Source organism: Dermacentor andersoni, chromosome 11 (genome assembly GCF_023375885.2).
Source record: "Dermacentor andersoni chromosome 11, qqDerAnde1_hic_scaffold, whole genome shotgun sequence".
NCBI classification, from domain to species: domain Eukaryota; kingdom Metazoa; phylum Arthropoda; class Arachnida; order Ixodida; family Ixodidae; genus Dermacentor; species Dermacentor andersoni.
This window is the reverse complement of record NC_092824.1, coordinates 47,660,739-47,732,827: the sequence shown is the minus strand read 5'-3', so window position 1 is coordinate 47,732,827 and position 72,089 is coordinate 47,660,739. Positions and strand designations below refer to the sequence as shown.

The 72,089-nt window shown below is 46.5% G+C and overlaps 1 long non-coding RNA gene across 1 annotated transcript; it reads left to right on the top strand.

The window, feature by feature from the left end:
* Nucleotides 1-49,471: 49,471 nt before the first annotated feature.
* LOC129381415 (uncharacterized) lies at nt 49,472-52,556 on the top strand. The gene is made up of 2 exons (XR_008609607.2): nt 49,472-50,008; nt 52,203-52,556. It is a non-coding gene; the product is annotated as an uncharacterized lncRNA (long non-coding RNA).
* Nucleotides 52,557-72,089: the final 19,533 nt, after the last annotated feature.

Sequence of the window (72,089 nt, the reverse complement as noted above, 5' to 3'; positions counted from 1 at the left end):
GCAAGCTTTCTGGTATTTGGGAACTCCACGTGCCTTTTCAAGGTGCCGTGGATCCCTCCCCTTGGGTTCGGTATAGGCACCTTGTCCAGTGGTACCTGCTCGTGTAAATGCTGGCTCTCGCATAGTTTTTTCTGCAAAATTTGAGCATCAGAAATATTGGAGGTAGCAACTTGGCGGCCCCTTTGCAGTTGACGGTTTTTATACGCCCAGATTTATTATTATAGTTTAGCGATAAGATCATGACGACGTCGCACCTTGTTGCGCGATCAAGCTACGTAGTGGACAGCGAAGAATACTTTCCTAATAAAAAATACGAGGACACGAGCATTTTTCAATGGCCAAAAGAAATTGCCTATATAGATATGTGCGCTGCGGATATTTTACATACAAATTTTTGATGAAAGTTTGCGCATGTACATTATTTTCTGAGATATAAAGATAAACTTACGAAAAGATTCCAGGCTACGAAAGGAGTTTGTGTAACGTTGCACGAGTGCGAATATCCTGAAGGCTGGCTCCGTCGACGGGGTCAGAACCTCTTGACGTTCGCCACCGGCATTTCCACAGGGTCTCTGTAGTCCACTTGGTTGTAAAACAAGGTTTGTCTCATGCGACAGCATGTATCAAAGCTAACTGAACAGGAAGTGTACTCTCGGATGTGTCACAATCCACCCGGGTTTGATGAACAAGAAACAGCTCGAGGCACCTTCCGTTAGACGGACGCTCCGCAGCGTGGTGGTGCTGAACGATGACTGACCGCCGAGCAGCCATGCTCGTCGGTGTTTATTGAGTGGCAGTGCCCAATGTTGCCTGCCAAGCTTGGGAGGCAACCGAGCCTGGCGGCGAACGAACATTATGCCTGAGGGGGTGCGACATGCTTGCTACACCCCCTTACCCCCAGTTTGTTGTTAAATAAAAGAAACAAACGTCCATGTTCAGAGCAGAAGGCTCTGCCACCGTCCCAGCCAAGTCGACGGTGCCTGCTACCCAGGCGAGTAACGGCCCGGTGGCCACCGCCGTTGAATGCTCCGCCTGGGCACCGGTGTTGATGGGTTGGGTGTGGCAACGCCGGGTGCTGCCTGAGCCAGCCTCGCTCCATCCATAGAGTCCGTAGGGGTCAGCCTTGTGAGTGGCGCCGGGCTCGACACCGGTCCAACGGGTGCCGCACCACTGGCAACGGCTGCTGTCTCCGAGGTGTGTGGTGCTCCGCAGGAAGCGACATGTGCTGCCGCTAGTCCTCCTGCCGGCTGGAACTTAGAAGTGGCAGTCGAGGGTGCTGGCCAGGTGCCGATGCGAGGCCTGACATGGTCGGCGTGTCTGTGCCACATGGACACTTCTGGCATGCGGACGAGCAGCAATGAAGCGCTGGCAGACACCACCTTTTCGGCAGACCAGGGTGGGCCTGGACGGAAGTTCCTGGCGAAAACTGGAGCTCCCGACTCTGGCAAAGGCCCGGGACGGCACCCTTCGTCAGGAGCCAGCTTCTGTTTCAGCTGCTTCAAGAGCACTGTAGATCGGAGGTCCGGATGCAAGACGTCCAACGGTGTTTTGACCATCCGACCCAGGAGGAGCTCACAAGGGGTACAGTCAGTGACATCGTGGGGCGTGGTCTGGTACTGAAACAGTATCCGGGCAATCTGCGTCCGTAAATCCCCAGTCTGGCTCTTCTTGCGCTCGTCTTTGATATTTTCCACCACCCGCGCAGCTGCACCATTTGAAGCAGGGTGGTACGGCGGAACCATCATCCGGCGGATTCAGTTCTTCGTCAGTCAGGCCAGGTACGCTGTGCTTGCGAAAGCAGGACCATTGTCGGACACGATGTCATCCGGCAACCTCTGACGGCGAAGACAGGTCGTAGCGCTGCAGTGGTCGCGCCTGCTGATGGAGTGGTGACAGGCAGAACCTCCACCCACTTCAAAATGGCGTCCACAACCACCAGGAAGTAATGGCCCTTGAAGGATCCCCCGAAATTCACATGTAGGCGGGACCAGGGTCTCGGTGGGAACGGTAAGAGGGTGATTGTAAGAGGGTACCATGAGAGCAATGTCCTGGTCCAGGCCGGGCCACCATCTTGGGTTTTCTACGCCAGGATGAACAGCGTGCAGCAACTGCAGGACCCTGGACCGGAGACATTGTGGGATCACCACCCTAGAACCCCATAGTAGGCAGCAGTCCTGCTGCAAGCTCAGCTCAGTGGTCTTGTGGCTATAGGCCTGCTGCACCAATTCCTCTCCACGGGACACCGCCTCGACCACCTGAGACAGGACTGGGTCCCGGCTGGTCGCTTGAGTTACCGCAGATCTGAAGAGCACCTCCAGGTAAGCGTGTTCCTGCGGGAACACTCAGCAGGTTCGGGAACAGCATCAGGCACCTCTGGAAGGGGCAGGCTGCTCAGGGCATCAGCAGGTCCCAAGTCCTTTCCCGGACGGTAAACCAGCTGGTAACTGTAAGCTGCCAGCCTCATGGCCCAGCGTACCACTCGAGGTGATGCCTGCACAGGAACTGCCTTGTCAGGCCCCAGCAGCCCCAACAGTGGCTTGTGGTATGTAACTGCCTCGTACTTCCGGCCCCACAGATACTGGTGGAAGCGTTCTACACCGAACATGAGGCCAAACCTTCCTTGTCCAGCTGGCTATAACGTTGCTCTGCAGCATGAAGCCATCGAGAAGCAAACGGCACAGGGCGTTCGTGGCCATCTTTGTCCCTGTGTGCCAGGACGGCTCCAACTCCGTACGGCGATGCATCTAAAGTAAGGACGACAGGCTTGGTAGGATCGAAGTGCACCAGCACTGGAGCCTTGGTGATTAGCTCCTTGCTTCGCTGGTAGGCCCGGTCCTGCTCCTCCTTCCAGACCCGTTGTTGACCATCTCGAAGCAGAAGATGCTCCAACAGCTTCGGGAGGAAACTCCTCTAGAAGTTGAGGCCGAGGTAGCTCTGAAGCTTCTTGTGCTGGGGCTTAGGTGCCTTTTAGCACAGCATCAACTTGGTGGGGAGCCGGGGCTAGGCCTGCCTGGGAAATGACATGTCCCAAGAACTCAATGCTGGAGGCTAGGTAAACGTACTTTTCCAGCTTGAGCTTGAGGCCGGCGTCCTACAGTCGTGCCAGGATGTTGTGCAGGTTATGCAGGTGGTCCCCGTCGTCGCTGCCAGTAACCAGAATGTCGTCCAAGTATAGCGCCACGTGCATCATGCCCCTGAAGAGGTTGTCCATCTATCTCTGGAATATGGCTGGGGCCGAGGCCCCAGCCTCTTCCAATGGTGCCCGGTTAATAAGCTCTCGGGCTACCGCATTAGCGCGTTCATTACCATGGTGAGAGGCGTGTCCAAGCGTCCAGAAGATACGCACCCTGTGTAATGCTGTGGGGTGTATTGATGTAAGGATGCAGTGTGTAGGGCGTCACCCTCCCTTGTGCCAAAGTCCAGCAGGCGGTCTGATAATCAGTGACCACTGTGATAGGTCCATCTGGCGCCGGCATGGTTGAAGCCTGTACGATGGCTAGGGCGATAGCAACCTCTTCTGCCATGCCACTGTCCACAGCGTTGAGCGTGGCCGAAGCCCTCAGAATGTCTCCACTATCTAGTACGACTTGACATAGGGCACGTTTCTGTGTGTAGCTGGCCACGACGGTGTACACGATTGGTGTGTTTGATGCGTCATCGCCAAAGAGTCGAGCCAGGGCTTGTGCTCTTGCCTTTCTTCGACCTTTATGACGGACAGGGTGCACATTCCGGGGAATCGGGGCCACCTGAATTTTGTTGCGAATGCTAAGCGGAAGAAGTGTGCGGTTTTCCTGTTGTGGTTTTCTTGGTGTTTGGTATCCTAGCCGGGATAGAATGTGGCACACTTGCATTTTTCGTTGCAGACGTTGCAATTGGCTGTTAAGATGACCTTCAGCTACTTCGCGGATGGTGTTGTGCACCCCCAGTCGTAGTAAGAGCTGCAGAGACGCATGTTGGGGTAGTCCCAGCGCCGCCTTTAGTGCCGTACGGAGGAGGGTGTCAATCTCGTGCGTCTCAGTCTGAGTCAGATTATGATAGGGGAGGTGGTAGGTTAATCGGCTAATTATGAGGGCTGATCAGAACAATGTAAAGTTATCGACAATGTCACGCTACCGAGACATACTTTAGAAACACACACACACACACACACACACACACACACACATACATACATATATATATATATATATATATATATATATATATATATATATATACATATATATATATGTATGTATATACGTGTATACACGTTAAAAATAAGGACAATTCCTGGAGATATCGTATCAATGACCGCCACCTCAATGAGATTACCGAAAAGGATGTGCTTCCGCTTCCGCGTATTCATTACGCGCTGGAGTGCTTACACGGTGCGAGTTATTTTTCGTCGATAGATTTGCACTCTGGTTTCTGTCAAATCGCAGTGGATGAACGAGATCGCGAAGAGACCGCCTTCGTCACCCCAGGTGGTCTCTACCAATTTCAAGTGATGCCTTTCGGACTGTGCAATGCCCCTGCTACCTTCGAGCGCATGATTGACTCTCCTCTATTCGGATTCAAATGGACCACATGCCTCTCCTACCTTGATGATGTCACTGTTCTTTCACCGTCGTTTGAGAGCCACCTCCACTGACTGTCAGCCATCCTTGCTGTTTTGAATGAGCTAGCCTACAACTCAATTCTGCAAAATGCCATTTCGGCCACCGCGAAACTCAAGTATTTGGTCACTTGGTTGACGCTGCTGGTGTCCAGCCTGATCCTCATAAAGTTCGTGCCGCTGATTAGTTTCCACTTCCGCGTTCTTCTACCGATGTCCGAAGTTTCCTAGCAATGTGCTCCTATTTTCGGCGAATTATCCAGAACTTCGCCGAATTCGCTCGTCCTCTAACAGACCTCCTAAAAAAACACTACTTTTCATTGGGGACCCTACCAGGCTGCAGCGTTTTCAACGCTTATCAGTCGCCTTATTAATCCATCCATGCTGGGTCATGTTGAGCGGCATGCCCATACAGAAGTTCGCACTGATCTGTCTGCACAATCTTGTCCCAACGACAGCAAGACACCAATCGCGTGATCACGTATGCTAGCCGTCTTCTTTCAGCACAAGAGCGCAGCTACTCCATAACAGAACGTGAATACTTGCTTCTTAATTGGTCCATTGCTAAGTTCCGGCCTTACCTGTTCGGTCGGCAATTCACCGTCGTGAAATGTGGGCTATCCTCACTTTTGTTGGCTATTCTTATGTTGGCTATCCTGACTCGAAGACCCGACGGGCCGTCTTCGCCGCTGGGCTTCGCTGCTGCAAGAGTACACCTTTTCCATGTCCTACACATCTGGGCGGCTACATAAGGACGCCGACTGCCTCTCCCGCTATCCTATCAACCTTCCCGATGACACCGAAACCGATACAGATACCTGCGTTTTGTCGACCTCCGACTTTTCACGCATCGCCGACGAGCAGCATCGTGACCGATATTCGCGATCCACCATCGAACGCCTTACCTCGGGGCAACAGGACGTTCCCCTCCGCATGTTTCTTCTCCAGGACGGGACCTTATACCGACCCAATATGAACCCACATGGTGCTGACCTGCTTCTCTTCGTTCCCCAGCATCTTCGCGCGGCAATTCTCTCGTAGTTAAATGATATGGCCACCGCTGGTCAATTTCGTGATTTTTCTTGCCTGGGCTATATCCTTCTGTTCGAAGTTATGTCGCTGCCTGCGAACTTTGCCAACGCCGCGAGAAGCCTCCATTGCCTCCCGCAGGGCTATGTATATATATATATATTGTCGCAGTACAACGTGGACAGTAGACAGGGAGACGTTCAAGAGCCGCGGGACAACTTGTTCAAATACAAAACAGGCCAGAGACACGTCTTCTTCGTCCACGCCGAATCCCTCTGACCCACTAGACGAAATCCGTTAATGTCCCTATCTTCGTTGTCGTCTGCATAGAAGAATAGACGCACGCATCATTTGTCCCTCCCTAGGAGAGCATCGTCCTGATGCTAGACCAAAAGTGTCACTTGCGGAATTAAGGGTCTCTCGCATAGTTATTCGCTCACGTACGGCTTCATGCGGACAACGTGCACAAGTTCAGAACGGTGCGTGCGGCGCCGCGTACAATTGGGACTATCGGGGACGACCTCGTACGTGACGTCACTGAGTCGGTGAAATACTCGATATGGACCGAAGTATCGCCTTAACAGCTTCTCGGAGAGGCCTCGTTTTCGTATAGGTGTCCAAACCCAACTCTGTCGCCGACGTCGTATATTACTATTCGACGGTGAAGGTCATAGCGCCCGGCGTCGTAGTCTTGCTGCTGGCAGATCCGCAAGCGCGCGAGTTGCCGAGCCTCTTCTGCGCGTTGCGTAAATACAGCGGCGTCCGTATCAGTGTCGTCAAAGTCATGTGGAAGCATTGCATCCAACATCGTTTGTACTTTCCGCCCATGAACAAGGGTGAACGGAGTCATGCGCGTCGTCTCTTGTTTCGCCGTGTTATATGCAAAGGTGATATATGGTAGGATGTCGTCCCAATTTTTATGTTCAACATCCATGTACATGGAGAGCATGTCTTCAGTTGTTTTGTTTAGCCGTTCTGTTAATCTGTTGGTTTGTGGATGGTAGGCGGTTGATTTCCGATGCGCCGTTCCACTTAGCAGCAATAAGTGATCTAAAAGCGCAGCCGTGAATGCGGTTCCTCGGTCTGTTATTACGACGGTTGGTGCGCCGTGTCACAACACAATGTGCTCAATGAAAAAGCGCGCCACCTCTTCCCCTGTGCTTCTCTGGATTGCCTTTGTTTCAGCGTAACATGTGAGATGGTCGGTTGCTAGGATAACAAAGCGATTCCCGGCAGTAGAAGTAGGAAGCGGACCAATATATCCATTCCGATTTGGTCAAATGGTCTTCGAGCAACCTGGACGGGTTGCAGAAGGCCGGCTGGTTTCGATGGAGGCGACTTGCGCCTCTGGCAGTCGAGGCAAGTGCGGACGTGATGTTTCACGGTGGTGTTAAGTCTCGGCCAGTAGAACCTTTGCTTCACTCTGGCGAACGTTCTCGTGTAGCCCAAGTGACCAGAAGTCACCTCGTTGTGACAGGCTTGAAGTACTTCCGTACGAAGAGCTGCAGGAATGACGATCAGATAGGGGGACCCGGTCGAAGAAAAGTTTCTTTTGTAGAGGACTTTGGCTCGCAAACAAAATGACAACAGGCCCCTTGCGAAAACTCTAGGCTGTTTCGCATATCTGCCATCTAAGTAACTGATGAGCTCAAGCAACTCAGGGTCGTCCCGTTGTTGTTGGGGGATGGTGGATGTGTCCAGAACACAAAGAAATGCCGAGTCTTCTTCGGGTGGAGCAGACAACTCTATCGGCGATCGAGGCAGGCAGTCAGCATCCGTATGTCATTTCCCCGACTTGTACTTGACAGTCATGTCAAACTCTTGCAACCGTAGGCTCCAACGCGCCAGTCGTCCCGAAGGGTCTTTAAGGTTTGTCAACCAACATAGTGAATAGTGGTCGCTGATAACTGTGAAGTGGCGGCCATACAAATATGAGCGAAAATTCATAACAGCCCATACTACGGCGAGGCATTCCATCTCAGTTGTGGAGTAATTGGACTCTGTGCGTGAGAGTGTTCTGCTTGCATAGGCAAGTACTCTTTCTGTGCCCTCCTGCCACTGCACAAGAACAGCTCCCAAGCCGGCATTGCTGGCGTCAGTGTGCAGCAATGTAGGAGCGGTCTCATCAAAGTGAGCAAGCACTGGAGGTGTCTGGAGACGTTCCCGCAAGTCACTGTGAATGCACCTTGCTCTTCGTCGCCCCATACAAAAGCAACGTCGTCTCTCGTCAGGCGAGTTAACGGCGACGCAATGCGAGCAAAGTCCGCAATAAACCGCCGGTAATAAGCACAGAGGCCTAGAAAGCGCCTGACAGCCGTTTTATCGGTTGGTACTGGAAACTGTGGTACCGCCGCAATTTAATCAGGATCTGGGCGAACACCTGCGTGGCTGACGACGTGGCCGAGAAACTGTAGTTCCCCGAAGCCAAAGTGGCGCTTCTCCGGCTTCAGGGTGAGGCCGGCGGACCGGATGGACTGCAGAAGCGCTTCAAGCCGTTGGAGGTGTTCTTCAAAAGTTGCGGAGAACACGATGACGTCATCCAGGTACACTAAGCAGGTTTTCCACTTCAGACCCGAAAGCACAGTATCCATGAGGCGTTGGAATGTAGCAGGGGCAGAGCACAAGCCGAAAGGCAAGACTAAATTCGTATAGGGCGTCTGGCGTCACAAAAGCAGTTTTTTCACGGTCTCTCGGATCTACCTCGATTTGCCAATATCCGCTCTTTAAGTCCATTGAAGAGAAGTAACGCGCGTGACGAAGCCTGTCGAGTGAATCATTTATACGGGGATGCGGGTACACGTCTTTCTTTGTCACTTGATTTAGTTTTCGGTAGTCGACGCAGAAACGCAAGCTGCCGTCTTTTTTTTTTAACTAGAACCACAGGAGATGCCCAGGGACTTGTTGATGGTTGAATTACGTCGTCTTCCAGCATTTTTGCCACTTGTTGTTGTATGACTTCACGTTCTCTGGGAGCCACACGATAAGGATTTTGGTGAATTGGTCTTGCCGTATCCTCTGTAATTATCCGATGCTTCGTTAGAGGCGTCCGTCCGACGCTGGACGTCGACGCAAAGCAGTAATTGAACTTCGACAATAGCATGAGAAGCCGCTCTCGTTCGTGCTGCGACAAAGCAGTGCTGACGTCGAGTGAAGAAGCTGGGCCTTGCGTAGGTGCTTCTTCGAGTAGCGAACAGCAGCCTCGAACATCCGCAACACTATCAAAATAAGCCACAGCCGTGCCCTTTGGAAGGTACCGTCGCTCTGTGCTAAAATTGGTTAGTAACAAGTTAGTGCGCCCTTCGCTGATATTTACGATTCCTCGTGCGACCGAGATACCGTGAGTCAGCAACAACGTGGTTATTTGGTTGGTAACTCCCTCGCAATGAAACGGTGTGTCACATTCTACCGCAACAAGGGTGCATGATCGAGGTGGGATGACGACGTCGTCTTCTGCTAGACAAAAGGAGTTGCGTTGCGGCGATTAACAATGGATTAAACCAGGGCTCTTATAAAACGTCACCATGCGGTCCGGAATGTTAATTACGGCGCCGTATTCTTTGAGGAAATCCATTCCAATAATCAAATCCTTGCAGCACACAGGAAGAACGATGAAAGCGGCCACGAAAGAAGAATCCCGGATACTAATTCTAGCAGTACATCTTCCAACAGGCATCAGTAATTGCTCGCCTGCCGTCCTTATGTGCGGTCCCGTCCATGGCGTCTTTACTTTCTTCAAACGGAGGACGAGTTCCTGACTCATTATAGAGAAGTCGGCACCAGCGTCGACTAACGCTGTCACCGGCTGTCCAACCACCAAAACATCAATGTCGGCGCTCACAAGTGTCGAGGTTTATCGGCTTCACGTCGTTCTGCGGCGAAAGTGTCGGGGGCTTTTTATTGTCTTGCGGTTGGCCTGCAACCTTACCCCCAGAGGTCGCCGCCTTCAGTCTCCCCGGCGTGGGCTGGGCGACCTTCGTCCTCGGAGGTCAGTAAAAGTACGTCCAGAAGGGAAAGGCATCTGACATGGAGGGGTTGGAGATCGGACTGAACATGCGGCACAGATTCGTCATTCAGGTGCGCTATTGGAGGTCCCTGAAAAGCAGTTTCGTCGCGGCGTAGCATGGAGTCGTCAATTGCACGTCGACCATAGGACCACGGACGAAAAGGTCGAATTGATGTGTCGCGATGCCAGCAATGAGGCGAAATGTGGCCGACGCCTCCGCAGTGAAAACAGAGTGGGCGCCTATCGACGGTGCGCCATGCGTCGGTTCTCCGAAATTGCGGCCGTCCCGTAGTGTCGTTTTGCGGCGTTGGACAAGGCGCTGTGAACGGCGGCTGGTGGTATGACTGTAGCTGCGTGACGGGTGCGCGCCTCGAAGCCTCCTCTTGCGGCGGCGACCAAGCAGCGACTGTCGGAGGCTGGTGGTACGGCGGTGTGGTTGTAACGGGTGGTGGACATCGGACAGCGGCTGCGTAGGTCATGGGACGCTGGTGATCTTGCAGATCGGCTGCCGATAACGCCTGCCTTATTTCGCCACGCATCACTCCGGCGACTGACGCTACGGGTCTGTCCACTGTCGGTGTCAGAATCTTTGGAATTTCTTCTCTGACGAGTTCTCTGATCAGTTACCGCAAGGGGTTGTGATACTCTTCAGTCACTGCGGCGGCATTGATTGTGGTGCTGGTGGACAGTCGATCGTACTGTCTGCATCTCTGATGAAGGGCCCGCTCAATAGCCGTAGCCTCTTTGATAAAGTCAGCGACGGTGGCTGGTGGATTCCGCACAAGTCCCGCGAACAACTGCTCTTTTACACCTCGCATGAGGTAGCGCAACTTTCTTTCGTCAGCCATGTTCGGGTCGGCTCTACGAAAGAGGTGGGCCATGTCCTCGGCGAACATTGTTACCGACTCATTAGGTTGTTGTACGCGTAGCTCCATCATCTCCTGGGCACGGTCGCGTCGGTCGGCACTCGCAAAAGTATCTGTGATTTTCTGACGAAAGTCATTCCAAGTCGTTAGGCTAGCTTCGCGATTTTCGTACCAAGTACGGCCGCTGTCGTCAAGGGTGAAATACACGTGGGAGAGCTTTTTCTGCTCAGTCCACTGATTAATCTGTGCGACGCGTTCATATTTGTCAAGCCAGTCTTCAATGTCTTCAAAGACTGCTCCGCGATAGCGATCGGGAACCAGAGGATGCAGAATGGTTACTTGCTGTGGACTGGAAAACCGGCTGCTTTGGGGTGCTTGCGTTGGGCTGGTTTCGGCCATTGCGAGATGTGTGGAGCTCCTAGAGAGAGGTGGTTGAAGAGGGGAGACCTCCGGGGCAAGGCCTAGCGGTCGACGACTAATGCGATGCACGGGTGTTGAAACTGGTGATAACGCGTCCGGACTAGAGGAGCGACTCCCAGAAGGACTCCTGAGCATCAGGCGCGGTCAGTGCCCAGCACCTCCACCAGTGTCGCAGTACAACGCGGACAGTAGACAGGGAGACGTTCAAGAGCCGCAGGACAACTTGTTCACATACAAAACAGGCCAGACACGTCTTCTTCGCCCACGCTGAATCCCACTGACCCACTAGACGAACTCCGTTAATGTCCCTATCTTCGTTGTCGTCTGCATAGAAGAATTGACGCACGCGTAAATATATATATATATATATATATATATATATATATATATATATGAAGTACTGTGCAAGTGTACATTCACGTGTAATCAATGGTTACATCGTCTAAAGGTCATGCACCTTCACGAAATGTGTCTTCATTCAAATTCGACGTGCAAAACAACTCAATTCTGTAGAAGCAGTCAAATCACATATGACGCGCAATAATGCACATTCCGTTCTTCATATTTATTATTTTGGACAACAAAACGTGATCATGTTTTATAAATGAGCCATACCTGAAAAAAAGAGGTCCGGACACCGACCAAAATGGTTTAAAATATATTTACGTTTCGGCTCCCACACGAGAGCCTTGTTCACAATGAAACAAGCGGCAGGGCTGGCACTCTTTTTATGTGCGGCTCAAAACATGACTAAGGCATTTGGCACACACGGACGGCAGATTGCCTTCGTTGCGATTAAGCCTAGGCGCCTCGGTTTAGTTGTTTAGGAACTCAAGATAAAGACGCGAAGAATGATTTCGTTCCTTGGTGATCACGGGGAATTTTTTCCCGTTTATTGTATGTGACGTGGTTGCGCAGTGTTCGGCCAGTGCATTCGACGCAGCTTGTCGCTTCTGGACGTCATTCCTGTGCTGTTGAATTCTTGTTTTGAAGTTGCCGGTTTCTCCGTCGTAGACATACCGACAGTCCACACACGGAATGATGTATACCACGCCTGGGAACTTGTCCTATTCCAAAGGGTCTTTCACATGCACGAGCTCCTGTCTCAGTTTCCGGGAGGTCACTTGCGCAGACTGCACGTCATATGACGGCAGAACGCGTGCGGAGGTCTCGCTTATGCCCGGAACATGCGGTGCGGTAGCCGAAACATAAATAAATTTTGAACCATTTTGGTAGCTGTCCAGTCCTCTTTCTTTGAAGTATGCCTCATGCAGACAAGACGAACTTCCGTCAGACTCTCGACTTTATAAATGAGGGATTTAAGGCTATGAAACGTTCGTAGCCTCTCTCACATGCCTATTTCCTATGATGATAAGGCCGCCTTTCGTAATGGTGCCTTTTCACGCTAAAAATCGCGAACTCCTGTGTCACGCTTTGCATTTTTCTCAAACTTATATGTCCTTACTCTTACATAAAGGCGCCATTTTAGCGTTAAAATTAGGCCAATTTGTCAGTACGGGCCTAAGTAAATTTTAGTGTGTGCTGAAACAATTTTCCTTTCCTTTCAGACTAAGTGTCGCAAAATTATTATGTTGTGGGCCCTAACGCTTTTCCTTCATACGAAACAAGCTTCCAACAAGGCCGGGTTAAGTGCTAGGAGACAGCGATAGCATAGATCTTTGACGCCCTATATCTTTGGGGCACCGATATGTAATTGCATGTTTTCTAAGGAGTGCACATATACGCAAGTGTTGACATAAACTGAACAGACCATTCGCAAGATGCACTGTGACATTGCTGCCAATGGAGCCGAGTTGGAACAGAAACTGTAGTCTTGCTACGTGAAAACACCTCCGAAGATGGGCTGCCATCCCTATAACACTATCTTTATTTTTCAAACGCTTGTTTGCATACGCAAACGGCGATCAAATCCCATTAATGAAAAACGTCCGCAGCTCATGCCTTTATTCTGAAATTATCTTTTTTTGCCAAAAACAAAATGCACGTTTTTCTTTTTCTACTTTCTTTTTCGCAAAATGTACTGCTTATCCGCAACGTTGCTAGACAGAGCACGAATGTATCATGTTGTAATGGTTTTACCGCTTAACGCGTTAGAAAAAAAGCTGTCTTGAAAAAAGGGGCCACATATAAAAGCTGCCATGTTTCGACGTCTGAATTTTGTAATGATAAAAGCATTTCAAATATTATCCAGCAACACTCGTTTACAGGTAGCACTTGTGCAGACACGTCTACTAAATGAAGTCAATATGTTCGAAAGATCGGAGGGTCGTTTATAAAATCTTCTATCAATTGTACAGCCCCACTAAAACAAATTTAGGACCAGGTGAGGAAATTTAAAGAACAGTACTCAGCATTCGCAATACCACTGCTTACATGTCCAGGCGCACAAACCTCACTATAGGACCAGGCCAACTTATTAGGCGAACACTTTACAAGGTCTGCAGCTCAGCCAACTACTCCAATACATTCTGAAATTATGAAGAGTCGGCGGAGAGACAGAGACTGCCCGCCACTGCCCCCCCCCCCCCCCCCACTGGGGCTTCATATGAACTTTATAATAACCACCTCAGAATAATGAATTGTACAGAGTTCTGTCTGCAACGTGAAAAAAATGGGAACAGGTCTTGACCATGTCCACAACACAATGCTGGCACACCTATATCAAGTGTCGGTAGAGGCACTTCTTAAAGTTTTCAACAAGATATGAGAGTCTGAGGTAATGACTACAGATGATAAAAATTCGGTGGTAGTGCCTTTTCTAGAATCTGGTAAACACGCAGCATCTCCAGGCAGCTGCAGACCCATTGCACTAATAAGTTGTCTAGCCAAATCCTATGAGAGCATCATAAACACAAAACTCACATGTAGCCTTGAATCAAGAAGCCTAATAGACTCGCACCAGGCGAGCATTCCTTAAGAGTCAACCTAGTGGCCATTTCATTTAGGGCGCTGCTGATTGGCTAGGGCCGCTCGTCTCCCCCTCGCTCGAACAGCTATATGCACTCAGTAGCGGCAGAAATGGTCAGTGCACTGGGAGCATTGTTATAGAATACCCCCCCCCCCCCTTCGTGCCAATACAAAAGGGCTGCTAAACCACGGACCATCTTGTGCGACTAGACCATGAAATAAGCGGCGCGTTTCTACACAAACAACACTGTCTCGCGGTTTTCTTTGATCTAGAAAAGGCGCATAATAACACGTGGCGATATGGAATTGCGAGAGACCTGCCTGACTTGGGAATTGGTGGCAGAATGTTAACTGTCTATGTGATTTCATGCATGATAGAACATTTCAAATATGTCTCGGCACAATACTTTTACGCACATTGACACAAGAAAATGGCGTACCACAAGGTTGCATTCTGAGCATGACACTCTTCGCAGTCAAACTGAACTCTGGTAATAAGGTCATCCCATCCTCTGTTATGCACACAATATATGTCGACGATTTGCAAGTGTCTTGACGCGCCTCAGATCTACCCACCTGTTAAAGGCAACTACAAATAACGATATATAATCTTACACAGTGGGCTGACAAAATAGTTTCTGTTTTTGAACACGCAAAACTCTCACAGTTATGTTCCCCCAGAAGCGAGAATGACACTACGGTCAAGTTCTTACATTGAATGGTATAACGCTGCCGGTCAAAGGCCACAAATTTTTAGGGGCAACGTTTTACAGAAAAGTGAACTTCCTTGCGTACATTAAAAAAAAATTAAGGCAAATAACGCACTACATGTTCTCAAAGTGTTATCGCGCAAGCACTGGGTATCTGGCCGAACATGCCTACTACATACCAGTCCTTTGTGCATAGCGTTCTGGACTATGGTAGTGTAGTTTATGCTACAGTTAGGCTGTCCTACATTAAACGACTTGATCTGATTCATAATCTTCGCCTACGATTGGCGAGCGATGCCTACAGAACATCGCCTATTCAGAGTTTATATGTCGACTGCAATGAGCCTTCCTTACACCACCACAATACACTACTTACGCTTTCCTGTTTACTGAGAATTCGGTCATCACCACGAAATAGATATGCTACAACAACATAACACAATAAAAAAGACGAGTACACTAAACATATGAACCGAACATGATTCGGCCACTTATCTTGCGACACGAGGAATGCTGTCAGAAGTATGATATTCCTCATGAGGTCCTGCATGTTGCTGAAAGGCCAGCAAGTTTGGCCCCATGGTGCTATTTTAGACAATTATATGACACTAACACATCTAAAGAAGAAAGGCATTCCACAAGAACACATAATAAGAGTTAAAAAATTAGGGGGTTTTACGTGCCAAAACCACTTTCTGATTATGAGGCACGCCGTAGTGGAGCACTCCGGAAATTTCGACCACCGTGGGTTCTTTAATGTGCACCTAAATCTAAGTACACGGGTGTTTTCGCATATCGCCCCCATCGAAATGCGGGCGCCGTGGGCGGGATTCAATCCCGCGACGTCGTGCTCAGCAGCCCAACACCATAGTCAATAATAAGAGTTCAGATATATTCAAGAAAAATATGAAAATTGCACGGAGTTTTGCACTGATGTCTCCAATGTAGAATAATGCATGGGTTTAGAAATCGTAATGAAGAATTGGGAAAATAGCATGCGGATAAATAATTTTGCTTCAGTCTTTACCACCGAAGTTTAATCTATATGGACGGTAGTTAAGTAAATTACCGTCTACTAGCCGAAGAATGCTATCATTTTACCGATTCGTTAAGTGCGCTCAGACGTCTAAACTTTAACTACGCGTCTGAACCCCTGCTTAGTGATATCTTAAACATGGTCTGTAATAACAAATACGGAAGAACAATACGATTCTGCTGGGTCCCAAGCCTGTTGGGATACCACGGAATGAAGCCGCAGATAGATGTGCGTCTATGGCAGCTCACAAAAGCATAACTCACAAAACACTTCCATACAAAGACAGTATCCGAGCGATTCATAAAGCCCTGGAAAGAATGGCAACAAGAATGGAACTCCTACATAAATAGGAAGTTATATGTGACTGAACCCCTGCTTGACGAGTTGAAATCATACAGTCACCAAGAACGGTTCTACGAGTTCATCTTACGTCGACTGTGAATTGGACACAGGCATCTAACACACGATCTTCTACTTCGCAAGAAAACGCACCAACTTGAGAAAAATGTCATGAGTCGCTTACTCTAGACCACATTATTATGTCATGTCCACATACTTTAACCCAGAGGCGGAAACATTGCAACGATTTGTATTACTTGCTGCAACGGGGGTGTTCACCTAGCAAAAGGGTCACTAGTTATAGGTTGTAGCGCTAGGCTTAAAACAGGTCGGCGCTATATCGTAACAGGGAAGCAAGCACTTCTCGTCGTCTTCTTTTTCACAAGCACACCAGCACCATGCCCACTGCCCAGTGCCTTCAGTACAATCACTCCCCACCGAAAGAGTAGCCATCCTGGCGACCTAAGGACAGGGGAACACAGGGGGGTCATGGCACTGCTTGAGCCGGGAGACGTGGACAATTTCCTGGCCCCGACGACGCTGGTCGGAAGGCGTTTCAATTGGCTCGATGATGTAGTTGACTGCGGATGTTTGTTTCAGTACCCGATAAGGACCGTGGTACTTGGAGAGCAGCTTGGAGGAAAGGCCTGGAGGAGTAGAGGGCACCCACAACCAGACCAGCGAGCCAGGCGCAAAGCACGTAGCCGTAGTGGATGAATCGTGGCGAAGCTTTTGGCGTCACTGGTCCTGGGATGTGAACGAACGAGCGAGCTGGCGACATTCTTCGGCGTAAGCAGCCGCTCTAGAAACAGTCGTCCACTCCGAGGCATCTGGCCGATAAGGTAGAATCGTGTCCATAGTGCATGAAGGTTCGTGTCCGTAAAGGAGAAAGAAAGGGGAGAACCCAGTGGTGCTTTGCGTGGCGGTATTGTAAGCGTAGGTGACGAAAGGTAGAATGCGATCCCAATTCGAGTGGTCAGATGAAGCATACATGGCCATCATGTCACCAAGGGTGCGGTTGAAACGTTCTGTCATCCCATTAGTTTGAGGATGATATGCCGTGGTAGTGCGGTGAATGATGCGACACTCCTTTAGCAATGCTGCAATGACGTCTGAGAGGAAAACGCGACCGCGGTCGCTCAGTAATTCGCGAGGTGCTCCATGGCGTAAAATCAGGTTTTGAAGGATAAAACTGGCGACGTCTTTTGCTGGGGCAGATGCTAGGGCTGAAGTTTCAGCGTACCGCGTGAGGTGGTCGATAGCAACAATAACCCAGCGGTTGCCGCTTGGAGTGTTGGGAAGCGGACCGTATAGGTCAATGCCGACGCGGTCGAACGCGCGCGCGGGGCATGGTAAAGGTTGTAAGGGGCCGGTGGCATGTTGAGGTGGCGTCTTGCGTCGTTGGCATAGGTGGCATGACCGGACATACTGGCGAACGAAACGGTACATACCGCGCCAGTAGTACCGAAGCTGGAGGCGAGAGTATGTCTTTAATACACCAGCGTGGCCGCATTGTGGGTCGTCGTGGAACGTGGCGCAGATGTCGGAGCGTAGGTGTCGGGGTATAACAAGCAACCACTTACGGCCGCTGGAATTGTAGTTGCGGCGGTACAGCAGGTTATCTCGAATGATGAAGTGCGTGGCTTGGCGACGAAGCGTCCGAGAGGTCGGTGCTGGCGACTGGCTGGACAGGAAGTCAATGAGCGAAGAGATCCATGGGTCTTTGCGCTGCTCTGACGGCATGTCGGAAATGTTGAGGGCGAAGGCACCGCAGGTAGAAATAGACGAGTGGACAGGACCAGAGGGCAGGGGTGACCGGGATAGAGCGTCTGCGTCTGAATGCTTTCGGCCTGAGCGATAAACAACGCGGATGTCGTACTCTTGTAGGCGCAATGCCCAACGGGCAAGCCGACCAGTTGGATCTTTTAGTGAAGATAACCAGCATAGGGCATGATGGTCGGTCACGATGTCAAATGGACGCCCGTACACATAAGGACGGAATTTGCCGATAGCCCAAATGATGGCCAGACATTCCTTCTCAGTAACCGAGTAGTTCGCCTCGGCTTTGGTAAGGGTGCGGCTGGCATACGCGACGACGTACGCTTCGAAGCCATCCTTGCGTTGAGCAAGAACAGCGCCGAGCCCGACACCACTAGCGTCCGTATGGATCTCAGTTGGAGCAGAGGGATCGAAGTGTCGCAGCACTGGAGGCGAGTTGAGAACGCGTCGCAGTTCTTGGAATGCGTCGTCGCACGCCGAGGACCAGGCTGATAGGTCAGAACTGCCGGTGAGAAGCTGCGTCAAGGGGGCAATGATAGAGGCAAAGTTACGGATGAAGCGTCGGAAATATGAGCACAGGCCGATGAAGCTGCGAAGCTCTTTCATGGTGGTTGGTTTAGGGAACTCGGATACGGCGCTAAGTTTTGTGGGGTCCGGAAGGATACCGTCTTTTGACACTACATGGCCGAGAATAGTAAGCGTACGAGCGCCGAAGTGGCATTTCTTCAAATTTAGTAGCAGTCCTGCAGTGGAGAGGCACGCAAGTACTTGCTCGAGGCGGTTGAGGTGCGACGCAAAGTCGGTGGAAAAAACCACAATGTCATCCAAATAGCAGAGGCACGTTTTCCACTTCAGCCCTCGAAGAATGGCGTCCATCATTCGCTCGAAAGTGGCAGGCGCGTTGCAGAGGCCGAACGGCATGACAGTAAATTCATATAGCCCATCAGGCGTTACGAAGGCTGTCTTTTGACGATCGGCCTCTGCCATTGGCACTTGCCAGTAGCCGGAGCGCAAATCCAGCGAGGAAAAGAATTCCGCTCCCTGCAGACAGTCCAAGGCATCGTCGATGCGCGGCAGAGGATAGACATCCTTGCGCGTTATTCGGTTAAGGCGGCGATAGTCGACGCAGAACCGAATGGAGCCATCTTTCTTTTTAACGAGGACAACCGGAGATGCCCAGGGACTGTTAGAGGGCTGGATGATGCCACGCTCCAGCATGTCGTCAACGTGCTGGTCGATGATACGGCGTTCAGCAGCCGACACACGATACGGACGCTGGCGCAATGGTGTTTGTGGACCGGTGTCGATACGGTGAACGACTGCGGACGCTCGGCCCAAGGCTGGTTGGTCAATGTCAAATGAGGAACGAAAGCGTTGGAGGAGCTTGATAATTTCTGTGTGCTGCGCAGGTGTGAGTTCTGCGTCGACGGCACGAGCGAAGACGTCTACAGGGGCATCAGTCGCGGCGGGAGGAGTGACGGAACAAATCGGAAGTGATGCCGTATCACCAAACGTGGTGGCCAGGAGAACGCTATCGAAAGCTTCAGCGGTACCCAGGCACTCGCCGCGGAGTAGGGATGATGGGCAGGCGGACGGATTGCACACGTAAAGGGCAGCAGAACCGTCGCAAAAAGTGACGACAGCAAACGGAAGCAGAAAGTTCCGGCGGCGCGCACAAGTGGCCGACGGTGTAAACAGAACTGATGAGTTTGCAGCAGAGTTACATGACACAGGAACCAGAGCGGCGGAGAAAGGTGCGATATCGATGTCAGAGGCGGCAACAACTTTAGGAGAAGAATGGTCGTCAGGGTCGAAGCACGGCACTGATAATGTAAGTTCGGCACGAGCGCAGTCGATAAGTGCTTGGTTGACAGATAGGAAATTCCATCCAAGAATAACGTCGTGTGACGAACGAGATAAGACGACAAATTCTATAACATACATAACGTTTTGAATGACAACCCGGGCTGTGCACGACGCTGAAGGCTGAATGCGATGCGAGGTTGCCGTACGCAGAGAAAGAGAGGTAAGGGGAATGGTCACTTTGTTCAAATTGCGGCAAAGCTTCTCACTAATAATAGAAACGGCGGCTCCGGTGTCGATAAGTGCGTGTACGGTGACGCCATCTACGGAGAGTTCAATTTCGTTCGCCGGGTTAGAATGAGGCCTTGAAATGTTCGACGTAAACGCAGTTCTTGCCTCTGGAACTGCGACTGTTAGTTTTCCTCTCGGGCTGGGCTGGGTCGGCGAACCATCGGGGAAATGGATCGGCGACGTGGGGAAGGTGACCGACGGGCATCGAAAGGGAGGCGACTGTAAGATGAGTCCGGAGGAAGGCTAGATGGGTCCTGACGTGGAAGTCGAGCAGGCCTGTAGCTTGAGGCGCCCCCACTGTCAGGTAAACGGGGGCTGCGACGGCGGCAGAATCGTGCTACGTGGCCCGGAAGATGGCAGAAATAGCATATTGGCCGGTTGTCAGATGTACGCCACGGGTTGACGACAGGGGCTCCAGCGGCCGAGTAAGGGACGAACATCGGGCGTGAAGGTGGCGGCGGCACATGGAAGGTTCCAGTGGCCCGGTAGGCATCAGCAGCCGGAGGAGCGTAAGGCCGGGCGACAACGTCAGCGTACGTTAGCGGCCCAGCTGCAGGCTGCGGAGGAGGGGCAGATGGCAGCGCCGCGGCAACTTGGGTCTGAATGACGTGGCGAAGCGAAGGAGCCAAGGTTGTCGACGGCTCGGGTGTGCTGTTCGCCAGAGAGAGTTGGCGGGCAACTTCCAGACGGATAAACTGCTTTATCTCTGGCATTAAAGCAGAGATGTCGGCAGCGTCGCGGCCGAAATCCAACGGAGATAGATCCGTGGTGTCCTGCTGAGCAGCGCGCGTTGAAGCACGCTGCTTGCGCAGCTCGTCATACTGCTGACATAGCTGTATGACTTCGGCAATCGTCCGCGGACTCTTCGCGACGAGCATCTGGAAGGCATGGTCATCGATGCCTTTCATGAGGTGCTTGATCTTGTCAGCTTCGTCCATAGATGAGTTCACGCGCTTGCATAGCGAAAGGACGTCTTCAATATAGCTGGTGAAGGTCTCGTCCTGGCGTTGAGCTCGACCACGCAAGCGTTGCTCAGCGCGAAGCCGGCGAACGGCGGGACGGCCGAAGACCTCTGCCAAAGTCGCCGTGAAAGCCGACCAGGTGGTAAAATCGGCTTCATGATTGCGGAACCATAGGTTTGCCACGTCAGTCAAGTAAAAGATGACATTTGTGAGCTTGGCGCGGTCGTCCCACTTATTATAGGCGCTTACACGGTCATATTCGGCGAGCCAGTCTTCCACGTCGTGGTCGTCTGTGCCGCTAAATATAGCCGGATCGCGCTGGCGGATCACGCCAGAACAGACGATGGTGGGGGGCACGGGAGCAGCAGCCTGGGACGGTCCTGGTTCGTCCATTGGAACAGCTGGTGGTAGCGTTCGGCTGCGGAGTTCCAGGATGTAGAAGAGAAACCCAGCAGCTCCACCAAATGCAACGGGGGTGTTCACCTAGCAAAAGGGTCACTAGTTATAGGTTGTAGCGCTAGGCTTAAAACAGGTCGGCGCTATATCGTAACAGGGAAGCAAGCACTTCTCGTCGTCTTCTTTTTCACAAGCACACCAGCACCATGCCCACTGCCCAGTGCCTTCAGTACATTGCCTATATCTTCTCACCCTACCTTAAGATCGGGAGACGAGCCGCTAGCGCCTTTCACTGACTTGTTGGAGTTTTTAGATTAAACTGGTCGTTTAAAATGACATTAAAGTAAAGCAGCTTCTGCTGTCTTAAGATTAGGTTCTGTACTGCTCTGTGACTAGAGCAGCATGGCCTTAGTTAATGCGAGTTTATTGGCGCAAAAGCGACTAACTAACCACTTGGTCGGAACATCTGGGAGAATGGGTGTTTTAGCTCTTGCCTTGAGGAAGAGAACCTCGGTTCCTCTTTTTAAGGCCAGTGGGAATGGGAATAAGGATGCTAGAAGTGGACTCTTGTGGTTCAGTGAGGCACTCGGTAGCCTGGCACAATGACGGATGACGGGGAGCGATAGGTGTGTTCCAGAAATGCTTGGCTCACTTTAAGGCTTCCCTGGCGTTTCTGTCTCATTTTCTCACCTACAGACTCATAGGCTGCCCTGTTCCTTGCTTGCCTCTTGCTGTCTCTTGCTGCTTTCTAGTGTCCAGTGTGCAACAAGGAGTAGGCGTTGATTATCCCGATGAGGGCGGCAGGCTTGTAATATGCGTTGCACTATGGTAGCGGTGTAGGATCGGCTGTTCAATTGCTTGAAATTGCGATTGAAATTGGAAGAAAAAACGCTCTTGTGGTGGTACCTAATTTAGATACATCTTAATTAACTCCAAATTCACTATCCACCATCCCACATTATATCATTTCTCATAAGCAAATCGTGGTTCCTGCAGGCAAACCCCACAATGTAATTGCTAGCGCGATTTGCTAATAACGTTTCAAGAGCGTGAGTTTAGGTCATTGCAAAAATTGAGTGAGAATGGGCTCTAACTCCTCATCCGGTGTTGATCAACCACTTTTCACAGTATCTTGAGAAATTTATACGCCACTTCAAGTTTGCATATCGCAAAAATGGGGCTCATCGTTTTTTTTTTAATGTGCATATACTCCAGGCCCCTCATGGGCCGTGCAGGTGTGGTACAGAAATGTACTGGTAAATGGCAGTAGTAAAAAATACATGGTGAAAAGTCAATATACCGAATGAGCTTCATAAAAGCACCGTTCTCATTGTAATTTACAATAGCATTATTTAACTCGTTCCGTTTGGAAATTGTTGACAGAAAAAGAGAGTGTTTATGAACGTCAACACGTCTTGGCGAAGGATGGATTGTCTTAGAATGATTTAGTCTGGTTGAGCGTATAGCAGGATCACGCAGGTTATGAGAACGCGTTATCTGGAGAAGACTGTGGTAAAACCGATGAATAAATTTTAGTCGAGAAATCCCTCTGCGAGAAGGATTTCAGGTTTGCCCTTGCGATCCCGGCTGAGGCACTATATTGTCTTTGGTAATCATAATATACAAACCTCACGGCTCACTTTTGTATGCGTTCGAGTTTATTGATTAGGTATTTTTCATGAGGCCTCCAGATAATATCAGCGTATTCTAGGCATGGCCTTATTAGTGTTTTGTTCGTGTTTAGTTTGAGGCGTGGTGGGGCTGTGCGCGATTTCCTCCGTAAAAAGGATAGTCTGCCTTCGGATTTATCACACATGGTCGAGATATGTGACTGCCTGTTAAGGTTAGGAGTGAGTTTAATGCCTAGTTATTTTACCTGGTCGCTTTGGTTGACTATTGAGCTTCCGATTGTGTATGTAAAGTTAAGCGGGAGTTTCTTAATTGTGAAATAAATTATATGCGATTTTGTAGGGTCCAGTTACATGCTGCAAGTGTTGCACCAGGAGTGAGTTGTTTGCAGTGAATTGTTGAGTTCTATTTGGTAGTCTGAGTTGTGTACGACTGTGTACACGACATAGTCGTCGGCAAATAGGTGTGTCTGAATGCAGTTTTTACCGGAAAAGTGGATGTCGTTTATAAGCATCAAGAACATGTGTGGCGAAAGAACCGATCGTTGAGGTACTTCGAAGTAGTCGTCGAGTGGTTTTGAAAGGCGATTATGAGTTGTCACGCTCTGTTAAGACTGGCTATAAAACTAATAATCCAGGATACTATTTTATTACTAATACAAAAGGCGATAGTCTTGTGAGTAAATCGTAGTGCGGAACTAAGTCAAATGCCATTGCAAAGTTAAAAAAAAATGCATCTAATTGCCCAAGAATAATAATACCATTATTGCCAATAATCAAATCAATGCATGCATAAGACCTGCGAAAGCCTTTGAAGGCTTGAGCGGCAGCGCTTGGCGAGCAGCAAAACCATACGCGGTACAATAATAGACAAGCTATAAGCAGCGAACTCAAGTACAGAACACCAAAAAAGGTAATTAAAATTTATAAACTGCCTATGAAAAGAACTCTCATTGAGCATAAGAAACAGAGAAGCACAGCAATGCGTGTGAACAAAAATGACCACGAGATAATGCATAACCACATACCAGTCTGACCATCACGGTGCAAAGGTATTGCACAATCACATGCGCGAACACAAGCAACAACGGTAGTGCAATGCTGGGCCGACCTGCGGCGGAGGTAGAGCAGGCAATGAACGCTCCGCATAGGTGGGTGAAGCACTTTGCTATTCGTTTGAGGGCTTGGACTGTCATCAGCTCTCGCTGTCATTCCATCTTCACAGAGTGGAATGGTTGTCAATTTTTAGTCCTTTTGGATGGCGGTAGTTATCCGCATTTCCTGGGGCGTGAAGGCAAGTTTTCTCATCTATTCGGTTCCCGCACGATTAACTCGAGGTAAGTTCAGTTCTCACCATCTATTCAACGATCACGCGCATCGCTGTTGCTTCGTTAGTTCAACCTTCTTTGTTTTGACTTATCCAAGGACCAGGAAAGGGATTCGGTCCATAGTCAGCTGGTTTGTATGCTCGAGGAAAGAGTTGCGGCCGGAGAAAACGCCAGTAGCGTTAAACATTTCCTTTTGGTTCATTATTTCCTCGAGTGACGGCTCGCCGCGAGGCTGGCAGATCCTCGGAACCATATAAACGCTATGTGGGTTAGGTAAGGTGGAAAAAAAGTAATGCCAAACAGCGTCCATCATCAGACCCTGCAATCACCGGTAAAACTATAAACAATATGATTGTCACCCGTTACCTGGCCTGGATTTTCTCTAATTCTACAGCACTTTTCGTGCAAAATTGGCAACTAGAAAGAAGTGCCGCAATGAGTTGAGAAATTAGGCGATTTACTGAGGGAGAGAGCCAAGGCAACAGCCAAACAGGAAGGAAAACCAAGAATTTATAAATTTAACTGCTGTTTGTGAAAATATTTATGGATCAACATCTCTTTGTTTAATAAGGAAGTAGAGAAAAGGCCGCCGGAAGTGGAGAATAATTCCGTGTGTTTTGAATCACGCTTATACAGTTCTCAGTGGAGCCGCCTGACATAGCCACTTCTCTGCTGTGCTAATGTGAGTGTTTTTCTAACCTTCCGAGGTGGGCGCATTACATCTAGAACCGCGTTGTCCTGCGCTCTTCGCTGTTGTACGGGACTGGTGACTACGCATCATTGCGCAACTTCCCATATAGCAACACGGGTCGGTTTTGACACTTAAATTGGTAGAGAAGTAAACGAGGGATCCAAAAGAAATGTGATTGATCCGCAAACATATACATTTATCTATAAATCTTCTAGGGCAAATTTAAAAACGCTACTAGAAATCTATATTTCTTTACTTTCGCTTGTTTGCTTGTCCTTGGCAGCGTTCTTCCTGCGTTTCTGTGAGGCGTGAGTCCATTTGATGTGCTTCCTTGTTCGCCAAGTGAAGGAGTGGCGTATCTCACACGTGTACCTGTGAGATACACATTATTTGAATTCTCTTTTGCGGATTTACGCGTCTTCATGGGGAATGGTGGGCATTATTCTGATTTGTACTAGTAAAGCTACCTCCTCCCCTCATTTGAATAGGAAGAGAACCTTGAGTTGGGTCCACCCCTGAAAAAAATCCTGGGTACGTGCCTTCAAGCGTTTCCTCGTAATGCCACCATCGTTCTTAGTTAAATATAGGTTCTGGGTGAAAGTAGCTATGTTTTATAGCAGCCCTCTGTTATAACAGCGGCAACTTTCTGAATCGGGAGCAGCTTTCCGTAGTCACGTCGGATAGAAGAGCAGCATGGGCGTCTGGTTACTTAAAAAAAACAAGTCGTTGATTAATTCGTAATTTGTCTGTTAACTATCATCTAGCCCATCTACATTTCTTTCAGATGCGGGTGTGTCCGCGATATCGCCTCACGAACATTTTTGTCTCGGCAATTTCAGGGGCCTTAGTTTACGCTCGTATTGCATACCGGCAATACATAGCACAGAAGAGAAATGTGCTCAGCAGCGATGCTGATTGGTTTAAATAGGTTTTCGAAGTTTCGAGGGCTACATTACTGCTTGACTTTAGATGGATTACGTATCGGCCGTTCACTGATTTTTCGTAGGTTGAAGAGCACGATGAATGAAAAAAGACTGCGTGCATACCAACAACATGAGTATATCGCAGTACAAATTTTTTTTCTACCTGTACACATGCACTTACGCTTTAGTTTGGTTTTCGCTAAACACCTTGTGAATAAAATCTAACACAGGTGTAGTAAACGGTCGTACGCAAAGCATGGTCAAAAAAGAAAAATGAAGAAAACTAAATGTACATGAAATTGAAACATTACACGTTAGGAATTAAAGGTAACGGCTGTTTCTGGCGTTCGGAATGAATTATGCGTAGCTTCAGCTTCCATAAAGAGGATAAGATCGGCAGAGTGAGATTCTGAGTTCATCTCTTTCCGTATACCGCCCTTCATGTTCCATCTCCTTCCATTCCCGTTCATTTCCTCAATGCAACCCTAATCTGTTCCAACACCCTCGCTATCTTAAATTATAATGGTTATCCAATGTCCGTCGTATGGCTGTGCCAATTTTTCACAACAAGTGTTATTGTCTAGTGGAGATATATCAAACCAAATATTCACTGTCAACGTCGTCTACTGCGCATAAACCGTAGATTTACAGTTGCACAATCTGTTTAGAAACGTAACAGAATCAGAAAAGTACAAATCTCAGTTAGGGGAGATGCACGTATGATCAACTCTTGACAGTAGCACCCTAGCTTGCGTTCTACAACCAAATACAGCTCAGTTTTACGATAAGATCATAAGAAAGGCAGAAGAGAATATTCAAGCTGTAGTGTACTGAGTCATTACGGTGAGGTATTCTTTCTAGGTTTCGACCAGACTGCACATATGAAACGTGGCCGCAAATGTGAATTATAGGCTTTCTTTGCCTCACATTTTTTTTTATCCTAAAAACAAAAATTGCAGTGGGTTGCTGACCACTGCTGACACTCGAGAAACTGCACGGGCTTCTCATATGCACAGTGACTGTTTGCGAGGGCATGCCACTCCATCTTTTGCGATGCGTAAGTACTACTCTTCACATCCATGTTTAATCGTGGGCATGGTCTTCAACTCAGCGGTTAAGAGCCCAACTGCCATGACGGCGGAGTTACTGACATACGTCGGTCATAATACCGGACTAGGAAATGTCATCACCAGTGATTTGCGACTTTAAATACTTAGAGCTGCTGATAGTGTGTTGGGAGTAACCTTCGCACCTAAAACATGACAAGACTAAACGCTCCACGTGTGGAAATCTCGTAATGCTTGTCAATCAGGCTGAAACAACGGGCGGACAAACGAGTCGAGAAGACACGTGCGCGATCTCAAGAGACTGTGCATCGAAGGTATAAAGATATGGTCACACGGCTGATGATTATGCATATAAGCAAGGTAATGGCGATAACAATCTGCTAGTGCCAGAAGGAACAGCGAAGAGCACGACTGGCCAGTCACGACAGCAGTCGTTCACTGGAAAAAGCATTGGACATTACAAAAAGGTAAATCCGGTTTTGAAAGCACCAACAACCGAGAGAGAAACCCTACATGGGAGTATTTAGGCATATTGCCTGCCAAGTCACTGCGACATCTGTGCCTGTTCCAACTCAGCCATTATCAGCTTTCACGCAGGGGATTGCGGTGACTTGTTTTGTCCATGCGGAACGTTAAGGAATACGCAAAAAAAGATTATGCAGTACTTCCCCTAGAAAGTCGTCATAGGCTTCTCAAGCTCTTCGCGGTGCGAATGTGTTTATCGATAAGGACCACATTTTGGGAAATTTTGTTTCATTTGCCAAATTTCCGCACAAGCGATGACTGTGCTACAAGAACTCTAGCCATAGTGAATACTTAAAAATAAAATTCCCATTTGCAAGGAACGACTGCCGTCTAATAGCCAGATGCCTCCACAGGCGATGCTCGATTCGAGCTTATTTTTCTGTGGACATTACGATAACTTTCAAACACTCTGTCTTTGCCTACTGCATGGAGTGATTGATGCCGTCTGAAGTCATTGAAAGCACCAGAAAGCTTATGATTGCGACAGAAACGTTGTAGTGGTTTCTGCTGTCTTATTACTTAAATTTATTTGTAATTTTGGCACATACGTTGCCTAATGCTTTTCTAGAACGACCAGAGGCCTGTTTAAGTTACTCAAAGGTTGACACTGAAGTACAAACTAAATTGTATAACTGTTAGCGATGCGTTTAGTACCAGAGATCAAAAAGACACATTGAACCAAAGGAGAGAATTGAAAAAATGCCGTATAAGTCAACTTTACGTCCTGCAGATTTGGTTGTCGCAGTTTCTTCGTTTTTTGTGTTGATTTTCGCTCCTTAAGCGCTACCTGTGAAATAACAGCAATAAACCATTGAGATAATGTTGGTTTACTTTTATAAGGAAGCCTGGACAGTGTTGTTCACTGGTCTATGTAGCGGCATAAATACAAACCAAAAAGAATTGAAGGGTGCCCACCCTTACAGCCGCACTACAGGAGAGTAGCGAGGAGCTTAATAAAATTTGTCTCGAATCTGGGCCGAAGATGTAGCGCCTCTCTAAAGCAATCTCTAGTGAAAGGCCTACATTATGCTACTAATCATTAATCATTAATGATATCTTGCAGCATCTATATGGCAGGTTTTCCTGCGACGATGTTAAACAATATTAAAAATCGCCTGTGCTTGATAGATCTAAATGCATAGTCGACTAGTTACCGAATTATCACTACTTATACACTGACCTTATTATTAGCGGTATATTTGCAAATTGTGAATTACATACAATCAGCTTGAAAGGGATATCAGCTTGCAGCAAGTACTAAAGATGGCACTATTGTCGAGATATGTGCAGTCCAAGTTAAGGTAAAAAATGCACTCTCGCTCCACTTTTTTCATGAAAACGCCATATTATACATTGGAACACAAAAGTGACTGGGGTTTCCATTCCTTTTGTCACCATCATATATTACGAAACCGGTGTGATTCTGTACCTTCGTGCTTCCTTCACTGGATACGTCTTGCGAAATCACCAGGCGCAATTAGTAAATAGTAATATGAGGCACAAGCTAACTAATGAAGAACTCCATTAGTGATTTTTTTTCTTACCCATTTATTTAGTACATACTGCATACCCTCAGGTCCAAGCAGAGAGGCAATAAAATACATAAAGAGAATAGTGAACAAAGCGGGAACAAGCAAGTACAAATTTATAGACTTTATATCACAGTGTGTTTGTAAGCCATCGTTCCAGTCCGATATTGTTCTGGAAGAGAAAAACAAAATTTAAACGCATCACTTCGGGCATAATTGGTTGTTAGTAAGTCAGCACGACAGTGCCTTGTGCGTCCTGTTATTCCAGGCGTAATATAAGTGGTTGTTTCATTTCAAGCTTATTGGTGAAAAGGAGGGAAATGAATTCAAGCCTCAGCTGCTTTCGACGTGATTTCAGAATAGGTATAAAATTTTCTGGGATAATTTTAGAGGGAGAGTCTCGCCTTGTAAATTGATGAAATAGAGACCTAACTGTGTTTCTTGGTATTTTTTTCAAGATGCCTGATATATGACTTAGTGTAAGGATCCAATTATATACATGCATACTGTAGCTTTGGGGGTAATAAATTAAAAATAACAGTAATAACAGTAAAATAATAATAATGAATAATAATGATTTTACACTAGGAGATGCATCTTTCAGTTTGTGCCTTAGGAAACAATATGCCGAAAGCCGAAGAACAAAAGGCATTAATCTGCATGTTCCACGAATAGTGGAAGTCAAAGTAACCCATAAGTATTTGTAGTTGTTAGTCTACAACTACAATGTTAAGTAGTCAAATACGCATGTAGTTTTCTCGTAGAGATAATGCCCACATGTTTGAGAAATCCTGCTCAAGCATTAGAAATATGCTATCTGCCTCAGGTGATTTTTAAATATTGGCTACATTACTCGCAGGAAACCTTCTATAGTGAGTTGCTAATCTTGTAGTTGATACTGTCCTTTGTGACGTCTATAAGTAAGAAAGCAGGCAGACGTAAAACAGGAAGTCGTGATAAAGCTGTACTCAAGGATAAAAAGTTGGCCGGACCTAAAGCGACCAATAACCAGCTTTAGCCTTTAGTATGGCACGCGGAATTATCATCTTGAAGCACTAAAAGAGTGCTGAGCACTTTTTACCTGAAAATATTGAATGAAGCTGGGAGAAATTTGTTCGACAAAAAAGGCAAAATAATTATATGACTACCATGAGTATGTACAAGAAGCACATGGGTGAGACTAAGTAGGTCACTGAGGAGCGAATCTTTTTGCAAGCCGTTGGGAGGAGCCTCACGTACATGCTCGCGCGAGCGAAAAAAGAATTTAAAAATATGACCTGAAACAACGGATTAGCTCATACTGTGTTTTCTTCTCAGAATTAAAACTGGTTTCATTCAAGACTGGGCCGATATAAAAAAGAGTTGCGCACAATTGCAGTTGTGAAATATTCAGCTATATCCTAGTGCGAACGAAACCACTGCAGGAAATATCTCTAGCCTCAACAGCATTTTTAGCTACTTATGGAACAGATGGCAGTCCGATTGGACAGTATGGAGCTATATCCAGGTGTGAACGAACAGCATTTGTGGGTATGTATGGAACGGATGGCAAACTCTACAGCGTTTTAGCTACTTGTGGAACAGATGGCAGTCCGATCGGACAGTATGGAGCTATATCTAGGTGCGAACGAACAGCATTTGTGGGTACGTATGGCAAACAAGGAACCAGTCCATACACTGTCCATGGAGCCACAGCCTTGCGGCAAGCGTATTCAGCCTACGCTACAGAAGTTCCATCGATGCCCTGGGATCACTACATAAATTCCTCCTTTTATCCTACAGAGCACTGGACAGGTACAGATGGTGATCAAACAATGTTCACGTAAAATGTCCGCATCGTATGTCTTTGTATGGACATATTTTATCTTGTTAAATATTGCTGGTCTTTCTTGTCTTTCTTCTGTGCAAAGTCTATTTCAGAATCCACCACGTGGTTTTATTGCACTGTAAGATGTGCCATTGTAACGACGTTACCGTTGAACGCACTATAGTAAACCTGGCCATAAAAACAAGCGGCAACCACAAAGGCGCCGTCAAATTGCTACGTCCGATATTTGTCAAGCTAAAAATAACCGAATTATTATGCGAAAACTAGCGTTTACAGGAGCATGCACGAATGTACAATGTGCCTTTACCCAAGCCGGGGGGAGGGAAGAAGGCAGGTGGGGTTTCCAAAGACCAGGAGGTGTGGAAATCCCTCATCTAATGCATTGCAATACGCACGAAAAAAACAAGGTTATCTTTTATTGCCATGGCGTTGACGCGCCCGCGTCGCAGAAAAGCAGGCGTCGGCGTTTGGCGCCCCGCGTCCAGCGTCGACGGTCGCTTTGGGAATAATCGTTGCGAATCACTCATACCCACGCACACAGACCCAACTACGCAGGCCCTCCATGTAGCGCAAACAAGTTACTGATATAATTGATTTGCCTTGAATTGCCTTGAATTGAATTGAAACGCCTTGGCAGAAACCGCTTCGTAATGCTAGCACCTCAAACTGCGCACTATCCGTCGGTCAGCTGGTGCACGTCAAAACGTGTTCGCACCGCGTAGCACGGACAGATTAGCGTAGCCAGGTTTGAGCACATAAGCGCGAGCTCGCCCTCCAGCCCTGTCGCAAATATAGCAGACGTTGCGCACTGCAATTATCCAGTGCAGGTGCACGTGGCTGCGTCTGTTGCATAGCGTAGCTACCGGAGTTGACGCAGGGTGCCGGTTCGAACCTTCTCCCTTTGTTACACAGGACAACCGTGTGATCTGATTGGTGTCTGTGGGTGACGTGCATTTATACGAATGGCGAGCTGGCAACTTGATCGAGCACCAACATCTGAATGGAACTGGTTGTATAACTCATGAGTTTCACACCTTTGAGGTGCGACGTTGTCATGTTCGAATCTCGTTACGTTAGGGCCCCTTTCTAGGCGAGTCTTGAGTGCGGCATCTATCGCTAAGCCGATTTGCGCACTGCCGACGTAATCACATGGGCGAGAATAACGACTGCACTACGCTCGACCCTTGGCACTTACTCATGCCAATTCCTGCGACAAAACATGCACGTGTAGCTATCTGGCACGGCGCTGCGGTAGCTCACTTGGTTATGCATCGCACGCGACATGCGAAGGCTGTGCCATTGTTACCCACCTGCGGCAAGCTGTTTTTTCATCCACTTTCTTTTCCATTAATTTGTTGTTTCGTTATTTTATTTATTAAGCACAAAGAATTTCCGCGATGTTGTCCTTGGTGTCAGTGTTTGTTGGCTTCTTAGAATATTTCTAATAAAATATCCGGCCCCTTTCGTTTCATTCATTTCATAACGAGGGTATTGGATCCAGCAACATTGATGCCGTCAGGTAGCATGTGTGTGCTTATTGACCGGTTCCCTTCACCCAAAAAGATCACGTTCTCGTGACGCCTGCGGGAGAAGGGATGTTCCACATCCGCCGCCAAGGTTTGTGAGTGGTTGCGCTGGCTAACACTCCCAGAGTTCTATTAGGAAACATAAGTACCCGAGAAAGTGGATCGGTGGCGTGAATATGGCGAGACCACAAACTACGGAGAAAAAAAACTAGGTTTTAAATAACAGTTGAGAAAGTTAGAACCTTCCAATAAGTTGTGTTCATGTGTTTTCTAAAAAAATACAGGTAGGAGACTAGTCAAAACAACAACAAGACCTCGGTGGGGCAAACAAATGAGCCAGACTCAAAGGGGACGCTCATTTCATCCATCCACCCACCGATCCGCGGCAGCGGTGGCCCCGGCATGGCGGGGTAAAAGAGAAGAGTCTCAGTTGCCCGGAAGGCGAAGCATCGATTGCGATATTAAATTACTGCATATCTATACGAATTGAGGATTGTAGTTTTATCAGCCGTATAAAGTTGTAAACATTCGCTTACTGACAAAATAACAAGCATGCTGTGACGCGCACACTAGCAAACATAAAACCCCACTCAATGACCTAACAAATGAGCTATCAAGATGCTGGCGTGAGGAAGCGTGGCGGCAGCAGCGGGCGACTAGAGCTTCGGGCTGCCACTCGCTCGAATACTGCCACTCGAAACACAGCGAAACGCGTGGCGGCGCCGAACGCACTGGCCGTCTGTATAGAACGCACCCTCTTGCTTGCTTTCAACTGGGTGTCCTGCACGCAACTGAAATTAGTCGCTTACACCCCGCTTTCATGATTTGTGCGTACGATATTGAGACGCCATTGTCGGCTCACGCTCACACACTTTCACTCGCAGATATAGCAAAGGGTGCGTGGCGAAGATGTTATCGCCCTCAGACTTATACAGAACATCACGGTAACGCTGATGGTGATGGCACGAATGCTGCTGGAGTGTCCATATAGTAACCATCGCAATTACGTACGAACAAGAAAGCTCGCCTTTGTGCACAGCAGTCGCCGCAAGTGTTATCCGGTAATGTTTCCGGCTGCATGAGCAGCAGATGCCGGGAAGCGGCAACTGTCTAACACGAGGCAAGGAGGGACGTAACTACACTTTCTTATGTATAGGAAGAACCCGCCCAGCAACTATTTGATATCTGTTGTGATATCCCTATGAAAAGGCTATGCATAGTTAGGACTCCCAGAGAGCAGCGTGAACACGATGAGTGGCGACTGGAACAGCAGCGTCAATATGCACAACGGCTTCCTGCTCAGGCTCACAGGGCCTAGTATAAAGCTACATCACATACCTCAATCAAATCAGGTGATACGACAGCTTCGCTGAGCAACCACCTTCAAACCGTAGATTGGAGCAGACTTTTGTTGCAATGTTGTGAGCCTCTACTTGATCGGGATTTTTCCGTCTGTACCCAGCCAAAAACAAATGGCAGGTTCAGGGCTTTGCGTATGGAGTTTCCGCGTAACATAATTATGTGTGCTTGTATAATCGAAGTACAATCTGATCCTATTTTGTCTGCAGGTTGCATGTAAGTCGTACTTTATGAGCCTTCTGACGCAGTTTATTTGCCCCGCAGGGGCGTCTGCGCAAGCAGGCGTTTGGTGTGTTGCGACACCACGTACCCGAGCACACGAGGGTCGGACCCTCCCGCGTGTAGCCGTGCGCGGCTTAGCCGTGTCTGGGGAAAAGGGGATCCTGGGGGTTGAGCCGATGCCGGGTGTTTGGACCTTTAAGGCCCCCCGGTGGAGGCAACACACCTCTTTGGCCTCTGCTTCACATAGACGGCACCCCCGGACTGACCCACCCGGGGGAAATCGGCAGTCGCCTTTTCCTATCTCTCCCTCCTCGAATCTTTGTCTTTATCTCTCACTTTTTGACCTTTCCTGTCTCCTTCTCTCTTCTTTTTACTTCCTTTCTCCACGGCGGCAAGGGTTAACCTTGTGTGGATATCCTACCTTGGGTACACCATATTGGGTTATAGTGATGGCGTACGGCTGGCGTCGTGCAGGCTTGTACACAAGCTGTGCCGCGTCCCCTCGTTGGGCTCCGTGGTGGGCGGTCGGCGCTGTTGCCGAACATACACATTTTCCTATGGCAGCGCAAGCCTCTGTTGTTTATGATCGGCGTCTGAAGAGATGCCGCACCGAAATACCATTTCAATTTTCCTTTCAAAGCAACGCCCCAACATTTCCAAAGTACTATGTAGTGCATAGTGAAAGCAACACTCCGGTAAGGAAACTCTCTCCTTTCCTGGTAGCGAAGTGTCTGAAAGACAAAATCGGACCAACATACAAAGCATCCAAAATGTCTAGCGGGGACCTCCTCCTAGAACTGAATAACAAAGATCAAGCAGATAAGCTCTCTGAACTTACCAATATTGGCGAAGCGACAGTGACTGTTTCAGCCCACAGAACACTTAATACAAGCAGGGGAGTAATATCTGAAGAAGACTTCATTGGTTTAAGCGACGAGGAACTCCTGGAAGGTTTTCAGGAGCAAAATGTAACCAAAGTACAAAGAATAGTAATCCGAAGGAACGATCAAGAAATCCCCACCAAACATGTTATACTCACCTTCGGAACAAGCGTAATGCCTACTTCACTCGATGCAGGTTATGTAAAAGTCAATGTGAGACCGTATATCCCGAATCCCAGACGGTGTTTTAAGTGCCAAAGATTTGGACATGCTTCACATGCATGCCGAGGACAAACAACTTGTGCTAAATGCAGCTCCAACGACCACCAATCAGAGAATTGCACTTCTTCGCCACATTGTGTTAACTGCAAGGGAGATCACCCAGCTTATTCGCGGTCCTGCCCTTGCTGGAAAAAAGAAAAAGAAGTCATTGCACTTACTGTTAAAGAAAAAATCTCGTTCTTCGAAGCCAGAAAAAGACTGTCGTACCTTCCCCGAAGAAGTTATGCCGAAGTGACGCAGGCGGGGGCAGCGTCACAGAGGCCTCCGGAGTCCTCCGAGCCCAAGCGCAGTGGTGCCGCAGTGACTACTCCCGCCCCCGTGGTGGAAGCAGTCAGTACTGCTCCACCCTCTTCGACGGCCCTGCAGACACCAGCCCCGCAGGGCCCTAAAATCATACGAACCCCAAGGCCCGAGGCACGTGTCTCGGCACCTAACTCTCGGTCCTCCAGCGCTTCAGAGAGAGCGATTGAGGTCGACACAAAAACTCCGGTGTCATTGACACCGAAGGATAAGCGCTCTCTCGAGCGCGGCAAGAGGGATAAAATCCCAATAACAACTCAAACTAAGAAAGCGTTAACCTAAAGGTTATCGCTCATTTGTACTAGCCTTTTTAAATCCATGTCACCTATACCACACCACTTAATTTTTCCGTAATGCCATTTCTTATCTTCCCATTTTAAAATGGCTTTTATTATCCACTGGAATTGTAGAGGGCTTTTACACAACTTAGGTGACATTAAAGACATATTAATAAACTTCTCTCCTGTAGCCCTGTGTTTACAGGAAACAAACCTAGGCGAAAAACACAAAAACATTTTGAAAGGTCTCACTGTTGTACGGCGCGACCGTACTCAGGCGAACCGGCTGTCAGGTGGTGTAGCCATTGTCCTGCCAGGTGGTATAGCAGCCAGAGAAGTTCCCATTAACACTCACATAGAAGCCGTTGCTGTCACCGTTTTAGCTCACAGAACCATCACCATTTGTTCAGTATACATTCCGCCGCATTTACATTTTACCGTAAGAGACCTTGAGTTAATTTTAAACCAGCTACCCGAACCATTTTTATTAGCCGGTGATTTTAATTCACATAACACGTTGTGGGGTAGTCAAACAACTGACACCAGGGGTCAAACACTTGAAGATTTTATCCTAACAAATAACATATGCCTTTTAAACACCGGTGCGGCAACTTACTACTCCCCAAGCACAGGCGCTATGAGTTGCTTAGATCTGGCACTATGCTCTCCATCTCTCTTTGACGATTTTCAATGGAGTGTTATTGACAACCCCTATGGTAGTGACCATATGCCTGCTATTATTAAAAGAAAATCTCCTTCACCTACCATACCATTAAGACCACCCCGTTGGAAACTCCACCTAGCAGACTGGCCTCTCTTTACTCAAAAGGCCAGTCTGGATAACATATCAGATGAGCTTACCATAGATGAAATGAATGATAAGATCACCGCCTGTATACTTGCTGCAGCAGCAGAAACAATCCCACAATCCTCTGGCTTATAAAGAAAAAACCTGAAACCCTGGTGGACGAAGGAATGTACACAAACAAAAAAACTACAAAACAAAGCGTGGGGTATCTTTCGGCGATACCCAACACAAGACAATCTACTCTCCTTCAAAAAAGCCAAAGCGAAAGCCAGGTACACACGCAGACAAGCCGAAAGACAGTCCTGGAAAAATTATGTCTCGTCTATAAATAGTTCAATAACATCCAAACGAATGTGGGATCAGCTTTGCAAGTTTAGAGGCGATTACGCTTCTTACACTACCCCCATACTGTCACCTCCAGGCACACAAACAAATATAGAAGAACAAGCAGACATATTAGGGCAACATTTCCATGATATATCAAGCTCGAAAAACTACTCTGCTGCATTCCTGAAACATAAGCAATTAGCAGAAAAACTAAAGCTTCCGACCACAGGAAGTTCAGAAAGACTGTATAACGGCCCTCTAACACTTCCAGAAATCAACAGAGTCCTTACTAGTGGCAAAAAAACAGCACCCGGTCCGGACAGGGTACACTATACAATGCTAGCCCACCTATCCCCTAAAGCAGTTGAGACCTTGCTTCATTTTTTCAACATAATCTGGGAAACGGGGAAAATGCCCAAAGAGTGGAAGAAAGCTATCATAATCCCGTTCTTGAAAGCCGGAAAGTCTCCCACAACAGCAACCAGTTATAGACCCATAGCACTCACAAGCTGTCTTGCAAAGTCCTATGAGGCCATCATCAACATAAGATTGACATACGTCCTTGACACAGAAAACATGCTAGATAACCATCAGTGTGGATACAAGAAAGGTTGCTCCACAACAGATCACCTAGTCCGGCTAGAAGACGAGATACGTGCAGCCTTCCTACACAAACAATATTGTCTCACTGTTTTCTTTGACTTAGAAAGGGCGTACGACACAACATGGAGGTTTGGTATATTAAGGGACTTAGCAGATTTAGGAATCCGAGGTAGAATGCTGAAATGTCTAGCCGATTTCATGTCGGACCGAACATTCCAGGTGCATTTAGGAGCGACATTGTCACGTGTATTCTATCAGAAAAATGGTGTGCCACAAGGATGCGTACTAAGCACAACACTCTTTATAGTAAAAATGAACTCCGTTAACAAAGTCATTCGCCCCTCTGTTATGCACTCCATATACGTCGATGATCTGCAAATAGCGTGCCGCGCCTCAAACTTACAAACATGTGAAAGGCAGCTCCAGATAACAATTAATAAACTAACCGAATGTCCTGAGAAAAATGGCTTCCGCTTCTCTACCCAAAAAACCGTTACAGTGCTATTCTCGCAAAAACGAGGGTTGTATTTAGACCCAGATTTAAAAATGAATAATGTCGCGCTGCCGGTGAAACAAGAATATAAATTCTTGGGAGTAACCTTTGACAAAAAACTAAACTTCCTATCCCACATTAAAGCACTAAAGACTAAGGCAAATAAAGCATTGAATATCCTCAAAGTTTTATCTCATAAGCACTGGGGTTCCGACCGAACCTGTCTTTTACGTATTTACCGGTCTCTTGTGCGTAGCCTTTTAGACTACGGCTCCGTGGTTTACGGTTCAGCCAGAATATCCTACATCCAACGACTTGATCCGGTGCATAACCTTGGACTGCGACTGGCAAGTGGTGCCTACCGAACTTCACCTATTCCAAGTTTATACGTCGAGTGTAATGAACCCTCCTTACAGCAGCGCAGAGCATTCCTCACATTTTCCTACGTACTCAAAATTCAGTCATCACCCCAACACATATGCTACAACATCCTCACACAATGCAACACACGCTTACACTACACAAATAAACCGAACATGATTAGGCCACTTGTCCTGCGGTATGAGCAATACTGTCGGGATTATGACATTCCCCACGAAGTCCTCCAGGTTGCCAAGAAACCACAACGGTTGGCCCCGTGGTACGATTTCACACAGTTGTGCGACTGGACAATGACACATTTAAAGAAGAAAGACACCCCACACGAACACATTATACAAGAATTCCATGCACTTCAGGACAAATATCAAAATAACATGCAATATTGCACTGATGGCTCTTAAACAAAAAATCACGTGGGTGTGGGGGCCGTAACAGAAAGTTGGGAAACAAGTATCCGATTGCCACAACACGCCTCTGTGTTCACGGCCGAAGTTTACGCTATATGGGTTGTTGTTAAAAAGATAATCACTGACAAACACAAACATGCACTCATATACACTGATTCTTTAAGCACACTGAAGGCCCTACAGCTGAAATCTGAGTGTGAACCTCTGATAGGAGACATTTTAAATATGTTGGCGCTTAACGAATACGGGAGGTCAATTCGTTTCTGTTGGGTCCCAAGCCATGTTGGGATACCAGGTAACGAAGCAGCTGATAGATGTGCATTGATGGCAGCACACAAAGGTATCACAAACACGAAACTCCCATATAATGATAGCATCCGTGCAATTAGAAAAGCCTTCACGGTAAAATGGCAACGCGAATGGGACCGTTGTGCCGACAACAAGCTACATCTCACGAAACCCATAGTTGGCGAGTGGAAGTCATGCTATCATCAGGAGCGGTTCATCGAAGTAGTTTTATGCCGACTGCGCATTGGGCACACACACCTCACGCACAATTACTTACTCACCAAAGAAGACACACCAACATGCGAGAAATGTCAACAGCCACTAACAGTTATGCACATATTACTCACATGTACGCAGACTGAAACACACAGACGAACACTTTTGCACAAATTATATCAACTACACATACCTTTACACCCTGCTCTAATTTTAGGTGATGATCCGCTAGTCCCATTGAGTGACGTCCGTAAATTTCTACACGACACTGGATTTCTACATAAAATATAGATTAACAAAGCCTTTTCCTTCATAAACTTGATTTTAAAACACCTCGTGTTTGGCGCAGCATAGCCTCAGCCGCTTTTGCGCCATTAAACCCCATTCAACTAACTAACTAACAGTTTATTTGGATAGATACAGTTTGTTCAATAACGCACGTGAGCTCTGCAGAAGACCTGCAGGAATTAGGATGTTGACTGCACTTCCGCATACGTGCGTGCGTGCGTCGTGAACATGTCCATGCGATGTAGACGTGAACCGGCTTCCAAGGCCTTGGAGTTAACCACTCTATTCCATCCGGCTGCTGCTTACCTGGACGCATCACGCGACTTTAATTAGATGCAGGGGCATTTTCTCTATGGGATAGCCAGTGCGACGCACTTGCCGAAGGACGTCGTCTCCGATTTCTGTTTCCACTTCTGGAGAGGATCTGGGAAGAGGAGTTCCTTCGATAGTGATCATGCCATTTCCTTTCGGTGACTGATAGGCGCGTGTGGCTTAATTTTCGACTAGGCTAGTTCATGTAGCCAGACCATCGAAAGTATTAATTGAATGTACATAGAACGCAGCTACCCGTGTCATATGTGCTTGCTCTCATGATAACTTTTGTATATAAACATCTCATAGCGTCACTAGAAAATTATGTATAGTGTCTCTGTCGCATCATGATTGCAGTTGACCGTTGCGCGCACTGTATATATTGAAAACCATCCTATATAGAGTGACAATTTTTCTTTCAATAGATGTGTGTTTCCTTCGGTCTCTGTGGTTATAAATCAGTGAGTTTGAACTCGGACACTTATTTGAAAATGGATCGTGTATATAATGCTCGAACTTTGTATATGTTATCGTCCTTGTGTAATTTTGCCGCGATTGTGACTCAATGTTGGGATCGTCTCTTGTTGAAATAAACTTTTTCTAGATATTCCTCTCAATATGTGGGCACTCTGCCCATTTAATCGGTCGAACACTGTGTACTGCGACCGTAATCGACCTTCTGACAAACACTGTCTAAAATATTCTCCGACGATTATGATACTCTCTAATACGAAATTTGAGCGCAGGTCCATCCATGTTTTTATTCAGCAATATATTGGCTGGCGCGGACAACCTGTTTCCTGCGACGCATTTCAAACGTAGCGAAGTTTTACGTGACTGCCTCGCTAAGGGGGAGATCACAAATGGCCGCGCATGCGTGACGCGTGGGCTCGCCTTGCAGCCGCCGCAGCAAACAGACTTCCGCTCATACAGCACTGTGTTGCCATACAGAATTCACATGCGCAAGGGTGGACACGGGACCATAAAAAGGCGACAAGGACAAGCTTGTCAGCAGACAATCAAAATCATGCAACATTGCGCACAGAAAGCGTTTCGTCGAATGTTCAAGAGGAGCAGTGTATGACATACCTATTTCCTGCGGGCAGTGTTACGTGGGACAAACGGGAATTGGCCTAAACTTGAGAGTACAAGAATATAATCAGAAAGTACAAAGGGGGAGAGAGAGTTTCCTTGGGATTCATTGCTCCCAATGCAAATGTCATCCACTCTGAAAACACGGAAATAATAACGAGAAACGGGCAGAAAAACACTAGACTCATTACTGAGGCAGCGGCTATCGCAGAAGGCAACTGCGTTAGCAAACCTGCCCTAGCCTGGAGCGCTAAAGAATTTGCATTCCTGGGGTCTGTATGTGAGAGGCCGTCTTAAGCCTTCACCCGGCAAGGTTGTGCTGTTGTTTATTTGTGATGACCATGTTGTCTTGCACAATTGCAACTGATTATGATCAAGTACGCGGGAGTATATATACATATCTTTTGGTAATAAACACCAGTTCAAAGTTTGCGCTTGTCTTTGTCGTCTTTTTAGTGTCCCGTGTCCGCTCTTGTGCTAGTCACTTCAGTATGGAATACGAACTTGCCCGGTCTCACACCCTATTTCCCTACAGATGTCCCGTGTTATTGTAGGCGCAATGTAAGTGCGTGGTTTCATTTCGAGCTTGTTGTTGAGAAGGAGGGAAAGGAATTCAAGCCTCAAAGGCTTTTGGCGTGATTCAAGAGTATGTATATAATTTTCAGACATAATTTAGAGGGAGTGTCTAGCCTTGCGAAATTATGAAATGTGAACCCAACTGCCTTTCCTTGTAAAATATTTTCGCACAACCCTGGTCAACAGATATCGAGCTATGTCCAAGTGTCTCGACGGCTGGGGAAGTAGGAGGCAGTGCACCGTTGTCAATGGAGCCACAGCCTTGCGGCAAGCGCACTCATGCTACAAGGCTCCTCGCAACATGGTTGGCGCGCAGAGAAACACGTACGTCAGGCTCCTCGTAACGCATTGGAAATAAAAAACCGGAATAAGTCAACAAAAATAAGTGATCTAAAACGACGCATTAACAGCCATATAACACAGTGTGTTTGTTTGTAAGGATGAAAACTTACTAAATACTAAGCAGATATAAAGCATAATTGCGCACAAATGTGGTCGACATATATCTAGCTGTATCCAAGTCTCTCTACAGCTGGGAAGTCAGAATGCCCCTTTCCATCGTCGATGCAGCCACAGCCTTGCAGGAAGACCATTCATTCTACGTTACAGATTCTCCATAGCTGCCCGGGCATCCGTACATAACTTTCCCCTGATATTCCAAAGGTCACTTGGCAAATACAAACGGAGATCAAACTATATTTACAGAAACCGCCTACAGCGTACGTCTTTATATGAATATCCTGTTTTAAAGCGAAGCTTTCTTTGCCTCTTCCTACGACTTTCCCACTGGTGCTGCTTCTGCTGTTATAGAGTTTCGTACAATAACTTATAAAGGGAACTTTGGCGCTAATGTCTACGGGAGCTGCAATGAGAGTGGTTCTACCAGCATGGAAATTATAGGAAGTACATGGATTTGCCTAAACTTCGTCCTTTTGGCTTCAAACGCCTGTGTGAACTCGTCATTTTCAAGAATATACCGTGCATTAAGTTATTAAATAAACATCATTAAAATTGTCCGAAGGCACGATTCGAACACAGGCACTCTAGCACGGAAGGTTGGTATAGAAACCATCAAGCCATGGACGAATCTATCGACAAGGGAATGAAGCACCCTTATGAATTTATCGCGGGCGTACCAGTGCCCTGAGACGCTTGGCGCGTTTCTATTTGGCCAACTGGACAAGCTGAATCGTTGCAATTAATAGCAATAGTACGTGTTCGCGGTGTCTTCTGCACTTCAAAGAGCATAGGTCGCGCTCAAATTGAGGACAATAATATTTATATAGCGTAATATACAGAGCCACAAGAATGTCTGAATCCACAAGCATGAAGATCAGACAAATCCATGTACTTCCCATCATTCCCACGGTGGCACAAGGACTGCAGCGCCAGAGTTCCCCTAGTAATTATTGTATGAAACTCTATGGCTGTTGTCAAGCACACCGCGTCGGGGGGTAGCCCAGAGCATGCGCGAGTCAGAGAGTAAAGGCGACGGGATAAACTCAATGTCACCCCACTACGTCGAATGTGCCCAATTTTCTCTGGAGCTTCCTGGCCGTCGCCACCTTAGTCTCTTGGCAGCTGTAATTATTCATGACCCCCCTCAGAAACATTGCAGAAATTTCAGCGCTCCCCTTTCTATTTATGTTCGAGTCCAGAAGGGAAGTATATAGAACTGTAGCGAGGAGGGAGGAGAAGAGGCAGTCCCCATACAAAGTGGAGGAGGGAGAAGGTTATGTGAGAAAGCAATAAAACCCTACTACAATACGACAGCGATTGCGGGGAAACTGGATAATCTTAAGTTGAAGGTACGGTACAGTACGTTGCTGCTATCCCTGAAAAATAACTATCATGCACATAGGTCAAGCGGACAAAATACACAGGGCGTGCAGAAGCAGAGCTGCAATAATTAAAGCGCACAACAGCGTCCAGGCGACACTACAGAAGCGGTCGACCGTCCAATCAACACAACTGTGCCCGCCGCTGTGTCTTGGCGGCTATGGAATTGCTAGATGCCTTGGATTTGATTCCAACCAGGGCAGCCGCATTACGACGGAGGTGAACTAAAAAACGGACGTGCCTTAGGATTTTAGACACATTAACAACATCACGGTGTCATAATTAATCCGGAGTACGTCACTATGGCGTGCCTCATAATCCGATTGTGGTTTTCCCGTACAAAAAAATTATTCAGAAGGCCTTGAAATATTATTGGTCAATGTTGAGTTTTTCATTGAGGAATTGTGGAAATTTTGTTGGAGAATTGTTGGGCTAACTGTTGAGTGGTCTTGAATATTGGCCACTGAAATTTTATTGAAACACCATTGGGTGTCTCAATGTTGAATAGTTGTTAAGTTACCATTGAAATTCCATTGCGCTTAGACGGCTCGTTGTGTTCATTTTGTTGAATGGTTGTTGGGTTACCATTGATGCTGCATTGAACTGACGTTGTGGTAGTTCCGTTGACCTGTTGTTGAGTTATTGTTGTCACAGCACTGAAAAGTACGTTGTGGCCCAGTTGAGATGGCATTGAGATTTCAGAAGTGGCCATTGAAATACGATTGACATTTCGTTGGGCTAGTGGATCTTTATTCATATATTGAAATTGCTTCGCTGTTCACACTTGCATGCCCCAGTGCCTGCTCATAACATTCACAAACACAAACAAAAGCAAAGGAGAGACTGGTCGATTCGACGCACGTTTATTTGCACTAAATATGCGTGCCCATGAAACATTATTACAGTACATAAGGCTAGTACCTACAGCACTCTTAACAGTGTAAATACATCTGAAAAATCTATACATATGAATTAAATCAAAACGACCATTGTGGTCTTTACTTGAAACTTAAGTTTATGTCTAGAAGGCAAAGCGACTCAAAAGGCAGGGCTTAAGCATACCCTTTTAATGAACTTTGAACACAAACACTTGAAGCTGCTTGCGTGTGGATACACACATCTGAATACGTTATAATAAAATGTTTCGCACACTAACCCATCACAGGAACAGTTACGGCTGACTGTGAGAAGGCAAAATAACAGACTTGAAACAAATGACCACGTAAATATATACAAGCTTGAGCACACGTCTTTCACCGCTATTAAAATTTAATGAAGTACCGAAGTAGACTTCTCTGAGCTTTTTGTCTTCGAGATGTATATATTTTCAGGTTGCCCAAATATTTTATGAAATACCATCACTCAACTTAGCTATTAATTGATGAGACATCATTTAGAAAGTTGTCGGGCATGGTGAACACCTGAATCATGTTTCTGACGAGCCAGGTTTGCAAGAACGGTACATCGTTTTTATATGTTAAACTGAGGTACAGAAGAGTTTGTTGGTGGTATTTCCTCAATTTAGTGAGCTCATTATCAGTTAAATTTTCTGGACATGCACAAAGCTAATTAGAGCACTTTTTGGGGCCTTTTTCATTATAACCAGCAACTGAGTGGTACCTCAGTCAATAAAGATATAAGGCAAGGATAATACCTTGAACGACAAGCGAAAAAATTATTATTTAGCACAGAAAATTGGCAATAACATACGGCTAACACAATTCCAAAGAGCCAAATAGATGGTCACCTGCACTTGCAGTATCAAGTACCCCAGAAATAGTCATAAAGGATGGGAAAAGGTTTCAATAACTGGACAGCCAGAATGGTGATACAGTGAAAAACGCAAATAAATGCGTATACGAAAAACCAATGTCTTCAATTGCGCAGGTAAAATGTTATTAAAATGTTACGAGAATTTTATTGCATAAAACACACAAAAGCTGCATAAAAAGTGGGACAAAGCAGCAAGAAAGACGGAGGAAGATACAGCACCCGTGTTGAAAAAGAATTGGAAGTGATATACATGCATATTTAAGCTCAAGACAATTGTTTTTCCAATATATACAAAAAGAACCCATGCACTGACGGTATAAAAGAAGGTTCCTGCGCCTGGAGAATGCAGCACAGTACAAAGCAGCGTCATGAGAACCGAAAACTAGAGCTTAGTATGTTTAAAAAGTACGAATACTTGCATACCTAGAGGCATGTAACATGTCATGCCGTGAATGGATGAAATTCATAAATCTTACACAAATGAAGTTGCCATCACTCTTATTGGCTTCCTCAGAGGACTCCTTGAAGTTGAACTAGAAAAATGTACATCAGTGTTAAAAACAGAGAAGATAAGACCCTATAGCGTTCTTCCTGAAATAAACAGCGCAAATATTTCATGTATCAATTCTATGGACACTTCGCCGATTCGGTGTACATTTATATTTGATAAGCACACAAACAGAAACGAGAAGGATGAAGTAAGGTAGGAACACACATGAACGCTGACTCAACTAGAAGTTTATTCGTGAAGACAAAGATTTTAAACACATTGGCCAACTTCACGAAGGAAAAGCCATGGATGTGCAGCAGAAACAGCCCGGCACAACAAAAAAGGACCGAAAGACATGTCCTGTAGAACAAACATGTGCGTCAAAAACAAAATAAAAAGCACATGAAAACTGAAAGGTTTGTCCTGTAAGTGATATTAACGAGAAATACTGCAGCAACTCTTTCCCTCTAAGGGTAACAGAAATCTTGCTTATTAATTTTTCTTCGTGTTCAATAAACATTTCTTCCATAAGTCCTCTTGTGTTCTGGTCTTTGTGATGAAACAACCGTTCTTTCTGCTCTATACCTCAACACCAGAGGAGTTCCAGCAGCAATATTTATTGATCACAAACGAAACAAATACATAAGCAAGTTGTCTGTTGCCCTGAGTGGGTAAGACTTGCAGTTCTCAAGAGTATTTCTCGTTGGGTAGTATCACTCATCGGATAAATATTTCGCTTTTTCGAAAGATTTGTCCGATAGTTCTCGCTTTTCACGCACGCTTATTCTACGTGACATGGCTTCTTATATTTTTTTTCTTATCGCTCATGGCTGTTTCTGCCACGCATGCACGGCTTTTTACCTTTGTGAAGTTGACCAGCGTCTTTAATACCTCTGTCTTCAAAAATAAACTTGGTTGAACTTGCGCTCGTGCGGGCTCCTACCTATTTCGTCGTCCGTCGTCCGCCTCGGTTCGCGCTGCTGTTTCCAGTACGCACGTATCACTTGGTTAGGCTGGTAAACATTTTCGCAAGTAAAAGGAAATACCTCCCCTCAAAAGGTAGCCCATCCTTCACTACTAAAAGCCAGAGCAAATCGAAAGTAAGCCTTCACAGCGTCCATGCGGCAGCTAGTACACCACAGAGCAACACAAAAAATAGCTAAAGATCCCACTTGATGGAAAGTGGCAACAGAGATGCGAGCTTGCTAGTGAATCAGCCACATATCTACGGGTGTCTCTTGCACGACGCCAAGCTGCTCTTGACGTAGAACACTTTAGCATCTGGGCATTTGCTACATGGTTAACCTGCGAGAAGGGTATGCGGACAGAAAATGAGATTGCGCGGAGTGAGAATCTGCCACACACTGCACATAACTAAGCACAAAATAGAAGTACACACTATACTGGCAAGTAAAAATTTGCGACTCTTTACGAGTGCTGTATAGAAAAGGAAGAAATAGGTTGCTACGGTAAATGTTAGCTAAGACACGCACAGCGATGTTTCAATGCGGGGAGAAATATTCCCGGCTTTCTCGCAGAACCAAAGACCACGCGACAGTGCATAACCAACACCAAGCAGATATTGAATCTTTGGGTATCCAACAGAAACGCGCCTTCAACAGAAACGCGCTGCGCGAGAGAAAGATGCTTACTGCGGTAGTTTTGGCGGTGATAGGCGATAAGGCGAGCCCGTCGGCGGCTGTGTTCTTTGCCGAAGTCGTCACCACACCTCTGTTCATTTGCACTGTGTATCCGTGTAGAGTCACCGCGCGGAAGCTGTGACTAATCGGTTGGCCGTTGTCCGCAAATCCCAAACAGGCGAAATATATCTTGCGGTGCGCCGCATCATTAGGCGCAACCTAAATCGAGGCGCGCTTAACCGCTACGGCACAAAAGGTGATCGCACTAACCGTATGGTATACGATGAGCCACTACGGATTAAAAACAAATAATTATGATGTCCTACGTGCGAAACCAACGATCTGATTGTGAGGTAGGTTGTAGTTGGGAACTCCGTATTAATTTTGACTTCCTGGAAATTTTTACGTGCGTACAATGCACAATGCACGAGCGTTTTTGCATTCCACTCCTTTGGCATGCGGCCGCCGCAGGGATCGTATCCACGACCTGAAGCCCCAAATTGCCACGGCGGCCGCCATAGTTAGGAAATGCTTATCGCGCGCTTTCGTTTCGGGACATACGGTTTGCTTGAAGAAAGCGAACGGTGTGCTTAACATATCACGCTTGTCAATGTCAAAATAGAAAAAAGGCTACGTGCCCAAGAAAACGAGATTACTTACCCATCTGCAGAAGTTCGGCTGCGACTGTTTCGGGGTGCCTTCTCTCCAACAGGCATCATGACCTCTGCCGCGCAACTCATCAAAACAGCCAGGCTCGCACATCAGTCGAAGACTAGTAGCTGAGTCAGCCAACGACTTCAACGAATAAACGTCCCACTTATCGCCGTTAAAGCATTTCACTAAAATGTGGGTCATGATGACCGAAAAGAAAAAAAAATACTGTCATCAAAAAGCCCGAGGCATCAGCTACCACGCAACGGCAACCAACTAACTGAGTCTGAAAGCCGTTCACAGCTTCACTATCGTATGGAGTTATAAAAACCTTTCAAACACAAGATAACCGCACGGGAAAACCACTAATTTATTAGTAATAATTTTTCATCCACTAATCTTCATAAAGTTTTAAGAACAACCTCATTTGTAGCGTAAGCAATAAATACGACGACCAAGGTATGCGACTACGAAACTAGCGGTAACGATGTGTACAGTTGAAAAAGTGTGCTCGAAACGAAGCTACAACGGTTGCAACCGCGTGCGCGCGCACACACACACACACACACCCGAACGCTACCTTGACGTTGGTAGCGCCACCTACACTCTAATCTCGGTAACCTATAAGTATACCTATAAACATGAGTAACGAATAAAATGACGGTTACTTCGCCCGTCCTTTTGATGTTTTCATTATATTGCTCATGCTAAGGGTTACAATGACGAAACTGAGTGAGACGGGTGCTGCTTATTAGTTACATTGATCTGCTGCCAGCATGTAACCTCTATATTGTAACCTATAGAATTTTTGTAACCCTTAACCGAGACCCCACGGAGACATTATATATAGGGAGGGGAAGTTCGCAATTTACACATTAACAAAGCGCAGGATAAGTTACCTGCGTGCACACATGGTTGATCCACTTGATAAGCACTTGTACGGGTGTTCAGTCGCAAATTTTGACTGAGAACAAATTACTCATTGAGCCGGCAGAGCCGCATATCGGAAGTAGGCCGCGGGAAAACGCTCTGCAAGAATAATGACGATTCCGGAAGTACAACCATCGACTGAGCAAGTATTATATACAATTAGCGCTTTTCACAGACCCTACATGTGTCCTGCAGAAATCTATCTCGTTGGCGTCGCATGCCGCTGCCGACACATGCCGCCGCAAGTGTTTTTGTTGTTTCTTATGGGTCTCACATTCACGGATTGGGGAGCCCTTTTGACATACGTTTAGCTTATAACATGATAAAATAATGCTCCTCTGGCACTTCTTCTGCCTTTTTCATGAGGCGAGAAAAAAGAAGCATGGTTGTAATTATTATATGGTAGGAACCTGGAAGGGCCTTTTGCCGTGTTTACTCAGTGCGAATTTCGTTGGGTGCATGGGTGCAGCAAGCTCAATCGCAGACTGATGTACGAACATTTTCCTCATATTAGAGCCATCCAGCACAATGCGTCGTTGCCTAGAAAGCGTCCAAAGAAATTAATGAGTGTTGCCCCAACGGAAGATATATTAACTGAGCATTTTAGCAAACAATCTCTGCAGCCGAGGTGCGAATTCGGAGCAAACAAAACGCAATCAATAAAACGCTTGGCACGTTTCTCCCATTATTTTTTGTGCACTCAGCAACGGTACGAGTCAACGTCTGCAACACGCCACATTTCCCTATATTGTACAGCAGCAACACGGTTGACGCAACGCGCCAATGCATGTCAGCAGCAGCAAACCCATCACGGAAAAGCCGCATACAGCCGCTCCATTACCACGGAGCCGTGTAGACAGATGAAAAGTACAGTTGGCTGAAGTTCTACCACCATGATAGCTATAAAGAATAATTCTGTTCAATGCAGCAGCATTGTTTCTAAGAGCGCACTATGTCCATAAGTTTGTGTTTTTGTTTTACCCTCAACGAACCTGTTTTCGTTTGAATATGTGCAGCCGGATCAGAATGTCCGAATCGTGCTTCAGTTACTGTACTTCAGTACAGAAGTAGCGGCCATGTTTTTATGTCATCTCTCCGCGTTTCCGTATATAGTTTTAGCATTGCATGACGGGAAGTAGTTGCAAACATGGCGTTGTGAGTTGTGTATGTGCGTTTTGTTGCTAGTTTCGGCGCCAATTTTGTCAGTGGCAATGGCAGTGACCAACAGAGACTTGTTTGGGATAATGCGCGGCCGCTGCAAAGAGCCATTTTGTGACTGTGAGCGCTTCAGTGTCCTCATTTCGGCGAACATTCGCTGTGACTACTGCGACCACAGCCCCGGATCGCATGGGAAAATAGACGAACTTGGTAAGTGTTCTTGCATTGTACTGGTTTCTCTGTATTCAGCATATAGCTAGGCTGCAGCTTTTCTTTCATTATATGTCAGGGAAGTGCAAAAAAAAAAAAAAGAGAGAGAAAGCAGAGGGGTAAGCAGCAATTTGCGCGGAAATGCATCCGTGTTTCTTCCACGCTCAAAAACGACACTTTAAGGCTCGTCCACGTTACCGGCACGGCAGGCCGCCGCGCGCCGTTCGCGGGCCGCCGTTCGACGGCGGCTTTCCTCGCGAACGGCGAGATTTACTTGCCGTAGATAGGATGTGATCATATGATGTTACCGGGACCCATTTGTGTCGCATCCGTACAGCGAAGTAGCGACCGAGGAGTGGTCGTTCTGGCAACGTCGGCAGCCTTACCGCCGCTCATCGCTCGGCGGCGCCGATATCGTCGCTAGGCCTTTTCCAGTTCACGTCGAAGCGAAGGCTTATGGCGCTTCGGAATGAATCACCGACGCTCACAAGCCGCTATATTTCATACCGTTGCTGTCGCTCTTCGCAATAATTATACGCAATGCAGAAAATACGCTAATATTAGCGGCGACGTTGGCAGTGATGCGAGCACAGCCGCGCCCGTCGTCTGCCGTCGGGAGCCGTGCAGTGCAGATAAGCTGTACAGGTATCCGTGCTCTCGTTCGTGTTTAACGTTTGACAGTGGATATTGTTTTGCGTAACATGTACAATGTACGCATCACTTTATGTAGTGGAAATTATTTTGCGGGGATTTGCGTGGAACAGAAGCTGTAGCCGACGTTTGCGTTGCCGGTGGCGGAGGCGCGCAGCTTCGCGGTCGTCGATTGTCCCGTCGGTCGTGAGGCGGCAAGGTGGCTGTGGCGGCGGACGGTGCGCCGGCCGAATTTCCGTCTACATTACCTCTCGCGCGGCAGACGTTCTTCGTCACTGGAGGCCGGTTTGCCGTTCAGAGATATTTACCGCTCGTGTGGTGTCGTTGGGATGCATCTTTGCTGAAAAGAATGCAGACGTAGACCAAAGTGACCACAATATTCCAGAATAAGCTGAGGTATGCTGGTACAGTGCAGGTGTCCTGAGAAATGAAAGGAATTTGAGTTAGTGCCTCTCTTTGAAGTTGCTTGTCATCCTGACAACTGCAACAACTTTGAAACCAAATGACAGAAAATCTCAATTTACGCACTTTACTTTAGTTCATGCATATATAATGGATTTGATTCTATATTCAGGGCTCATCTTTCTATTATACTTGAATTCGATATGAAAGTACTGCTGCTTGAACAGCCCTGCTTTTTTACGACGATTCTCAGCTCTCAGATACAATCATGTGTCCTAATGTGCATCAAATGAAATTGATTTAATTTGCTCTAATAGTAATAGTTGTTGCTTAGGTTTTCTTGCAAGTACTGTTGGCCTGGACAGATCGTTTATATGTAGTGACGTCAGTATAGTGAACATGAGTGCGTATAAAAAAAAAGTGCGACGTACATTTTGACTGGTGGACCAGCCTTTGTCAAAGCGAAACGTTCGGAAGATGTACTGTGCAATAACAGTGTGGCGTACCATCTTTTTTCTTTATTATACTACTAGTACCAGTCCGACATATATATATATATGTATATATATTGGTTAATATGCCATTTATGGTGCCGATATCTGGTTTACATCTATGCCGTGGGAGAAGATCTTGTGCATTGTGTTGCTTGTTGTGTGACCTCTTCTTGCCTTTCATTTACGAGCATTAAAATAATGGGCTACAGATGTCAGAAGATGAATAAGTTCTGCTTATATCCTGGGCTGAATAAAATTTTTTAAACAGATAGGAAGGCAATTTATTCATTATTTTTGTGGAGATATTTCTTCCACGAAAACTTTGGTAAGAGATGCGAACAATTAAGAAAACAACGCATGGGAAGTGGCTCAACCTACACTAGGCTACAGATGCGAGTTTTGAGCGTTAGTTGTTTTCAGTGAGTTAGGAAATCCAAACTAAGGCACAGTCAATGCATGTTGACTGTGAGTAACACACCTGCCCGGTTTACTAGTGCCAGCTTTCCTAGCTGACTTCTCTCCTTTTGCCCTTGTTAGTACACCTCTTTGTTTTATTATGTGGGAAAATGCGACATGCATGCCGTGTTCTAAAGTACATAAATAAATTTCGGGCAGTGGTTTATGTCATCTTTAATTTCTTTTCATAGATGGCATTGCCAGCTGATGAGCTCCAAGTAACAGCACCTCACATTCACTGCGCTCCTGACAAGATATGTATTTTTGCTGGCAGCCAAGCCGAAGTCATCACTGTCTCCAAGTCTGAAATACAACGGGCACTTATTTTTTGCCTTTTGGCATATTATGTTAAGAACCTAGAATATCCATTTGCATTTTACCAAATGCTTGCTCTCGTGCAAAAAGTTGTGCTGCCAGGAGACAAGCTAGTGAAAGGACTGCTTTCTACCCGTCTGAAACGTCTCTTTGCGCTCCTAAGCAGTAAAAATGTAATCTAGGGAGTAGTGCTGTTCGCGCTGCTTTCCATGTTTTTCACCAACTCTGAAGTGAAAGAAGAAAAGCAACATAGTGTGTGATTTACTTCAATGCGGTTGGTTAGCTCCAAAGGTGGGAGGGGCTTACATCATAAGCAGCTGTTTTTTTCATGTCATACATTGTTTACTTCTAGTCACAAGCAGTGCATTTACTTGCTCTAGTCATTTGTTCCTCTCCCTTGTGGTGAAGGCTGGTTAATTTTATTTCATTTGTGTATTCATAGGCCTCAGAATTTCTTATAAACATAGCTTAAGCATTTAACTCACCCACGCAGATGGTTGTTTTGCAAAATGTAATGCACTCTATTTGCTCTTTGCTCAGTGAGCAGATCGGTGTATATCTCTGTGCCTGTGCAGAAATCTAGTATTGCAGTTATTAAATAGCATCAATTCTGATGTTTGTCATTTCACACAGTTGTGCTTCAATGACTGTATATGGGAGGTCTCATGGATGGTATTTTTGTATATCAGACCTTGTTGAACAAAAAACTTGTAATAAAGAATTTCGTACCTGAGAGTACTCCAACTTATTTTTCGAGAACATTCACAGAATATTAAACGGAACAGCTTATTACAAAGGCTAGGTGCATAGTTAGGAAGTGAAATAATGACATTGCCTTCAACTACATTAAACCAACTCATTGTCACAATATTATTGCCAGCAGCGCTTTGCAGTATGCTTTTGCTCACCTGAACTAAATTATTATGGCCAATCTACAATACTCATGCATATGTTGCTTCCCCAAGTGTTTTTCTTCATTGACTGTACTTCAAGTAATTTTGTGCCTTTGGAAGATGCATTTTTAATAAATAGTGGCTTTTCTGCACAAGTATGTAATACTCTAGGAACTGAAGGTATTTTTGGCTTCCACATATTTTAGAGGGACATTAACTCAGAGGCAGTATATGTTAGAAACTTACAGCTGAGTTATATTGGCAGTCAAGCAGGAACTGTCCCCCAAATGCTATGTTAAATTTAGGGGTTACTTCGGCTATTTATTCAGATGTCTTTATTGTGATTGCGCTGTATTGTTATAGCTAACCTATTAAATCTATCATGGCGTCATGATTGAAAATGTCCTGCATCTCGAATGGGGCCAACATTGTGATGCCTGTCAGTTGCCTCTGATTTCTTCTCGCCACAGATTGTCATGTAGAAGTTTGAATTATGGGACTGAAAGAAAAATGTTTGGGTCGATACCAACCCGAGCAAATTACATGCTCTCTTTAAAGCTCTAATGAAATGCATTGACAGTGAAAGTCTCTTCTTTTATAGTCCCACAATTTAAACACCAGCATAACTATAATCTGAGGTGAGAACATAGCCAGCTGGCAGGCATGACAATATCGCCCCAATTCGAGATGGCAATATCTTGTAGTGGAAGAGTGCAAATTTTCTAATTTGGCTATAAAAATAGAATGCAATCAAGAAGAAAATATCCGTATAAGTTACTGAAGTAACCCCTAAATTTAACACAGCCTTTAGAGGTTACATTTGCTTTTAGAAAATAAAGGACTACTGCGTAACCTCTAAAGCTGCATATTTTTCAAGGGTAACAATGTACCTTGTAATATAATGGTTACAACGTACCTTATATTTTGTATTAGTTACAATGTAACTTATAATATATTAGTTACAATGTACCTTATAAATGCGAATTCGTGCACCTATACTAAGGGTTACCCAGCTAAGGGTGTACAGCGTAACCTCTAAAGCTGCATATTTTTCAAGGGTAACAATGTACCTTTTATTTTATATTGGTTACAATGTACCTTATATTTTGTATTAGTTACAATGTAACTTATAATACATTAGTTACAATGTACCTTATAAATGCGAATTTGTGCACCTATACTAAGGGTTACCCAGCTAAGGGTGTAGAAGTAAAAATTACTGCTCATTTTATTATCGTTACTAAAGTAACCCTACTAGAATGGTTTATAGAACCTTTGCAGATGACGAGGTGACAAGTAAGGTATGATAAGAGTCCGCTACTTGTATTTCTTTCATTTCCCTTTGGGGTTCTTCTATTTAACTGAACATACGGAACCTGTCCTGCAGGCTTGGGAGACGAGAAGACGACAGTTCGGCGAGGCTCAAATAAATCGCATGCTTCTTGCAAGGTGAGAGTCGGGAGTAGCCGCAGATACAGCGATTAGCTGCGATACTGTTGCGGCTGTTTCTGAATCAGAAGCTCTTTGAAGTCAATGGTTATAGCGGCTGCGCGCTGCGATCTCAAAGTGTGTTCGTTGTTTGATCTCTAGTACCACGGCCGTTGGATAAAGAAAGTTATATTTACTTTTCGGACGGAGGGTGCGTCGCAGGAAATTCGAAGATCTCTCACGGGTATGTTTGCAGCGTGTGCGTCGCTTGGATCCTACGGTTCCCACAGCGCGTCGGATGCTCGAAGGTAGCGTCGTCGCGTGTCGGCGCCTGTCTTATCGCCGGCCGCGCTACCGCCGTGTCTACTTTTGGGGGACTCTACATGCGCGTAGTCGCCGTGTTTGCGAGTGAACATCGCGTTCTTCTGCTCCCCGAAACGTACTCATTTTGGATCGTACCAATTGCTATGTCATCTAGTGTATGGTAAAACGATGGTAGCGCCACCTAGAAGTAAAAAATTACTGCAAATTTTATTATCGTTACTAAAGTAACCCTAATAGAATGGTTTATAGAACCTTTGCAGATGACGAGGTGACAAGTAAGGTATAATAAGAGTCCGCTACCTGTGTTTCTTTCATTTCCCTTTGGTGTTCTTCTATTTAACTGAACATACGGGACCTGTCCTGCAGGCTTGGGAGACGAGACGACGACAGTTCGGTGAGGCTCAACCCCGCAGGGGCGTCTGCGTCAGCAGGCGTTTGGTGTGTTGCGACACCACGTACCCGAGCACACGAGGGTTGGACCCTCCCGCGTGTAACCGTGCGCGGCTTAGCTGTGTCTGGGGAAAAGGGGATCCTGGGGGTTGAGCCGATGCTGGGTGTTTGGACCTTTAAGGCCCCCTGGCGGAGGCAACACACCCCTTTGGCCTCTGCTTCGCATAGACGGCACCCCCGGACTGACCCACCCGGGGGAAATCGGTAGTTGCCTTTTCCTGTCTCTTTCTCCCTCCAATCTTCGTCTTTCTCTCACTTTCTATCTTTCCTGTCCTCTCTTTATTTTCGTGTTACTTCCGGCTTCGTAGGCAGCAAGGGTTAACCTTGTGCATTATATCCAGTCTTGGGTATATGTATTCGGTTATAGCGGGGTTGTACCGCTGGCGTGCGCAGAACTGAATATTTTCCGTCCTGTGTCGTTCCCGGGTTGGGCTCCATGGTGGGTGGCGGCCATCCCTGCCGAAAACACCATTCTACTAATGGCCACTTCTTTTCCCCGACTACCTGATCGCCCTCAGAAACGAGGGCGCACCGAAGATATTTTCCAATTTCTTGGAAACAAACTGCCAAACTTCCCCAGATTCCATGTAGTTCATTCAAACAAACCTGAAAAGACCATGAGAATGATTTCTCCTTTCCTAGTCTCTAAGAATCTCACTGAAACTCTTGGTGCAGGCTATAAAGCAACGAAAATGGCTAGCGGTGATCTCCTTCTGGAACTCCGCGATCCAAAACAGCTTGAAAACCTTCCTAAAGTTCAGTCATTTGGGGAAATCCCAGTAACTATAACGCCACACCGAACTATGAACACCAGTCGCGGTGTTGTTTCTAACGACGATTTGATGGAGTTAACAGAAGTAGAACTGCTTGAAGGCTGGAGTGAGCAAAGCGTGATCAATGTCAAAAGAATCATGCTAAGGCGTGACGGGAAGGAAATCAAAACCAAACATCTTGTACTGACTTTCTCCTCAAGCATTCTGCCTGAGACACTCGAGGCTGGCTATGTAAAGCTACGAGTCAGGCCGTATGTTCCGAATCCCCTCCGCTGCTTCAAATGCCAGCGTTTCGGCCACAGTTCCCAGAACTGCCGAGGCCGGCCGACATGTGCAAAATGTAGTTCCCGTGACCATGCCTCTGAAACATGCGAAAACGCTCCACACTGCGTGAACTGTGATGGCGAGCATGCCGCATACTCGCGGTCATGCCCGTCTTGGAAGAAAGAAAAGAAATAGTCGCAATCAAAGTAAAGGAAAACATATCATACAAAGAGGCACGTAGGCGGGTTGCATACCTTCCTAAGACCACCTTTGCCGAAGTGGCGCGTCAGGGGGCAGCGTCACAACGGCCTCCGGCGGCTGTTCGACCCACAAGCAGTGAGTCGGCAGTTACGCCATCTGCCCCCGCGACGGTTGCAGCTAGCGCTGCTCTGTCAACCCAGCAGAAGGGACCATCGAGCCCGAAGGTGGGCGCAGCCGAGGCTGCCCCAACATCCCCGGCCCCTTCCAGCGCTGGCAACAGCCGGCGCAGCCAAATCCCTCAGGGAGCCCCATCGACCTCCGGGCTGGTGGGCGCAAGGGTCTTGCCTTCCGAGGCAGGACTCACTCGGAAATCTTCTCGCTCTCAAGAGCACGTGTCCGGCGCCTCGCTAGAGGCAATCGACACTACACCTGTCCTGAAGGCGCACCACACGCCTAAGGAGCGGCGGGGCTCCCTCGAACGCTTCAAAAAGGGCAAAACTCCGATTACAGGGCCTCGAAAGAGCTCTGTAATCTAAGGCATAACTTCTATTTCCGTACACACAGCGCCAAATTAACTTCGTTATGGACACGCTAATTATGCAGTGGAACGTCAGAGGTCTCCTCAGAAACCTTGATGATGTTCAAGAACTTCTTTACGAACTCACCCCAAAAGTGCTGTGTGTACAGGAAACCCATCTTAAATCTAAACACACTAACTTTCTTCGTCATTATGTTATTTTTCGTAAAGATCGTGATGATGCCATCGCATCATCTGGCGGCGTAGCCATCATACTCGATAAAAGTATAGCGTGTCAACATCTACAACTACAAACGCCCCTAGAGGCAGTGGCCGTTCGAGCCATACTTCTAAACAAACTTATTACCGTCTGCTCTCTGTATATACCCCCGCACTATCATCTCCATAAACATGAATTCCATGCATTAATAGATCAATTACCCCAACCCTATTTGGTTCTAGGAGATTTTAATGCACACAGCAACCTATGGGGTGACTCTCATTGCGATGTGCGAGGTCGACTGATTGAACAGTTTCTCTTTTCATCTGGTGCATGCCTTTTGAATAGTAAGGCGCCTACATATTATAATACTGCACATAAGACCTATTCCTCTATAGACCTCAGTATTGCATCTCCCACCCTTTTACCTGATCTTAAATGGAACGTTATTAGAAATCCATACGGGAGCGACCATTTCCCGATAGTTCTGTCTACACCGAAGACGAATGAATGTTGCCCACAGTTTCCTCGGTGGAAAACTGATTCAGCCGACTGGGAACAGTTCCGAAAAATTACTGTCATATCGTGGGCTGACGTTTCTGCTCTAAGCCTGGAAGCCGCGGTTGAATACTTCACCTTTTTTCTGATTGATGCCGCGACCAAATGTATCCCAGAAACAAAGGGATCATCTAACAAGCGCCGTGTTCCATGGTGGAACGAGGAATGTCGTAACGCGCGTAAAAAGCAGAACAAAGCATGGGGGCTGCTCCGCGATTCTCCGACTGCAGAAAACCTTGTTAATTTCAAGCATGTCAAATCTCAGGGAAGGAGAACGCGCCGACAAGCTAGAAGAGAGAGTTGGCAAAATTATATATCAGGAATTAACTCTTACACGGATGAGACAAAGGTCTGGAATAGAGTGCACAGAATAAAAGGTCGACAATCTTACTCGCTACCCTTAGTAAATACACAGGGAGATAGTATGGAAGACCAGGCGAACTTTCTAGGCGCACACTTTGAACGCATATCCAGTTCGTCGCACTATTCGGACACATTTCAAAGACATAAAGCACGAATAGAACGGCAGCCATTAGTACGAAAACCTGCAAAATGTGAGGTATATAATAGACCATTTGGCATAGCAGAGCTTCAAGCAGCACTGAATGGCTGCAACAAATCTGCCCCAGGCTCTGACCGCATAATATATGAAATGTTGAAGCACTTGCCATCTGAAACACAAAAAACCCTTCTTTTTCTTTACAATGGTATATGGTCTTCCGGCCAGATTCCCTCTGTTTGGAAAGAGGCCATTATAATTCCCATTTTGAAACAGGGTAAGGACCCTTCTTTGGCAAATAGTTATAGACCGATAGCGTTGACAAGCTGCCTATGCAAACTCTTTGAAAAGATGGTGAATAAACGCTTGCTCCACTATCTTGAAACCAACAAAATATTAGACCCATACCAATGCGGTTTCAGGGAAGGTAGGTCGACGACAGACCAGCTTGTCCGCATGGAAATGTACATCCGTGAAGCCTTTATCCACAAACAGCTTGTCGTATCTGTATTCCTTGATATGGAAAAGGCGTATGACACTACGTGGAGCTTTGGGATCCTTCGGGATCTTTCTGGAATGGGTATACGTGGCAACCTGCTGACCATTATTGAAAGCTACCTGTCTGACAGAACGTTTCGTGTTAGAGTTGGCAATGTACAGTCACGATCATTCATACAGGAGACAGGTGTACCGCAGGGTGGAGTGCTGAGCTGTACACTCTTTATTGTGAAAATGAATTCCTTACATACCATCATACCTCGCACACTCTTTTACTCGGTTTATGTGGACGATGTGCAGATAGCTTTTAGATCGTGCAGTCTTAGCATCTGCGAGAGACAGCTACAGCTCGGCCTAAACAAACTCTCAAAGTGGTCAGAAGAAAATGGTTTTAAATTTAATCCTCAAAAAAGCACATGTGTTCTCTTCTCAAACAAGAGAGGCATATCACCAGGACCGACTATTGACCTTAATGGAGAACGACTGTCGGTCAGCCTTGAACACAAATTTTTAGGTATTATCTTGGACACAAAACTTAATTTCATTCCACATTTGAAATATCTCAAAGCGAAGTGCCTGAAGACAATGAACCTGCTGAAGCTACTTTCTCGAACAAACTGGGGCAGTGACAGGAGGTGTTTGCTTAGCCTATATAGGAGCCTTGTACGATCACGCCTCGACTATGGAGCCGTGGTGTACCAATCCGCATCGGATAGTGCTCTCAGAATCCTCGACCCAGTCCACAATCTAGGCATACGGCTGGCAACAGGCGCATTTAGGACAAGTCCTGTGGAAAGTCTGTATGTGGAGGCGAACGAATGGTCGTTACATCTGTGCAGAACGTATTTAAGCTTCTCCTACTTTTTAAAATGTAAATCGAATAACGAACATCCGTGTTACTCAACCGTACTTGACTTGTCTTCTGCAAGACTTCACCACAACCGCCCATCTGTTCGAGCTCCTCTGTCTGTGCGCTTAGAACAACTGGCTCACGAAACTGGTATTAAACATCGAGAAACAGTCCTAATGACTCCCACTAACCTTGCACCACCTTGGGAATGGCAGTCTATCCAATGTGATATGTCTTTCGTCGCAATAACAAAACATGCGCCTGAGGTGCATATACATTCACACTTCCTCGAACTCCAGGCGAAGTACTCCTGCGCAGAGTTTTATACAGACGCTTCAAAGTCTACTCATGGTGTAGCTTATGCAGCGCTCGGACCTTCATTTTCAACGTCCGGTGCAATAAATCCACACACCAGCATTTTCACAGCGGAGGCATACGCGATCCTCTCTGCTGTGAAACATATAAAACAAACAGGTATAATAAAGGCTGTCATATTCACAGACTCATTAAGCGTTGTTAGTTGCATATCAAGTCTACGAAAACACAAAAACCCCATCCTTAATGAACTGTATAACCTTCTATGTTCAGCATACATGTCTAACCAAATGATTGTTCTTTGTTGGGTGCCTAGCCATAGAGGCCTAGAGGGCAACGTAGCTGCTGACGAAAGGGCTACATCCGTACCTTTTTGTGATGCAAACATTAATATACCTGTACCCTACACAGACCTTAAGCCATTTTTACAGCATAAACTACGGAAATATTGGCAACGGCAATGGGACACTCAGGTATCCAACAAACTGCACCTAATCAAACCGAAAATAGGAAACTGGATCTCTGAGAAAACAACGAGACAACAGGAAGTACTGCTCTGTAGGTTAAGAATTGGACACACCTATAGCACTCACTCGTATATTCTAACTGGAACTAACCCTCCGACATGCACTAGGTGTGGAAGTAGACTTACAGTCCTTCACGTTCTCATTCAGTGCCCAGTATTAGAAATGGAGAGAAAAAAGTTCTTCCCTTCCTTGTACAGTCATAATATACCTCTGCACCCAGTCTTCTTTTTAGGCAATGACCCTCTATTTAATTTTAAATCAGTGCTCAAGTTCTTAGAAGAAACTAATACTATAGAAATCATTTGGCCAGGCTATTTGTAGCACAGCCTCTGCTTAGAGGCTGTAGCTGCAATGAAATCACTTACAGAGCACATGCCTCGCAGCCCTTGCACTGAAGGGCTCTGCAGAGGCACTGGTGCTGCCATAAAATAACATGTTTTAGTATCTTATTGTTCTCAACGTTCTTTTACAACCATAGGACTCACTTTTCATTGACATTATTTTAATAGATACATATTTTACACCATTTAAAGCGAATATTTTAGGCCAATATACAGCCACTACCGCCATATTCATCGATACTCATTGCTATGCATCACCAAATGTCATGGCGCACTTTGGCCATTTCTGGCCCTTGCGCCAAGAAACGATATCCATCAATCGGTGAGGCTCAAATAAATCGCATGCTTCTTGCAAGGTGAGAGTCGGGAGCAGCCGCAGATACAGCGATTAGCTGCGATACTGTTGCGGCTGTTTCTGAATCAGAAGCTCTTTGAAGTCAATGATTATACCCGCGAAGAAATAAATCGTTATGAACTTGGGCGGTCATGAAGCTAGTCTAACGCTGCAGTTTTTACAGAAAGAAAACGGCTACGAAAGGGGGCAGTCCCGGAGATAGGCGCTTGAAAGCGCCAGCTTTAGCAACAGCACGAGGAAGTGGCACGCTGCGCACGCGCCAAGCATTTCAGAACTTACTGGCTTTCGAACGAGAGGAGCATGCGCGCGTGGCCTAATGGTTAGAGCACCGGGCTCGACGGCCGACGTTCAATGCCACCGCATCGGTCACACATTATTTTCTTTTTATGAAAACGAGGCGAAACAAGAACCTAACTGCCGCAAAGTGACAGCAATGAGGTTGGAACGCTTCGCATTTAATTTTGGTATGTCTTCATATGCGAGTCCTAATTACTGATACTGGACTCAACTGCTACGCAACAAAAGAACAACTACAAGAATCAACACAAATTACCCAATAAATTGTTTATTGAGAACACTCAACGGTAATATTGTTGTGCAAGTGTTGAGCGAACTCAATTGCTTTTGAAAATTTGCTGAAGTCTGTTGTTTCAACAATTCCCCAACAATATATCAATGGTTAACCAACAGTCATTTTTGTCCAGGTTGGCAGGTACATACCCATAATCCAATTCAGGTTTAATATTTCTGCTACAATGCGATGTGCCATTTGAGTTAATGACTATCCTCAACCCTCTCAGAGGTTATGAAATATGGCGCACAACCACATCTCGAGCAAACACCTTTCCCTATGTGTTCTGTGTACTACGCAGACAACAGCAGTGGTGAATGCAAGGTAACGTTCAACATCCACTCACGCCTCTCGTGTTAGACTAAACGTTGAAGAATTTCACGGCTAATTATCACCGCTAATTATCATCGATCAAAGCACAGGCACGAAAAGCTTAGCTTACATCGATTCCCACAGTGCGTGGGATCTGCATAATTTTTCCCATTGAATATTGCTAGTGTTCGTTTTTTTGTTTGCAAAGTACATTTAGGAATCCACCACGTAGTTTCATCGCGCACTAAGATGTGACATCGGAACGATTTTACCGTTAAACGAATTATAGAAATCCTGGGCGAAAAAAAGCGGTAGCCGCAAAGGCGCCGTCAAATTGCTACATCTAGTATTTGTCAAGCTAGACACGACCAAAATATTATGCGAAAACTAGCATTTACACCAGCCGGTACGTATGCACCATGTGCCGATACCCAAGCCAAGGGGAGGGTTCCGCGTCACTTTGAGAAGGCAGACGCGGTTTCCAAAGATAGGAATGGTTGGAGACCCCTGATCTAGCCTATTACAATGCGCTCGAAGAAATGAAGTGAAATGTTTATTGCCATAGCGTTGAGGGCCCCGTGTCTAAGAAAATACGACGTCGGTGTTTGGCGTCCCGCGTCCATTGTCGACGGCCGTTTCAGGAACAATCATTCCGAATGACTCAAACTCAACCATGCCAACCCAACAACGCAGGCCTTCCATGTATCGCAAAAAAATTACTAATGTATTTGAATTTGTCAAGGTAAAATGCATCAGAAAAGTAAAGTACCACTTACACTAAAACTAAAGACATGATGGCGTCGGATTATTATATTACAGAAAACCTCATTATGTTGCGCGGAAACTCAAACACAAACCCCATTTCACCTGATTGCGTTTTCCACCTGCCGTTTGAGGCTTGTCTTGTACTCGCGGACAACTTTCTGTGGCTATAAAGGGCAAGTTACAGGCGCGCGGTGGCTGCACATGCGATTTCGCACGAAGTAGCCCGGCAGCTTTTGACAGTGCTTTAGGTTGCTGGGAGCAAACGCTAAATCGACGCAGGTTCCACGTGCGACGGTTTCGCGTTTTCCCAGACGCTGAAGGGAAAAGCTGCAATATAACTAAACCTTGACACTCATTGATGTGTTCCGTCTTGTTTACCTGTCGCTAATAAGGTGTTTATGTTTTCTCTTCGCCATCCGAAACTAACGGGGATTAAAACGCAGGACTCTTCAGGAGCGCTCTCACTGGCGCGCGTTTCGTCTCCGTAGCTTTCCCTTCACGGCAAGAGAGTTGTCCGCGAGTAAAGTATGTATATCACTGTGAACGGAAATAATTTCCAGGTGGGAGTATAATGCTTGTCCTCTAGCGACCCCCGGTTGGGAGTTTATTATGCTCTGTATGATCGGACCATCATTTTCACTACGTGCGGGCGGAATTTCTGCGTGGTACCATGGGAGAATTTTTTCTGGCTTTTTTAATTTTACTTTGCACTGGATGCAGTTTTCTTGAGGTTCAACGGAAGTATAAAAAGATGTATCGCGTTAGTTTACGTGAACATTTTTGTATGCAGATGCTACTGCTCAAATTCTGAAATATACACAGAAGACCGCGTCAAGTTCAACGAAACAAACCCATGAAAGCTTATAAATGATGACATGCATAAACATTTGAGAAACGCCCAATGCATAGCTTTGAAATAAATCCAAGATACACGCAACACATAAGAAGCACCACTGCCACTATATATAGCCACGACACTGCGTGCCTCGAAACCGCCTAGCGAGCCGCTGTGCTGTTTTCTTAATTATGACTCCCATGCTCGCTCATACGAGATCTGCCTCTCGCAAATTAACGCAAAACCTTAATCAACACAAGACATAATTCAGAATAAGGAGAAAAACTTAATGGCGTAATTTTTCAATATTAGCATGCCATTCTGTGAGTGCTGAAGCGACTTCGCACATTTCCGGCTTTAGCGGACAAAAAGTAGTGCGTTAAAGTAAGCAAGAAAATTGTAAGTGCGTTTGCTTCATGGAAAAATTAACTTAGCGCGGATTAGTGGTAGTGTAGCGAGAATTTATTACGTGTGAGCATGATCCCCAGCAGCCCACGTAACACCGAAAAGTGCGTAGCCATACATCCTCTGGACCGCACTTCTTGCTCAGCCTCCAATCAGTGTTTGTCGTTTGTGAAAAGCAGCTGCATCGCCGATCTGTCGAGCGAATCCTTGCACTCGGAGCCAGCAGGCATGCTTCTAAATCAGTGTCGGGCCTAGAGCATAATGTTAGTGCAACATCGGAAGCAATGACGTGACAAAAACCGCAATTCGCGATAACAATGGGAATCACATATCTCAGAAATAAGCTTTATTTACTATACGCATACTTATGTCGTACTGTTTTTCTTGAGCGAGAATACCCGTACACAGATAGAATGAACTGGGAGTATGCCATTCATGTGCGACTAGCACGGACGTCCTCCCTCGAACAGTGGCTGCTGTTGCCATTGCTACGCGGTCCTTGCAGACATTGCACCGGACGTTGTTAGCATTTACCCACAACGGCACAGAAGTCGAATTCCACGTACTGAAGAACGCAAGCCACGGCCACGCTGCACGAAAATACAGTCAGAGACCTGTGCCGACATCACGAGTCAATGAGCATCTTTGAGGTATACCTAAGCCTTTTTCCGCGCTTGAAAACGTCACTCTTGCAATCATCGTTGTCAGCAAAGTGGTCACAACGAATGTACTTGAAGCTGAGATACAGTGAACGTAAGGCAAGCCTATGATGCTTTCTGGAAGGAAATACTGGAAACAACTTGACGAAAAGTTGTAACGGAATGCCATTTCACTAATGTAAACGAACCGTCAGCCATGAGCACTGCCAACACCGCCAACGCTGCCGGTCGCTGGCGCGGCGCATAGTTTTATGGGAAACTCCACGTGACCAACCTCTTTTGGCGGAGGGGAGTTTTTTATAACTCCCTGTCGGAGTTTTCACATTTCACAAGACAATAAGATGTTGAATGGAGTAAAATAGCGTATGTAGCCTTAATCCTCCCTCAGCTAGCCAACGGAGTGGAACAAGGGAATACGGTTGGATTGCTGCTGTATATCGTAGTAAATATTTGAAGATGGGGAGGTTTTAGGGCACGTCACCTGTTAAAAACTCCAAGTTGGGTTTATTTTTGTTTACAGTATAGGAACGGCGTGGCCCCCTCGCTTCCTCGCATACCATAAAAAAAAACAATTCTCCTCTTAGTTTATAGCACGCCACCAGCGTTTCCTGGCAAACATTGTGGCTACGTAAGCTGCAGTTGCTGGAATTTGAATGCTCCTCGAATGACGTAAGCAACTCCAATTCTCAAGGTAATGTAAACCCCAGTTTGGAAATACATTAGTCCTGTATAAGCACAAAAAGAGAACAAGAGATATTGTAGAGGCCCACGAGATAAAGAAAAAGGGGGCAGCATGAGTCAGTCATGATTTTATAGCGCTTCATGACACTGAAATCTCTTTTCTTGATGCGACTTAACACTTGGCAGTTTTTGTCTAACACCGCTTATTAGTCGTATTTTTTTACCTGTTCTTGTTTACGAAGTTTGATGACGTAGGACATGACGAGATTGTAAAGTCTATATTCTTTTCGATAAACTTTCAGTTATAAGTACCGCCGTGTCTTGTGTTGTGCCGTAGCTTGTGTCCCCCTCTGTATCTAGTCATGCTTCCAATCAACTCGCCCATTTTTCACGTTTGATCATTAAAAAGAAATATTTAAATGAATCAGTCATTCAAAAGAACATTCGGCTAGAACTCGTCCAATTGAGCAGTGTAACCTTAACGTTAGCACAGCTTCTTAGTGCGCTGTGATGCACACCTTGCCCAAACATGTTATCATCAGTACATTTAAGGAGTGCGTATTCATCGACTTAGAACAACATTTTCTCAAAGGCGAAATAAATTTTAGATTACTTATTTAGGCTTCGGATGTTTTCCATACATTGAGCAGAAAGGTATAAAGGGAATCCTGCTTGTCCGCAAAGTTCAGGATACGAAGCAAGGGCGCACTTTACGCGACCGCTGTCGTTCTATTGGCAGTGGAACAGTCGCTATACATCGTGATTAGCGCTGGCTCTAGCGCTTGTAAGAGTATCACTGTTGGGAGCGACGAAACACATCAAAAAGCTTCGGTAGAGCCTAAGTATAACCTTGCATCGGTTCAATAAACTTGTCTTTGCATACGTCACTTTGCGTAGAAAAAGATGGTTGACGTTATATCGCCCGGAATCAAAATACAAGGCACAAATCCAGCTGACATCTTACAAAACAAGAACATGTATCGAGGGAGGAGTTTTCAGTTTGGTAAAAGTGTAGGAGAGCTGTTTGTTGTGATGGCCACTGACTAAAATTGGCGCCAGAGGTCACTGAGGAGTCTTACATACTCAGTGGCCCCTGAGGCATAAGCTCTCACCTACGTTCTAACTGCGCCTCGGTAAGGCCAAATCAAACCACGCGAAACGTCTCAACGCGCTCGCTTCCCGTGAGGCGTTCGTAACTTGTAGGATGGCTCAGGACGCTCAATAGGATATTATTGCATTGTATTGTACACGCTCGTTTGATGCACTCATGACTTGGCGCCCTCTCCTCCGCATTGGCTGCGCTGTGACGTGCCCAACGACGAACGCACTAGGCACACGTTCAGTCAACCAGAATCATGGAGCCGCCATAGCGTCGGGAAAGCATGCTCGTCTCACATCACGAAGGCCCGGGTGTGATTCCTATCCAGACAAAAGTTTAGCTAATTTCTTTTGAAAGTCAATAATTTAATTAGCTTCCAGTATCCTCCCACAGAAAGTTGATGTCAATCCAAGCATTTTTAGCGTTTTATTTTCTTTGCAACGTTGGCCACTTTCGTTACTAAGGTAAGATGACGCATCAAGCAATAATGTTACGCTGTGCGCCCTAACCTATTTTTCTTCTAAAGAAACAAACCATAAATTAGGCTGCATCCGGTGCTTAGAGACAGCTATAGCATAGATAGTTCACGTCCTGTTCATTTATAGATAGCTTTGCGGCACCCACCCTGTAATTGAATCATGTGCTAATGTAAGTGCTGCAAGTCAAAGGGTATAAGCAGAAGCATCTGACTGCCTGTACTGCGGACGTTTTCTTGGACGATCACTTTCGGCTATATTATCATAGAGAAAGAAAAAAAAGTTAAGAGCGGACACTCCCATACACCTCCAGCGGCCCAATCGACCCTAGCGCGCCTGGCGGCTGGTGAGAGCAACTGGCCTGCACTTCCTGTTTCGGTTTGGCTGGCTCGAACTTTGGATTACCCCCGCGTAACTGACGTTACGCTGTAGCGGAAGCTCGTCATTTCAGACCGCTTTTCGTCACCCAAATGGCAACGCTTTTATTTGTCGTTTTGGTTTAGCGATTCCATATTTTGTCGAGTTCAATATTTGGTGTGAATTGAGGTCATGACGCAATTTTTATTTCGATTAGGTTATAACATATGGAGATAGAGGTAATCATAATTCACTACGGCTTTATCCATCGCGCTTGTCTTCCGTGTTTTGGTGCAAGCGGTCATATATATCAAAGAGGCAGAGTTTCTGCAACGTCTTTATTCTAAAGCAAGATAGGCTTCTTCTGGGTTCTGCCGTTATTAAACCACCACGACACACAGCAGTAGCTGCCGTAGCTTGGATCGCCGGACAGCATGGCATCAGCACGGTCTGAAAATGTCAATAAGTGCACGCTTCGTTAATTACCCAAAACATATGTACACGTCGCAACTGAACCAGGAAACCGCTTTGAATGAATAGCGAACCGATGCACAATATAAAACCACCGACACATTCTGACCTCTGACCCATAAAACTCGTACTTACAAGGATAAATGTTAAGACCCCGTACAGGGGTGCTTAAATGTTCCCAGGCCGCCATCCTATTTACACCCATGGCATCGCGACCTGTGAACTTTTGGACACCCCTGTACGTACTCAGTATAAGGGGTACATTGGTAGACAAAATAGCAGTTCACATAGGCGTAGTAAAGATAAATTCGAAACGTCCAAATACGAGGCCTTTGTTCAAATGTGCGCCACTCCACGCCTACGCGACAATACGTTGAGCAATGTATTGCCCACGAAAAAATGGTAAGCAACCGAAAGTTACTAGAATGCGCAGTACTTCCCAACACGGCCGCCGCAATAAGTACATGCAGTAGTCATTAGGGACTTTTCCCCACCGTTACTTTTCTGTGTAAACAAACCGCACGGACGTATGCACCACCGTCCGTCCGTGCGCCGTAGATACACACCTCGCTGCAGTACAAAACGCAATAAGCTACGCTCGCTGTTTATGTCACATGCCATTGTTTGCAAGCAATATTATTAAAATATTCCGGAGCCCTTAGTCTATAGGGGAGACGCGCAAGCAAAGCTTGGCTATATCTTGCCTAACGTCCTGCTCTTCTTTATTTAGGTAGCACCCGTCCCCGGAACGCCGCTTTCGGTCTGAATCGGCGTGGCGTCTTTTACGTTCATTCCAGCGTTCGTCAGCCTCTAGAACGGCCCAATGAAAGGACCGTCATTCATCACGCGATCATGTAAACGCGGGTTAGGAATTCAATTTTCTCGAAACCAGAATTTTCCTGAAATGTGCAATTCCTGATATTGACCTTAAGCGTTGTCCAGCAGATCGTTTTTAGTTCCCCAACACGAACTATTTCAATGAAACGCCGATACCGTGGTTATCGCAAACAGCGCTGGACAAGAACGGTTTACCCTGTCAAACCGAGACGCAGCGTCTCGATGGCGTCTGACAAGCTGCGAGTCGCAGCGCAGTGCACAGCTGTGAACCGGTGCAAGTATGGCAGTTTCGCGTTGCTTCCCGATTTTCATTGAACGCAACCAACAAATATTATTCCGTTCTCGGTGGGGCTAGCAAGAAAGTACATGGTACAGCCCTCTCATTACGCGTTCCTTGAGTGGGCATGCTTTTCGCATTGTTCGCGTCTAGCCGCCTCATATAGAGCCGCGAACTGTTTTTTTTTAGCGAACCTTGTCGCACTCACAAGCCAGTTACTCCAAGCTTCGCTTGAAAACGTGACTACCTGTCTCACACACGAAAACACCGCCGCAGCCGACGTTCACGAAAGCTTCCCGCTGACACGCCGCTGGTACACGAATCGTTGATTTCTTCTCGATGGACGAATGTAGATTGGTGTTGATGGCAGTACGGATGAAGAACAAAAATCACGGAAGTTGTCTTGGATAAATTCTGTTTTTATGTATAAGAAACGCGCCAAATTGGGGCGTATAATTATTATTTTGTAGAACGATCGAGCAGAACTCATTAAAACTTTTTTTTTTTTTTGCGCCTGCGTCCTCTGGCGTTTGGTGAGAGCACTAGTTCGTTACGTAACCGTGACGTAGTTCCTGAGGCCAGATTTCTCGGAGTGTCCGCTCTTAGTCTTTTTCTTTCTCTATGATATTATCGCCTTTGCTTGATGCAGTGCTCAACCCGCCAATCAGTTGATCGGCTTTTTTCGGCCAGGCAATGATCTCGCACTGAATTTTCGTTTTTCGAAAGCAATCGCCAGAGAACATGTCTCATGCTTGGTACACTTTCATAAGTATTTCCACGAGAGAAGGACATCGTTCAAAACGCAGTTCCACGAGGCATCGCCAATGGAGCCGACAGCATAACGAATTGCGCCCTCTTGCTAGGCTACACAAACTCAGTCCTTGCCCTGGGATCCTTGCATAACTTTTGCTTACTTCCCAAAGAGCATTTCGCTTACGCAAATACTGACCCAACATTATTTATAAAAAATATCCGCAGCGTATGTCTTTAAAACAAAATTTTTGTTTGTGATATAGAAAAATGCTAGTCATCTGCTTTTTCTTTAGAACGTATACTTCGCTATCCACTACAAGCCTGATCGTGTACTAAAGTATGCCATCGTGATGATTTTACCACTCAACGCATTTAAGTAAACCTGGGCGAAAAGAAAGTGGCGACCGCAAAGTCGCCGCCAAGTTTGTGTACTAGCGCGTATCATTGTCGTGATGCGGTATATAGTTATCGCTGATAACAGCGATAACGAAACCCCTGGGCAAATGTCTATGCCATGTTTTTGAAATGACTATTCTTTGATGTTTCATACCTTGTCCATCCGTCGCTTTGTTTTATGCGAAGCATATTACTAGAGCTCAACCCAGCTCCTCAGGTGCGGCGGTGTCGCCTTCAATGACCTTTGACCCCATGCCATACCACGTGACACCGTGACGTCATGACAGAGGAGAAACGAGGCTCCAACTCGCGCCGTCGCTCGCGGCGTCGCCTTCAAGGCTGACCACGTGACACCGTGACGTCACGACAGAGGAGAAACGGGGCTCCAACTCGCGCCGTCGCTCGCGGCGTCGCGGCGGTATATAAGCAGCTGCGCTTGTTTCTAGGTGGCTTTGGCTCAACTCTTGCAAGATGGGCTGGGTGGGAATCCAACCAGGGTCTCCGGAGTGTGAGACGGAGACGCTAACACTGAGCCACGAGTACGATGCTTCAAAGCGGCACAAAAGCGCCTCTAGTGAATGCGGTGTTGCCTTAGAAACGAGCTGTTTCCAAGGCTCAGGCGTGCGTCGCTTGCTCAGGCGCACATTTCGTTGCCGCGCCGAACGCTGCGTTGCTCGACGCTCACCGAGTCCAATGCGCGGCGCGTAGGCGCTGCGCCCTAGCCCATTGTCTTACACCCCTTGGCGGGTCGACGGGAACGCTGTTGTGTTCCACTCTTGAAGGCGAACCAGGGTAACGCATGAGTTGTTTCTTCGTCTAGCCGAACCAAATATAGCCAAGCAACAGCAGTTGACCAGGCTAAACAGTGCTTCAACAACTAAAATAAAGGCTAGTATGCTTCACATCCTGGGCTTAACCTTAGCTAAGCCACAGCCATTTTTTTTTCTTAGGTTAGCTTGCTCAGTTGGTTATTTTATACACTTATGTTGGCACATCAACGTGCGTGGCTAGAGAAATAGAGACGCGAAACTGGCGGCAGTAAAAACCATTAGACCAGGTACATAATTTGACACGTTTTCTCGTAGAAAATATTGTCCAGGAAGCTCGATCACTTGTGTTGATCCCATGACCTGCCACACGTTTTCTGTTTCCGCAAACTGGTCTCTGAAGTACGTGAAAGCGGTAGCTTTGCCCAGCGGGCCCGCATTTTAGAAGGTGGCTCAGCAGAAAGTGGAATTTGATGGCAATCGTTGGCAAGTACATATACAGGAATTAAAAACAAAACATCAAGGTTAATCGCTTTGAAATTTAGAGTATAGGTCCCACTTGAAGCATTGGTGACGATTGTTTGCCATAGTGACCATGTGCATGTATTTTTCTAGGAGTGCACTGCAGCATTATTCCATATTCATCAGTAAGCACTCTTAATTCTTCGAGTTTGTAGCTAAAGTTATTATCACATTTTAACGCGACAGCGTTAAGGAGCTCGTGTCGCAGAAAAGCCAGTGTCGTCGGCGTCGGTGTCGGCGGCGTTGGCCGTGAGCGATAAATCCCAGCAGGCACTTCATTAAAAAAAAGCAACTTGCAAGATGGGCTGGGTGGGAATCGAACCAGGGCAAAGCCACCTAGACAAAAAAGGAAGGCCTCCGCACGCCGGTGTGACGTCACGCTAGTCGGACGAGCCGGACAGTCGACGCCGTCGGCGTCTCCGCGCCTAGGTTCGTTGCGCTTGCAGGGTGTCTCTTTGCGCGTCGCGGATACTATGGTATGGGAAAATTAGTGCTGTCCTTAAAGTGCCAGCACCTTATAAATACATATGCTGCGGTTCGAAAGCAAGACACGTATAGCTGATGCAA